This window comes from Cupressus sempervirens, chromosome 7 (assembly GCF_028749045.1).
Source record: "Cupressus sempervirens isolate cs-2001-9-10 chromosome 7, ASM2874904v1, whole genome shotgun sequence".
NCBI classification, from domain to species: Eukaryota; Viridiplantae; Streptophyta; class Pinopsida; order Cupressales; family Cupressaceae; genus Cupressus; species Cupressus sempervirens.
Window position 1 is genome coordinate 166,454,612 of NC_143124.1, and position 72,089 is coordinate 166,526,700.

Genomic DNA, 72,089 nt, shown 5'->3' on the forward strand with positions numbered 1-72,089 from the left:
GAAATAGTTTAGTCATAAATTTGGTTGGGAGATAAATGTCTGGCAATAAATTACCATTGGTCATGTGATCAAAATTAGTCACATATCTACAATTTTTAGTAGTTTATTTAGTAATATATTGTTATTTTTGTACTAGTGAATAATGCCTTGGTTGGGGGAATATTTTCTAGAACCATGCTAATGAAGAACCATGAGGTTATGATGACCTTTGAAGCACTGCAGAAGACCTTTTTAAAACACAATCCTCAGTTTCTGACCAATACCCTACAATTCATGGCACATGCTCTAGGTTATTTGCTAGCATTTTTTGTGATTGACACTTTGGTTATGCCAAGTCCTAATGCATAAGCAAAAGTTGCCCATGCGAAGATAGCTTTGGCTACCCCAACACATTTAGTTAGTAAACTAGGTGCCTAGTCATTCTAGGCTTTTAATGTTCCTAAATTTGTTCATCATGTCCTAGATGAAACTACTTAGCTTCCTCACTCAGATGTCACCAAAACAAGTGTTTGGGGTGCTCCATCTTCTACTGACACTTCTATTGGTACTTCAAATGTTGCTGCTGAGGGTTCAGGCTTGGGTTGGGACATTGCTCCCTTATCATGCCCAAATTTTGCATGGGGCTTCTCTATTAATCCCAACATGACATCCACCCCTACTTTGGGTGCTTCAAGTAAGGATATGGAAGAAAGATAGCAAAGTGGTTTCTTCCTACCTTCTTGGATTATTTTTCCACACTTTAGGCATGTTTTACAAATTGTTGAAAATCTTCTCTTGACTTATCTTGAGTCCTATCCTCCATGCCTGTTGTTTGATGACATTATAAAATTTGACAAATTTCAAATTTTGATGGTGTTAGTGTTGTTCACTATTATAGTAAGATTATAAATATTGATGTTAACCAATTGTAAATATCATGATGATGTTGGGTTTTCTTTTGGATTCTTTCCTAGTTGAGCTGTTGAACCAATTTTTTATTTTATACATACATACATACATACATTATTTTAGAAAACTAATGTATCAATAACTCTTACTATTTTTTACAATATATTTTTAATAACATATAAACACCAATTTATAGAGCTAAAAGTGAAGAATATTCTCATATAGAGTTTATATATTTTTTAATTATCTATAGAGTATATTGGAATTGAAAAATTCTACAGACATATAATTTAACACTTGAAAATATGTCAATTTTGAGAAAGCAAAAAATATTAAATGATATTAAAAATTATACGACATTCTAGAGGAGCGAGTCCTCTTCTAGAATGTATAATTCTTCTTCTAGTTAGAATAGATTTGTTTTTAAAAATATGGTGGAGATTGAAATTATCAATTTTAGGTGAGTTAAAATTTGAATCATTATGAAAGAGAAAATATAGGTCTAAAGCCATTTTCTATTTTTGATTGTTCTAGCTTTATGTGTTATCTATGACATAGTCTAAGATCAAAGGCAAATAATTTTATTTCCATATAGTTTTGTGGTGGGAACTAGACCCCTAATTTTCAACATTTTTCAACAACTAAATTAGGAAAATATATCAATTATTAAATTCTATAATCCTAAAATTCATCCATTTCCACACATTTCATTAGTTTACTTCATTTTTAAATTCTATATAATAATACTAGTTTTATGTCATTGAAGGTGAACAATTATACTTTTGTTAGCCTTTTCCTTTACAAAAGGGTGACATAGGTTTGTTCTTTTACTTGCATATTAAACATTTTCATATTTTATTCTTATTTTATTTCTATTATGTGATTGTTGCTCTACCAAAATTGAGGGATGATAGAGAACTATAAATGCACTTTATTCTAATAATACAAAGGTTGAAAAACTTGATTCGAATTGGTTCTATAATTCCATTTACTTGATTCACTCTTCATGTTTTTTTTCCCATAGATTAGTTTTGCATTGAGAGTTGAAGGATGATTACATGTGATTATATGATCTCACCTTGTGGAATCTATTTCACTATGGTATTTATAGTATAAGTATTTCCATTTTCTTTTTCACATATGGTTTTGTTTCTTCTCTTATTTGTTGCATGGTATGTTAAAATAGTTTCATTGGGAATTGAATACTAGATTTGGTTGAATCAATTCATAACTTATTGGATTCAATTTCATTCAAGTATAATAGTTAAAGAAATTCCATTTTCCCTCATGTGAATCTCTTCTTCTTTTCCTCTTTCAAATTTAGATAATTAATCTACATTTAGAATAGGAATAAGAGTAAAATAATTTCAAGATAATCTACTACAATGATTCTATTGCATGTGATAGGTTGTCCCATTTAATTTTTCCTCAATCATTCGTGTCTACAAATAATTTTGGTATCATTTAATACTCTTGGGTTAAGAGTTTATCCTATCAAAATTTCTAATCTAAGAAAGACATTCATTAAAAATCATTGCAAGTCCTAAGGGAGCTATACCTTATAATTCAAAGGGAAATGATAAAACACATACACTGACCCATTTTTTGGTGACATCTTTTTGTTTCTCAAAAAAATTGGGCATTAAGAGAGTCAGATTATAGAAACAAATAATAGAACAAACTATTAACCAAGATAATTCAATCATTTAATTTATTGATAAAGAGGATTTGAAAAGAGGAGGTAATAATAACACCTAGAGAAGGGTTGAGTTATTTGGTATGTAAAAGAAACACTAAGACCAAGTAAGACACTGATACTATAGTGTATTGTTTATCTACTTAAAGCCTAAAATGAAATATTACTAATATGAGATTGGAAGAAAGTCAAGTAAGAAAGCTATCTGTCAAGCCTTGCCAAGCAATCATTGCAGTCCAAGTAGGAATCAATAGGATCCAATTGAAAAATAAGAGGCATCAAGAAAAGATAAAAAATAGTTCAAGCCAAGTCATTTTTAGTTTATGTCATGTAAAGTTTAGTTGGTGCTAAGCATTAGTAAACTTTAGTATTTGTTGAGTGACCTATAGTGTATGCTGAGAAATAGAGTGTGTTTTGAATATCAAAGGTTGGTTAATGTTGAGTGATAGAATTATAATTTAGATCGTGAATTTTTTGAATTTGAATGGACAAAATTGATTTATTGGATTGTGTGAAGCTTGTTCAAAATAAGATTTATGAGATAATGCACTAAATTCAAGATAAACCATTTTGAGGTGAATTCAAAGAGGATTAAGAAGGAAGTTTCTAGAGTGAGTAAAATGGAAAAGAGGGAAGATGCAATGAATCTGACCTAACCCTAAAATGGATGATTGTTGTTGAGTAGAAAAAGATCTAAATTCTCTTTATAGGAGGATATAAGTCTTGAAGAAAAGGTTTTAATGTGCGAGAAATTAAGGAAGAAAAGGAGTCTAGGGTATTGCCTCATTTAGTGGCTGAATAGATCTAACTATAGTTGGCATACAATGTAAGAAGGTTAAGATTATGAATGGTTAATGGGTGAACAAGCTATCAAAGTTGAAGAGTATAAATTCCAAGTAGAATGGAAGACTGAAACAAAGATCTATAATCTGCAAGTGAGTTGTAATTTGTTATTAGATCAAGCCTTGTTATTACTTTCTAGTCATTGTATCAGTTTAGGGTAAATCCATTAGATTAAGGTTGACCTAATAGTCATTTATAAATCCTTTAACCAGGTGAAATTATAATGGAATGGTTTAAAGTCCTCTAAGAAGGTTTACTACTAACAATGTGATTAAAATTCTTTTACTAAGTCACATTTAATAGTATGTATTGTAACCATTAATAGGGTTGGCCTTTCATAGGGCATCACTTTAGAAGAGTGAGAATTAGTAGTATGCTACTATTGGCTTTTCCCAAATTGGGTTTCCATGTAAATTCCTTATGACAAAATGTGTGAATGTTCTTATGGTGTTTCTTATTTACATTTCTATAATGTTGTTTTGACCTAGGACAGTAACCAAAAAGTTTAAATATTTTATGATCTAATGGATGCATGTATATTTAAGGTTTTATGAATATGGGTCTACCAAGAATTGAAAAGTTTTATTTTTACATATTGACCTTGGATAACTGATTCATTCCCCCCCAGTTATTGTAAAGAAATCCAAAAATTGGTATTAGAGCCATAGTGCTTGAGAGGATCAGTTGAAAGTATTAAAAGAAAAATATCACAGATGTCTAAAAGAGAGGTACCCAAGCTTAACAAGGAAAACTTTACTACATTGAAAAGCCTGATCAAGCTACAGTTAGGATGTCTTGGAGACCATGCACAATCTATCATTGCCACTAAGAATGTTGATATTGTTGGAGACCCAACTACTGATGATCTAAAAAAGAAGAAAGAACATAATCAAACAATGTTGGAGATTTCCTCTATCCTAAGTTACTTTGAGTTTGATGACATCAAGGATTGTGACAATGAAAAGAAGATGTGGGATGCTCTACACACTATTTATGAAGGAGACAAAAATGTTTTGAGAGCCCAATCTAAAAGTCTAAGAGGTAAGCTTGATGACATGAGAATGCAAGAAGGTGGGAATGTTGTTCAATATTTCTCTAGAATAAAAGATTTTGTTAATTATATTAGAGGAGAAAATGATTGGTGATGATACTGTATTGAGGACACTTTTTCCCATCTATGCTATGAGAGTTTCTACCATAAAAGAACTGAGATGTATACAAGGTACTAATCTATCTCTTGAATGTTTGGTAGGTAGGCTCACTACCTTTGAAATCTTTAATTTTGATAACTTCAAATTTGAGAATGTTGAATCCCCTTTTCAAGCTAAACTACCATCAAAGTAACCTAAATAGAAAAAGAAAAGGGTAAAATTTATTCCTAGTGACTTTAATATAGATGAGGAGGAGGTATAAAAACTTGAAGTACTGTTGTTAAGGAGATTTCATAAAGGAAAAGGAAAATTTAAAGGAAAGTTACCTATAATGTGCTTTAATTTTAACAAGGTTGGTTATATTGCTACTACATGTCTAGAGAAGAAGAACAATAGAAGTGGAGACAAATATAGAATCAAAAGAGATGAGGACAACAAATATTACAAAGATAAAGGAAATAAGTCTTGCTACATTGTTGAAGAGGAAATGAAAGATGGATCTAATGACCATGATGATGAACTAATATATGTTCAATGAAGGATGATTCTAGTGAGGATGAGGGAACTATATTATTATCTTAAGTGAAAAAGAGTGATAGATGGATCATTGATAGTGGGTGTTCATTACCATTTATTATTATGATGTAAATAGTGTAAGGTTTGATAATGATGCACCCTATTTGATAAAAGGTAAAGAATCAATCAAAATCACAAAAAAAAAAGTGATAATACTTATTATGTAGAAGGACATAACTATAATTTGTTGAGTATGTCACAACTGAATAGTTTAGGTTGCAAAGTTAAGTTTGAGAAAAAGATAGCAAAGATCTATGACACTAATGGGAAACTAGCAAAGATCTATGACACTAATGGGAAACTAATTGGAAAAGATGATCAGACTAGAGGTAATCTATTTTATCTTGATATGAATGATGCTAGTTGTCTTATTGTAGAATTTGATGATGTGTGGCTATGGCACACAAAGTTATCTCATGTTAACTTTGACAACTTAGTGAGTATTAGTAACATGAAAAGAGTTAGATTTTTGTCTAAACTAAAAAAACCTAATGATATGATTTGCAAACAATGTCAGTTAGACAAGATGACTCAATCTACTTTTAAAAGTAAGACTGACACCTCTAAATAAATTAAATTATAGAAATAGTTCATACTAATTTGTATGGATCAATTAGAAAACATACAAAGGTGACAAGTAAATTATCCTATTTGTTGATGATTATTCTAGGATGATGAAAATTATGTTTCTAAAAATAAAAATTTGATGATTTCCAAATGTTAAAGTGGTACTTGGCTAGAGTGGAAAAGGAAACTAGCAAGAGCTTGAAATGTTTAAGATCCAAGAGAGGTGGATAATTTACATCAAATGAGTTTGAGATGTTCTATAATGATAGAGGAATCAAAAGAAAGACTTGTGCACCTAGAACACCTCAGCAAAATGGAATTGCTCAAAGGAGGAATAGATTTATAATAGATTATGCTAGAACACTCATGATGGAGAAGAATGTTGCTTTGAAATATTAAAGAGAAATTGTAAGTACAACTATCTATACCTTGAACCATGCATATGTCAAGAAAGGTACTCATTCAACACCTTTTGAATTATGCTATGGATACTCACCCAATGTAAAATATTTTCAACTATTTGGAAGCAAGTGCTATATTCTTATAAATTTTAGGAATGGTAAATTAGATGCTAAAAATGAAGAAGGTATATTCCTTGGCTATTCCACAAGAAGTAAAACTTATAAGTATTTAAATACTAATAGTAACAAAGTAGTGGAAAGTGCAAATGTGAAGTTCGATGAAAATATAGAGGTACATGAAGTTAAACCTATTAAGGAACTTGAATGTTAAAAGTCCTTTGTATAATTTCATTAGCATATGCATTCTAATGAAGATGTTTTAAACCAAGTTTGAAATCAATAGTGAGTTTTAGTGATTGTCAATTCACATACAATGAATGTTGAGTTGAATTAAGCAACAAAGTTACAGTCAAGAACTAAGTTGTAGATAGAAGCTGAGGCACATTTTGATTCTAAAATAAGTGTATATGAAAGAGATGTTGAGTTACCTAATAGAGAAGTATGCAATGAATTTGAAGTTTACAAACCTATTGAAGAATGAAGAGCATAAACAAGATTGTTAAAATATGACAAAACACATTACCTTGCTGCACAAATTATGGGAGATAAATATGCTAGACCAATGGAAAGGATGTTAGAAATGCTTTAGAATAACTGAGAGAAGGGGGGGGGGGGGGGGGGGTGAATCAGTTATTCAAGGTCCAAATGTCCTAATAATTTTTTTATCTAAGTATAGTGAGCCCATTTAAACCAACCATGCATCCAAGTTAAACATTTTTCTTAACAAGTTACTGATAAATCAACATGTAGGAATAATACATGAAAAATCAACAACATAGTGATTTATGTGGAAACCCAATTTGGAAAAAACCACCAGTAACATTCTACTCCTTTCTCACTCTTCTAAAGTGATGCCCTATGAAAGGCCTTCCTTATTAAAGGCTACAAAACACACTATTAAATTTGACCCAATTAAGGGATTTCAACCACCCTATTAGGATGTGAGCCTGGTTAAAAGATTTTAGAACATTCACTTGGAATATCACCTTGTTAAAGGATTTCTCAATGGTTGTTAAACTAACCTAAGTCCATAAGTTTTTCCCTAATTTATATAATTTCTAGAGAGTAACAATAAGGGATCTTGATCTAGTATAACTCACAACATAACTTATAGATTTTAGATCTCAATTCAATTCACAAATTTTCCTAGCTTTCAATCTCTATAGCTCTGATAGCTTGTTATCCTTTCAAGCTTTGTCTCCTTGAGTCTCCATGCTTGTTTTTCCAATGCAATTACCTCTATGGTCACTTATCAAATCAAAGTCTCTATAAATTGTTCTTCCCTCTCAATGCCTTCTACTTGACACCACCCACTCTCTCCAATATCACATTTTCTTCTTCACTTATAACTCCTTAAGTAGGAGTTTGGAATACTTTTCTTGCTCTAATCTTCCCACTCTTGTTTTGGGTTTGAATGGATTAGGTAAGATACAATGTATCTTCCCCTTATCTTATTTCTTTAGAAACATGATGTGGAATCCACCTATATTTTCCTAAAAATGATTAACCTAGAACCCTACACCACTAGCTCAACATCCTTATCTTCCATCTGGTTCACAAAATATAAGGTAACAAACTTATCCACTTAGATCTAGTGAATCTTTGAATTTTTAAATAATGTAGTAGCTCGACACTATTGAATTTTTGATGCTCGACACATACTATGTTACTCGACACCTACTATGGATTCACTCATCATCAACTAAGTTTTACTGATGCTCAACACTTGAACTTGCTTGGCACCTTCTATTTCACTTAGCACACACTAGATTTTGCATTTTCTTGACACTTATTGATAATATGCTCAACATGAACTAACTTTCTTGGCATCCAATAATGAATTTAGTCAAGCTTTGTAGATAGCTTTGTTATGACTTATTCTTCTATAGTTTCTAAGTGTAGCCAACCTCTATTACTTCAAGTGTATTATCAATACATCAATTTACCATTTTCTTAACTGATCCTTGTACTTCATTACAAAATCATATCTCAACCTTTCCCTTAGGTTCTTTTGTTAAATCTTATTTATTAAACCATCTTCATTAATCAACTAAATGATAGTACTTGGATCTTGCAAGCAATTATCATTCTAGCAAATAGCAGGTTTGACATTAGTGACAAAACAATGATTGAAAATATTTTTTTATCAACAATCTCCCTTCTTTAATAATGATCTTTTAGGTTTCAACAATCTCCCTCTTTGGCATTGATGGAAAACCAAACTGATCAACCAAGTTATTAGAATGCTAACTAGGTTAGAATAGTGAGTCAAATGCCAAAAAGAAAACTTTGTATCCAAAATTATTCATTCTATTAGTAACTTTGAATTTCTTATGACTCCCTCTAAATTTTTTAAGTAACTCCTTCTTTCAAAGTATAATGGATATCTCTTTTGTTGATACACTATCTTCTCCTTTTAGTTCTACTCCCTCTCTGATCTTGTCATCCTGATTGATTTCTATTTGTGCTATCTCTCTTAGCTACTATTAACTTTCTCCTTCCTTTCTACTATTTCTTCCTTTACACATTTGATCCTATAGATTTGATTAGTTTTTACTATTTCTCCCTCTTTGAAAACAATTCCAAAGACATATTATTTCAACATCTCATCATGAAAGTGTAGCATTTGTAGTAACTCCAATTTCTCCCTTTGTCAGCTTTCTTGTGACTTGTCTGGAATTTTAGTATTTTAATTACTTTAGGAAAAACTTGACATAAGTATCCTCTATATCAATTTATATCATTTTAGTAATCAACTCATTTGATGTAGGCCATTCTTAATGTTACTCAAACAACCTTGGATAGGGGTATTACCACTAACTTACCTCTAAGATACTCAAATGCATCTTTAGGTAATGGTTTTGTGAAGATGTCAACAATTTGTTCATTTGAGTTGATATATTCCATCTTCACTAGTTTGTCTTCCACTAATTCTCTTACATAGTGATACTTAATTGCAATGTGCTTTATTTTGGCATGCATCATAGGATTCTTTGATATGCTAATGGCACTTGTGTTATCACAATAGAGTATCACAAGTTCAGTTATCTCTTCCTTCATACCTTTCAATAGGTGCTTGATCCATACAATATTTGTATAGTTTAAGATAATAGAAACATACTCAGCTTCAACTATGGATTGTGAAGTACAACTTTTCTTTTTGCTAGTCCAAGTGACTAATCTTCTACCTAAGAAAAATGTTCCTCCACTAGTGCTTTTTCTATCATCTATATTACCTCCCCAATCTACATCAGTGTAGGCATTCAATTCAAAAAATTTTATCCTCTTGTTGTATAAGCCAAAGTCATATGTTCCTTTTGGGTATCTCATTATTCTTTTTACTGGCATAAGATGATTTTCTCTTGGGTTTGAAAAAAATATTGCCACTATTCTAACAAATAATGCAATGTCTGGTCTACTATGTACAACACATTGTAACTTTTCAATTATTGATCTATACATTATTTGATTTACTTTATCTAATTCATCATTCTTGGATAATTTATTTCCTATTATCATTGGTGTACTAACTAGTTTTGAATCCTCTAAGCCAAATGTTTTGAGTATCTCCTTGATATATTTTCATTGGGTTACAAATATGCCATGTTTTAGTTGATGTACTTGCAATCCAAAAAGGAATATAATTTCTCCAAACATTGACATCTCAAACTCATGTTTCATCTGATTAGCAAAATCTTTGCACAATGCATCTTTTCCTCCAAATATTATATCATCAACAAAGATTTCCAATATCAAAATTTCTTTACCTTTTTCTATCTTGATATATAGGTTGTTGTTGTCATATGTTCTCTCAAATCCATCTTCACAAGATATTTGTGAAGTCTCTCATACCAAGCTCTAGGTGCTTGTTTCAAACCATAGAGTGCTTTATGCAGTTTGAAAACCATATCCTTGTTGTCGTCATCTACAAATCCCTTTGGTTGTTCTATGTAGACTTCCTCTTCTAGTATACCATTTAGAAAAATAGACTTTACATCTTTTTGGTAGACTTTAAAACCTTTGTAAGTAGCATATGCAAGTAGAGTTGTTACTCTTTCTATCCTTGCAACAGGGGTAAATGTTTCCCCATAGTCCAGTCCTTCTTCTTGAGCATAACCTTTATAGACTAGTCTGGCCTTATTTCTTTTGATCTCCCCATTCTCATCTAGCTTGTTCCTAAATACCCACTTGGTACCAATCAAATTCTTATTAGCTGGTCTTGGAACTAAAGTCCAAGTTTTGTTCTTCTTTATCTGCTCAATCTCTTCTTCCATAGCTTTGCATGAATAATCATCTTGTAGTGCATCTATTACTATTTTGGGTTTAATCTTTCTTAGTAGACATGATTCATTTCTTATTATGTTCCTTGTCATTGGTCTAAGTTCCTTGTCACCAATAATTTGTTTAGCAGGGTGATGTCTTCTCACATACTTGGATAGCCTTAGTTCTTTCCTTATTTCTATGTCTAGTCTTTTAGCTTCAGAGTCACTATGCACATATCTTTAAGGTATCTTAGTATCTCTTTCATGTGTAGTGATTTTAGAATCAGAATGTGCATTTTCTTCATTCTACAACTCAGCTTTTGAATGCAACTCGACATTCACTAGTTGTGATTCAGCTGATACTAAAACTTGTTGTTGATTCCCAACTTGATTGGCAGCTTCTTCTTCAGTAGGCATTCCTTCATAGAAGTATACAAAGGATCTGTACTCTTCTAGTTTCTTGATGGATTCATCAACTTGAACTTTTTTATGCTCATCAATGTTTACATTTTCACTCTCCACAATTTTTTTAGTGTTATTATTTAAACATTTATATGCTTTACTTCTAGTGCAGTATCCAAGGAATATACCTTCATCACTCTTTACATCAAACTTCTCATTTCTAGATTCTTTAAGAATATAACACTTACAACCAAACACTTTGAAATTTTTTACATGGGTGAGTAACCATACCATAATTCAAAAGGTGTTGCATTTGTACCTTTTTTGATTTGAACTTGATTCATGGTGTAGATAGTTGTACTTATAGGTTCTCTCTAGTACTTTAGAGTAACATTCTTCTCCATCATTAATGTTCTAGTGCAGTCCATCATTAATCTATTCCTCCTCTTTGTAATTCCATTTTGTGGAGGAGTTATAGGTGTTGATGTTTGTCTCTTAATTCTTTTATCATTTCAAAATGTATCAAATTCTTTTGATATGAACTCTCCTCCGTTGTCTGATCTTAGGCAATTTAGACTCTTTCCTATTTCTTTCTCAACCTTGGTCAAATGCCACTTAAACATTTGAAATGCACTAGATTTTTTCTTTAAGAACATGTCAATCATCATCCTAGAGTAGTCATCAAAAAACAACATTATATATATGTCTCCTTTATAACTTTGCATTTCTATTGGGCCACATAAATTAGTATGGACTAACTCTAGTACTTCTTTGGAAGTATAGGTTTTTCTCTTGAAACTTGACTTGGTCATCTTTCCTAGCTAACATTTTTTGCACATTGTATTGTGAGGCTTCTTCAATTTATACAAACCTCTGACTTTCTTCATATTCCTTATACTAATCAGATTATCAAAGTTGACATGACATATAATTTTATGCCATATCCACACATCATCAAATATTACAATAAGATAGGCAAAATCCTCCATATCTAGCTAAAATAGATTACTCCTAGTTTGGTCTCCTTTTCTTATTAGATTTCCATCAATGTCATAGATTTTGGTAGTTTTGCTTCCAAATTCTACTTTGCATCCTATATTGCCTAATTGTGACACACATAGCAGATTGTAGTTCAATCCTTCAACGTAAAATGAATTATCACATAAAATTTTCTCTATAAGCTTAATGGAACCTTTTCCTTTAACTAGATATGGAGCATCATTTCCAAATCTAACACTATTTTCATTATACCGAGTTAAGGTAAATCACTTAATTTTGTATCTTATCATGTGATGTGAGCATCCACTGTCTATGATCCACCTATCATTCTTTTTTACATAGGTTACCAATGTTTTTGTCTCATCTTCATTTGACTCATCCTTCATAGCTACATAAACTACCTCATCATCATTTTCATTAATATTCTCTTCTTCAACAATGTAACACTTTTTTCTTTTGTCTTTTTAATCTCTATTATCATCTTCTCTTCTATTCTTGTACTTGTTTCCTTCTATATAGTTCTTTTTTTGTGTGCACCTTATAAAAATATGTCCTACTTCATTGTGATTAAAAAAAATGATAGATAACTTACCTTTGAGTTTACCTTTCCTTTGTGAAATCTTCTAGCCAACAATACTTTCAATTATTCCACATCTTTGTCATCTATGTTGCTATCACTAGATGTATATTTTATCTTTCTTTTATTCTTCTTTGGTTTCACCTCTTTAGTGTCTTTCAAAAAAAAATTGGCCTTGAAAGGAGATTCAAGATTTTCAAGTCTATACTTATCAAACTTGGATAACTCAAATGCAGTAAGTCTTCCCACTATACCTTCAAGAGTTAGTTTGTTTCTTGGTATTCATCTCAACTCTTGGATGGTTGATACTCTAATAGCATAGATGGGAAGCAAGGTTTTTAAAACTTTTCTAATAATAGTTTCATCTTCTAAATGACAAGTCACACTTCTTATTGCACTTTCTACTTTCTTTATTCTAGAGGCATATTGAGCAATGTTCTCACCTTCCTCCATTCTCATGTCATGAAACTTTCTTCTGAGGCTTTCTGCTTTAACTCTTTGGACATTTTGATCTCCTCCATAAATATTTTTCAAGGCCTCCCACATCTTGAATGTAGATTTACATCCCTTGATGTCTTCAAATTTAGCATAGTTGAGAGCAGATGCAATCTCCAACATTGCATGATTGTGCTCCTTCTTTTTCTTCATATCTTTTTTAGTAGGGACACCAGCTAGATCAACATGTTTCACTGTGATTGAGGTTTTTTCATGATCTCCTATTGATCCAAGGTGCAACTTCATTAAAATTTTCCATCCAACGAAGTTATCTCTATTGAGCTTGGGAACTTCTCTCTTAGACATCTTGATCTTTCTGCTTCTAGTACCTTTAAACCAAATCAGTAGATAGGTCTGATACCAATTTTTAGAAATGCTTTAGAATAATTAGGGGGGGGGGGGTGGAGGGTGGGGGGTGAATTAGTTATTCAATGTCCAAATGTCCTAATAAAACTTTTTCACTAAGTATAGTGAGCCTATTTAAACCAACCATGCATCCAAGCTAAACATTTTTCTTAGTAAGTTATTGATAAATCCACATGCAAGAATAAGACATGAAAAGTCAACACATAACACAATGATTTATGTGCAAACTCAATTTGGGAAAAACTACCAGTAACATGCTACTCCTTTCTCACTCTTCTGAAGTGATGCCCTATGAAAGGCCTACATTGTTAATGGCTACAAAACACACTGTTAAATGTGACCCAGTTAAGAGATTTCAACCACTCTATTAGGAGTGAGCCTAGTTAAAGGACTTTAGAACATTCACTTGGAATGCCACCCTATTAAAGGATTTCTCAATGGCTGTTAAGCCAACCTAAATCTATAGAATTTTTCCCTAACTGATACAATTACTAGAGAGTAACAATAAGGGCTTTTGATCTGATATTACTCACAACATAAGTTGTAGATTTCAAATCTCAATTCAATTCAAAAAATTTCCTTTCTTTTAGTCTCTACAACTTTGATAGCTTATTATCCTTTCAAGCTTTGTCTCCTTGAGCTTCTATGCTCATTGTGCCAATGCAATCACTTCTGTGGTCACTTATCAAAGTAGAGTATCTACAGTCTATTCTTCCCTCTCAATGCCTTCTCCTTGAAACCACACACTCTCTCAAATCTCACTTATCTTCTTGACCTATATTTTCTAAGTAGGAGTTTGGAATACTTTTCTTACTATAATCTTCCTACTCTTATTTTGGGTTTGAATGGATTAGGTAAGATATGATGTATCTTACACTTATCTTGTTTCTTCTAGAAACATCATGTGGAATCCACCTATATTTTCCTAAAAATGGTTAACCTAGAATTCTGCACCACTAGCTCAACATCCTTATCTTCCATCTAGTTCACAAAGTTCAAGGTAACAAACTTATCAGCTTAGATATGGTGAATCTTTAACTTTTCAAATAATGCAATAGCTTTGCACTATTGAATTTATGATGCTCAACACATACTGTGTTACTCGAAACCTACTATAGATTCACTTGACATCAACTAAGTTTTACTGATTCTCGACACCTAAACTTGCTCAACACCTTCTCTTTCACTTGGCACACACTAGATTTTGCATTTGCTTGGCACTTATTGATAATCTACTCAGCATGAACTAACTTTCTTGACATCCACTAAGCTTTGCAAATAGCTTACTGATAATTTAGTTAAGCTTTGTAGACATCTTTGTTATAACTTATTCTTCTAGAGTTTCTAAGTGTAGCCAACCCCTATATCTTTAAATATATTATTAATACATCATTTTACCATTATCATAACTGATTCATGTACTTTATTAAAAAATCATAACTCAACCTTTCCCTTAGGTGCTTTTGTTACATCTTATTGATTAAGTCCTCTTGATCAATCAACTAAGTGATAGTACTTGGATCTTATAAGAAATTGTCATTCCAACAAATAGCAAGTTTGACATCAGTTACTAAACAATGATTGAAAACATTCTTTATCAACAATCTCCCTTCTTCAATAATGATCTTTTCAATAAAATTTCAACAAAGGAATGGGCTTAGAAAAGATACATATTTTTTGAGCATGCATGACGATAAGATAGTGAAATATTCCTTAGAGAATGAGGACTGGAGCAAAGCTGTGAAAGAAGAGATTGATTAGATTGAGAAGAAAAAAACATGGACTCTAGTACCCAGACCATAGGATAGGAATGTGATTGGAGCCAAGTGGGTGTATAGAAACAACTTAAAGGAAAATATTGTAGTCATAAGGAATAAGGAAAAATTAGTTTGCAAGGGGTATGCACAGAAGAAAGAATATACTATGGAGAAACATTTTCCCCTATTGCAAGATTGCAAGGAGTAAGAAATTTTCTTGCTTACTCTATATACAAAGGTTTCAAATTTTATCAAATGGATGTGAAGTCAATATTTCTAAATGACATATTAGAAGAACAAGTTTATATAAAATAACCTAAAGGATTTGTTGATGCTAACAACAAGAACATGGTATGTAGACTACATAAAGTTTTATATGGTTTAAATAAAGCCCCAAGAGCATGGTATGAAAGGCATGTATGACATTTGCAAATCAAATGATAATTATGATATATCTAAAAGGAATAGAAGACTATGGTTTATACTAGAAGAAAAATGAAACTTTTTAATTGAGAGCCTATACAGATGTTGATTGGTATGGAAATGTTAATGAAAAAAAAAGTACAAGTTGTGGAGCATTCTTCTTGGGAAAGAGACTAGTTACATGGACTAACAAAAAAAAAAATTACATATCACAATCTACTACGAAAGCTAAATATCTGGCTTTTGCAGTTAATTGTACAAATGTTGTATGGATCAAAGAACTACCTAAAGGAATGGAGTAGGAAATAACTAAACCTATGGTACTTTATTATGATAATACAAGTGCTATAAACATATAAAAGAACCCTGTGATGTACACAAAGACTAAGCACATTGCAATCAAGTATCATTACTTGAGAGAGTTAGTTCAAGACAAAGAAGTAAGGATGGAATATGTGAATACAAAAGAAGAGATAGCTGATATATTCACAAAATATTTACCTAAGGTTGTACATGAATATTTTATATATAAACTAGGGTTGATACCTCTATCCAAAGCTATTTAAGAAGCATGAGAATTGTCCCACATGAACTAAATTAAATGACATATGTTACACATTGATGCAGTGGATATTACTTTAGGAGCTACCTAGAGTAATGAAGGAGTTGAATTAGAAGACTTATAGTCACATGCAAGGTGATAGAGCAAGAATCTAAATTGATTATATCTTCATACATAGATGACATGTCTATATAATTGTTGTCAAAGAGGGAGTTATACATACTAAGGGATATATAAGTACAAAGAGAGATAGATACTTGAATATTAGAAAGAGGGAGTGATACTTCAAAGAAGGAGATATAGAACTAAAGAAGATTAACCAAGCTTACATTAACCTACATAGAGGAAGGACAAATATTGATAGATGGAGAAATTTATATTTTTCAAAGATATTATTTTATTTTTGGTATTGTTGTTGGTATTGGTTTACCATCAATACCAAAGAGGGAGATTGTTGATATAAGATTCTTTTGAATTGAAGAACTCGTGATGAAACAATCATTATTTTTATGGTACTTAGTTTTTGGATTAGATTGTGTAAAGATTTTTACCATCAATATTTTGAATCACACTGCATGATCCATCATCGGGATGAGAGAGCAAGAGATGTAAAAAAATGTAAGTTGCAGATTTAGCATAGACTCAACAAATAAAGGAGACCAAGAGAAAGGGATTGCACACACACCAAAGCTAGAAAAAAAAAAAAAAAACAAAAAAAAACAAAACAAATGGGCTGAAAGACTAAACAAGAAGACATCTCACAATGTAAGTAATAAGGTTAATAGTAAGGGAGAGAAATAGAGAAAAAAGGAAAAAACTGATCTAAATCTAGGTGAAGCAAGCATATGGATTAATAAGGTGTATATGTATATAAATTACCTTTATATATATATATGTATGTATGTATGTATGTATGTATGTATGTATGTATGTATGTGTAAATGTATATGTATATGTATATATATATACACACACACACACACACATTTATATATGTATATGTATATATATGTATATAAATATTACAATTATATAAGTATTTATCATATATATATATATATGTATATGTAATATATATATTGAAAGAATATATCCAATTGTAATATGTGTGTGTGTGTGTGTGTGTGTGTGTGTGTGTGAATATATATTACATATATATAAGCATGTATGATATGTCTGTATATGTATATGTAGATATGTATACATATAGATATATACATACCTATGTATATATGAATATATGCGCCCAACATTGCACATAGACTAAAAAGAAAAGAAAAGCCAATCAAATTAAAAGTACAAGAGCCTATCTATATATGTGTTATAAACCTCTACACCAAAATATATGAGTATGTAACAACAAATACATACATACATACATACATACATACATACATACATACATACATATATATATATATATATATATATATATATATATATATATATATATATATATATATATATATATATATATATATATATATATATATATATATATATATATATTTAGACATATGTGTGTATGTATATGTGTGTGTGTGTGTGTGTGTGTGTGTGTGTGTGTGTGTGTGTGTGTGTGTGCATATAATTAGGAGAACAATAAAAATATAAAAAGGAAACAAAAATGGGATAGACACAAAAGGAAAAGAAGAACACTAACAAAAGTGCCTAGGATAAAAGTGCAATGTAAAGGGAAAAAGAGCAAGGTGGAGGGCACAACACACCTAACCAAGAGGACCCAAGAGCCAAAGGAGTACAAGAGCACTAACAAGAATCTAAATGAAGAGCCAAAAGGAAAAAAAAGAAAAAGGGAGAGAAACCAAGCAAAAAGGAAAGGGAGAAAAACAAACTAACCAATACAATGAGGGTTTCTGTCCCTACAGATCAACATAGGAAGCCAAGAGGGGTTGAGAATCCAACCATCATCATGATTGAGGTTGATGGGGTTGTTGTTGATTTTGATGGCCTCTTTAAGCTTTCTTTTGAAATAGTTGTCCTCATTGGAAATGATTTGCGTATTCTCCAAACATATGTGATGTTTGGTAGGAAAATAATATTTGGCTAATGCTGATTTGTAAACCCTATCATGCCTAATGTCTGCCACATGCTCTTTGATACAAGTGTGGAAGGAGTGGCTCATTTCACCAAGAAAACCACTTTGTAGGCCCCTAAGTTGGAATACATATCTTTTGGGTCTTTGATAGGTGGGACATGATTCCTAAGCTTGGAGAGGGGTTTGAAAGAAACACCCAAACCATATTTAGATAGGATCTTGGAAATTTTTTGGGAGATACCTTCCACAAAAGGGAGGGAGGCATGAAGAACACAAGGGGGGAGAAGCAAGGAACTAGGATTTGAGGGGGCAAGGTGGAGGGACTTGGTTTGTGGAACACTAAGTACCATAACTATTATGGATTGTGGAAATCAAATCACATTAATCATTATTTTGTCAATGATGTCAAACCTTCTACTCACTAGTGAGACAATTGTTTTTTTTCTTCTTCTAAAATCTATCATTTAATTGATTGATGAAGAGAATTTGATAGGAGGAGATAATGATGGCACCTAGAGAAAAATTGAGTTATTTGGTATGTAAAAGAAGCACTAAGACCAAGTAGGACATTGATACTATAGTGTATTATTTATCTACTTAAAGTTTGAAATGAAAGATTACTCAAGATGAGACTAGAAGAAGATCGAGTAAGAAAGGTGGCTAGTAAGCCTTGCCAAGTAGTTATTTCAAGCCAAGAAGAAATTAGTAGGGGTTGAGTGAAAAATAAGAGGTGTCGAGAAAAGATGGAATATAGTTCAAGAAGAATGATTATTAGTTTATGCTAAGTAAATTTTAGTTAGTGTTGAGCATTAGTAAAATCTATTATTTTCCAAGAGAACTATAGTGGATGTTGAGAATCATAGTGTGTGTTGAGCATCAAAGCTTAGTTAATACTGAGTGACAACATTATGAGTTAGATCATGAATTCATTGAATTTGAACTAACAAAGTTGATTTATTGGATTGTGTAAAGCATGTGGAAGACAAGATTGATGAGCTAGTGGCAAAGAATTCAAGATAAACCATTTTGAGGCAAATTCAAAAAAGATTGAGAAGGAATTTTCTAGAGGGAGAAAAAAGGAAAAGAGGGAAGATTTAATGAATCTAACCTAACACTAAAATGGACATTTATTGTTGAGTGAAAAAAGACCTAAATTCTCTTTATAAGGGGATATAAGGCTTGAAGAAAAGGTTTTCATGTGTTAGAATCCAAGGAAGAATAGAGGTGACTGCAATTGGCATGTAAAGAAATAAGGCTAAAGAGTATGAATGCTTGAAGGGAGAACAAGCTATCAAAGTTGAAGAGTATGAATACATAGAAAAATGGCGGACTGAAATAGAGATCTATAATTGACAAGTGAGTTGTAATTTTTTATTAGATCAAGGCCTACTGTTACTTTCTAATCATTGCATCAATCTAGGATAAATACTTTGGATTAAGGTTGAACTAACAAATATTTGTAAATCATTTAACTGGGTGACATTCTAATGGAATGGTCTAAAATCCTCTAACAAGGCTTGGTCCTAATAGGGTGATTGAAATACTTTAATCAAGTCACATTTAATAGTGTGTATTATAACCTTTAAGAAGGTTTTCCTTACAAAGGGAATCATTTTAGAAGAGAGAGAATTAGTAGCATGTTACTGATGCTTTTCCCAAATTGGTTTTCCACGTAAAATCCTTGTGTCAAATTGTGGGAATGTTCTTATGGTGTTTGATGTTTACATTTTTACAAATTTGTTTAGACTTAGTAAAATAACCTACAAAGTTTAAATATTGTATGATCTAATGGATGCATGCATATTTAAGGTTTTATAAATATGGGTCTACTAAGGATTGAAAAGTTTTATTTGTACATCTATACCTTGGATAAATTATTCACCCCCATCCCACTCTCAATTATTCTAAAGAATTCTAACAAGAAGAACACTAACTCCCAATTAATAATTTAAAAAAAAACCAAGCCCCTTATATGCTAGCCTCTATACCTACACTAGGATTCTAAAAAACTAAATTTATGAAGGAGCTCGAAAAGAATATACCAATACTCTAGCATATACCTTCATCATATCTAGCTTAATTACTAATCTAGGAAAACCATTTGTATCAAAAGAATGAAGAGAAGATAGTGAGCCACTATTTCCCCTTTTGTTGTTTCTCCACCTAGATCAAACCCACATTGCTCAACAGATATAATATATGATATAAACTATTGTAACCTCAAGTGTATAAATTTATTGAAAATTTTATAAATTGTATTACATAATGAGATAGGAAAAAATATGCAAATGTTTTTTCTTTTTAATTTTTGCAATCATGGAAATATTTGTGGTGTTAAAACATCTTAGTGCAACCTTTCTTTTTTGAGACTCTTCTATATGTTCTAATAAATCCTTGTTAATAATAATACCATATAAAATTGAGAGAACTTTGATTTAATGAAGGTTTAGCTTCCATTTAATACATTTCTATCATTTATTTATATTTATCATCTCTTTTTCCTCTATTTAAATAACTAATTTCATCTTGTTTGATGTTTTATTAATTTATGATTTTTTGAAATTGAAAAAAGATCAACCCCATAGCTCCCAAGAATCACCTACATACAAACACCTATCACAAAAAAAGAGGATAAAAAGCTATGGAGGCTAGAATTTGTTGAAATTACAATAGGAAAGGTACACTTCTTGGGGGGTTGAATCAATAGTTTAAACTTTGACCAATAAAAAAATTCACCATACATCCATCTCTTACATTCAATAAGTAAATTGAAACACCATACAAAGCATGTACATCTAAATCATGTAAACATATAAGAATTCACACATATATGACACTAGATATGATTATCCAAAACCCCTCCAATGAGAAACTCTGCAATGAGAAGGTAAAACTAGGGTGGGAATGACACCTACAAATCTTCACTACTATAGTAATAAAGTGTATCCCATGAAGGTTACAATGTTTGATCATGAAACATGATCTACCCTATGAAAGGTCTGCCCTGTTAAAGGCTTACAAAGACTATTAGGTCTCACCTTGCAAAAGGATTTCAATACAACCTATTAGGACTACTCTTTTAAGAGATTTGACTAATTCACCTACTAGAATAACTCAACATTGATCCTATGGTTAGCACTTGGTTGATTGATAATAGGTCACTTCTAAATTGATGTATTCTCGATCCTTCTTGATTGAATGTCTATTTTTTGTATAGTCTACTCTTCCTCTATTCTCCTTTAACTAATTCTACAATACAATCTTAGATCATAACTCTTCCAAATAGAAAGTAAAATTTGGGTGGGGATGATATCCATTAGCTTTAGTACTATAGTATAAAGTTGGCCTATTAAGGCTTACATTGATCACTTCTGATGATCTGCCCTATTAGGAGCAATAAGGACTACTAGGTCTACCTTGTGAAAGGATTTATAAGCATACAATGAAGTATGCACTTGGTAAAGAGATTTATAAAATACTATTAGGTCTACCTTGTTAAAGGATTTGACTTATCCACCTGTTAGGATTAAGCAGTAGTTGATCTCTAATTTGAAAATTGGTTTGCTAAATGATATTCCTTTATGTATTAATCACTTTTCTATGATAGGTATGTTTTTTTTGCTCCTTATAGTACTATAAAATTTGTAATTCACTCCTTACTCTTCTTCTCTAATTATATTCAATTACATTGCATTCACATTCACACACTTGAATATGACATAATAAACTACATATATACCAATCCAATTATACAAATTACAAAGTCAACCTCAATGCAAGTTTACACAAATATTACAAATTTGGCTCAAGTGTAGACACTTGGGGTGTGAAGACTGACTTAGTGAATTTTTGATACTTGACATCCACTGTCAATGCTTGGCATCATCATGCACTCAATAGACATAGAAGCTTGATCCTATTGATCACTTCCAAGTAGTCTTGAACTTGCTCTACACTAATGACTTAGTAGATATTGTGAAACTTTCCATATAAATTGAATCACTTGTTTATCTCTACATAGCTTTGTAAACACTATCACCTTGAGCTCAATATAAACTAAGTCACTTGGTTAACATTGAGTAGCTTGGCTAACACTAGACCCACATCAAATAAATTGTGAACTTGGTAAACACAATACAACTTAGTTTTCACCGGTAAACTTGGTATACACTGAGATGCATAGTTTACATTTCCAATCTCACTGTAATTGTAACTACTCGATGACCACTTGGATCTGTCCAAATGACTTAGTAGCAACTATAGAACTCGATGACAACTAAAATGCTTGGAAAACATTGTTAACTATAAAATAAGCTCAGTAGACATTTACAATCTAAATAAATATATGTCACTAATAACTGTAGACACCTAAAAATCCTTTAGAAAATAAAGTATTTTTATTTTCTGAAAAATTCCCGATGACATCATCATTTATTAATTAATTAATTAATTAATTAATTTTTATGCCATTAAATCCTTTTATCTTAATTAAAAATATTTAATTAAGGAATCCCTCCCAAAAAATGTTTAAATCTTATTTAAACATTATTTCCTTATTTATTAATTATTTAATTAATAAATTGACCAAAAATCCTAAAATAAATAAAAAATTTATTTTTTTCCCAAAAGTTGGCCAATTTCCTTATGACCAATAACCTCTTCCAAAATCTTCTAATCCTTCTTTAATTTTGATTAAAGGCTAATCCCATCATTTCCTACCCCTAATCCCAACTCAAAATATTTAATTAAAATTAAATATTAATCCTCATGTTTATTAAAAAAGTTTTAATAAATATCTCCTCAACCCAAACCCTTGAAATAAATAAAACTTTACCCATTTCTTAAAAATCTAATTTATCCTCATCCTAAGAAGTTCTAGACTCTTCTAGAAAGTCTCCATCCTCATCCTAGGAAATTCTAGACTATTCTAGAAAGTCTTTATCCTCCTCCAAAATCTAGACTCTTCTAGAAGATGTCTTTAAACCTAATCCTAATCCCCTCCTAACCTTGTCACATTCCCTAAACATGGGTTAAGACTTACTAACCCAAGCCAAAGCTAAAAAATATCTCCTCCTTCACCCACCCTCATTAAATGCCATCCACTTGCCTATCCCTAAGCTAATCCTAAACCATCCTAATCCATCCTCTAATCATTTGCACAAGCCTAAGCAAGCTTAAAACCTTCCTAATCAAGTCCAAGTCGAATTTTCTCTCATCACCCTCAAAATATCTCAACCATAAAACTTTATGAAGTCCACTAGGTCATAAATGACTCTTACAAGCCCTTTTATTGCTCTTACAAGTCATTATGAGGGTCTTTATGAAGATTTTATCTCTTGAGCCTCCTTTTTTGACTCATCCTTGCCCTTTCCTCCATCCTCTCACCATGTGACATGTGTCACTCCTTGATTGGCTATAAGGAAGCACAATCCATGTGCTCTCCTCTCATGCAATCTGAGCCTTCCATAAGCTTTTTCCCATCCTTGCATCTTAGCCCTCAATCCCTCAAGCCTCTTGCCTATAAATTGGATCCTTCCCCTTTACAAAATAACACAATCCATGAAGTAAAGTTATAATGCTATTTTGAGAGCCAAATCCATACTAAAGCCATCTATCCACACCAAAAATCCACAATCATCCATTGAAGCCTTTGGAAGCATATTGAGCATACATCCTATCCATTTAGACAAAGCTACTCAACAAGAGAGCTTCTCATTGAGAGAGCCCATTAATGGCTCATATTCTCAATTGAGAACTCATCTTAGTCTATCTTGAAGTTTATGAATTTTGTTTAGTTTGTAGAAGCTTTATTTAAATTTGGTTTCTATTAGCATACTAACATTGCTCATATACAATAACAAACTTGACTAATATGTCAACAATCTCCCGCTTTGGCATTAGTGACAAAAACACTTATCATCCAAAACTAAATTAAAATTTTTTTATCCATCACCTTGTGATACTAGCTCGATAGAGTGTACTTTTTTTGATATTTTTAAAAATTTATTTTGTAAGATATATATCTATACATGGTAAGGTTATTTCATATAGTATACTATACATCTTCTTGTTATATGCAACATATCTTTCTCCCCCATTTCTTTTACAACTTATTATATTTTCTCCTCCATAACTTATATCTTTCTCCCTCTTTTGACATAAATTGCAAAGATTTATTCTACTTATTTACATAGTAACACCAAAATGAGATAAAAATTCTAAATATGCCTTTAGAATGATAGTCAAGGTTTTATCCCAATTCTCTTGCATGACCTTACATATGTGAAGTGTAATTTATACTTTTGCTGATAGCTCTATCATGTGGTCTACCATGAAGAAGTTATTGTCATGGATGAGAGTTTTAGAATGTGCAACGTGTATCTAGAGTGTATCCATGTTGGGAAGGATTATGTTCTATGTATCTATAAATGTAGATATTATCCTTGCTTCTTCTCTAAGAAATTTTTCTTGCATATCTATCAAAAATCTTATCTTCTTGAAGTGTGCAAAACATGAACTAGGGTCAAGTTTCAACTACTGAGTGCTTGACTTAAGATCATCATCTATTTTGGACAATTTGTCCTTTATTTCCTTGGTAAAATCAAAAACAAAAAAGTGATGATACATTTGTATAAGATGCTTCCAAAGAACCAACAATTGTAGAAAGTTCTACTTGATAGATAGCTATGTGTTGAGCAATGTGTTCCAACACTTTATTATTAAACTTCTTTTTTGCCTTATGCTCTAGCTTATCCTACCCATTGGTATCTTCATTAAACTTCTAAATTGCCTCTACTAGATGATACAAAATTGGTTGTGAATAATCAACCTCAATGCCTATGGCCTCTACCAAAATGGTCTTTGCATCCTCAATAATTTTAAATTCCTTATCTCTTTCCTCTCTTATTCTTTGTTGTTTGGCTTTCTTCTAGAGGAGTTCACCAAATGACTGCATTTGGTCTAGAGTGAGCTTGGAGACATCCCAATTAGGGATTATAATTTCATCATCTAAATCTATTTCTTCCTCCATCTATTTTCCTTTACCCAAAAATTTTGTGTTTGGTTGAGCCTTGGTCTCAATTTTCCTTGCACTTATTGCTTGTCTACCCAAAATAAAAATAATTGTAGACATACTAGGATTGACTCTAAAAATTGATACTGCACTTATTGAAGGAATATTAATATAAATACCTAAGGAATCCAAAATTGATGTAGATGTGTCCAAAACTATTGTGCTCAAAACTAAAGTAGCCAACTCAGTAGAAGAGGGAAGAATTTGTAGCTTGATAGATGAAGTGGAGGTCATTTTAGTTAATAATGTACTGAGCTAAATAGGATGAAGGAGTGAATGGACATTTGAGTTGTCACTGGTGGTCACAATCAATCTTGCTAGGGCTATATCTTTGTGCTTGATGTTGTCATTGGTTTACTTAGAGAGTGAGAAAGTGAGGCAATGACTGCTTCAACTATCTTAGCTAGATCAGTTTCTTCATCATCTTGTGTTGCTTCCTCTATGGCCTCTTGCCCTTGTTCCTCTTCATCATTAATATTGTAAAAATGAGTTGCTTCTTCAACATTTTCTTCATCTTTTTCATCTTTATCATCATCATCATCTTTTACATCAATAGAAAAATCACTCAATTTATGTAGAAGATAGATATTTTTCCAAGTGTTAGTTGATTTCCTTAGAACATGCTCAATTTCTTTCATTAGAATTAGACAAGTGTTAAATTTTAGAGTCAACTTTTCTTCATTTTTCTTTACTAACTCTTTTACCTCTACATTTGACATGCTCAGTATAAGTTGCCTCAAAGTTTTCCCATAGATGTCTTTGATAGTTTGCAAGGAAAATTCCCATCTTGGTTTGATTTTCTCTAACAAGTCATTAGGAATCTGAGAATCAAGTTTGTCTAATGAGTATCTCCATTTACCCATTTTGTCCATCACTAGATATTCTACTTTCTTCTGCTCTTCAACTATTTTTATTTCATACTTTAATGACTTAAAGTTTTTTAGACCAGCTCTAGCTTCCAAATCTTTTAATCTATCTTGGAAGGTGGGTAGAGAGTTTCTAAATATAATGTCTCCTCCTTCCTTGTCAAATTTCTTCCTAGAGGATCTTCTTGTAAATACTAGAGTGGATGGTTTTGGTGGCTTGGTGATAATTACCTTGCCATTCTTCCTTAATGGTTCTTCTTCTTTATATTTTTCCTCATGCTCTACTTCTTCATCCTCTACTTCCTCATCCTCACCTTTTCCCTTGGTCAATAAAAGGGTAGAACTTGTTTTCAGTTTTGCAATTCTTTTCTTTCCTTTGTTAACTACTTGAGGGAGCCTTATTTCTAGTTCTATCTTAGCTTTTGCTTCATCATATATATTAAAATATGTAGCCTTAGGATCAACTAGTTCATTAACAAGTGCCTCAATGATATTATTTGTTTTTATCAATATTAACCTCATATCCAAGAGGTTTCACCCATGCAATTCTAAGCTTAACTGCTTGAATGTATACTTTGTCACTATCCACCATGAACCACATATCATCCTTATAATCTTCCCCAAGTTTCTTGGGGATTCAATATCTATTATTCATTTTCTCCTTGAATGCATCAAAATATTTGTCCATAATACTATTATAGTTCTCACCCATCTTAGCAATATATTCATTAATATAATAAAGTATAGGCACATCTTTTCTCCAAACAATAGTGCCTTTTGAAGAGAAGATTTTTTTGAACATAAAAGAATAGACATGTTAACAAGGAACCAAACTTACATGGATTATTCTTTGATGTCCTAATGCTTTCCATATTCTTCTTGAATTGTCTCAATAGTAGCTTAGCAAGGTTGAAAGATAATTTGTTCTTCATTACCTTCTATACAAGGTCAACTGCTTCACATGACACACTGTTTAATGTACTCAAGCTATAAATTTGATGTGAAATGATATGGATTCCAAATTTCAATTCCATGTCTAGGACATTGCTAATCTTCATTCCTCTATCATCTCATTCTGCTAGGGTTTTCTTTTTGAGTTTAGCCTGACCTAGGGTTTTGGTCATTTTGGCTTTGGCTAACATTAGGAGACTAGTGATTTGATGAATCATATTATTTTTGATCAATATTGATTGCTCCAACCACAACTAACCATTATGGACCCAACTAAAGATAAAACTAATCCATTTTTCTTGAAATTCATGGGGCATGTGAGGGATGTGAGTTAACCCTTTAGTTTCCAGGTGTTTGTGCTTAGGTTTCAAAAGTCCATTCACACATAGTTTATCTAGGGCATCATCCATTTCCAAAGTGCCAATCTCTTGAATAACACATATAAAGTGAGTGTGAATATCATTGATAAATAGCACCTTTAGAGGGATTTTTGATAACACTCCACTCAGATCTAGGGTTTCAATGACTATAGGAGTGAGCTTGAAGTTTGGTGCCTTCCATTCCACTCCACAAACCAATATATTTGAACCTCACTTTGCCTTGCTATTTTTGGATACCATCTTCACTTGATAGGGTTTGAGAGAATTCAAAATATTTTGATAACAATTTATTCAAATTGCTTGGATGCTCTAAAGATTGCACTACGCAATAGTTCTCAAAAATTTCATGGTAAGAATGAGTTTGATTCCATTTCTTTTATCAAAATTTCAGCATAAATGCTCAGTATGAAATGTAGATCAATTGACATTATGTTGATATATTATCATCCACTAATTTGCATTGAGAACTCAATAAAGTCTTCATGACCCAGTAACCATATGCATCTTTACTACTCTTGACCTTGCTCAGTAAAGTCTGTGACCTAACCTCACTCGGTAGAGAAGGTAACTTTGTAGACACTAGTACCATTTTTCTTGGTGATCCCTTTGTATCCTGAATACAAATTTGGATCATTTTTTTCTTTCAATCTGGAATTATTTTGAATGTTTTCTTTGATAGCTTGGTTCTAGTTCTTCCTTGAGAACTTAAGTAGAAATGGTAGAGTCACCCAATTCTTGAGTGACTTGATCACCATTGCTTGGACTTGTATTCTCTGTAGCCTTTGGAACCCATTTTTGTCTCATTTTTTTAAGATGTTATCAACCTTTTCCTTCTTTTCATCTTCAATTCTACCACTATTTAGGCAGTTCTTTGCAAGATGACCAAGTTTTGTACAAATGAAACATCTTTTAGTAGTATCTCTTTTCCTCAAATGATGCTTTACACAATTTATTCCAATATGTCCAAATTCTCCACAATAATGAAATTTGCACCAGGTGTTGTATTCCCAACCAAATATTGCTTCTAAAATTTTCTCTACTAGATTCAATATCTTGGTTTTGCATTCTGATGAATCGTGTCCATGTTTCTTGCATTTTTCACATTTTCTCTTTGCATTCATTAGCCTTATGACCATGTTGATTGCAATTGTAGCATTTTCCATTGAATTTTGCTTTTCTATTGCTCTAACATTTTTTTGAAGTATGGCCTATCTTACCAAAATGATTACAAGTAGGTCTTTGATTCTTTTGAGCTCCTTGCTTGGATGATTCTCCTTCTTTTGTATATCCAATTCCTACTCTTCCTTTTTGTCTATAGAGATTTTTCGCATTCAATTGATTAATGTCTACTTGGGATTTCATTATTCTCTTATTTATTTTCCTTTCAAAGTTTAGATCATTTCACAATCTTTCATTGATTTTCCTTTCAAAGTTTAGATCATTTCATAATCTTTCATTTTCAAATCTTAGGCTCATGATTTCTTCATTTACATTGGAGAGCTAATTAATAAGGTCTGCTTGCTGAAGGGATTGGTTATAGATTTCATTGTTCCTTCCTTCTATCTTTTCTTTTATCTTACTCTTCTACTCCATGACATCACATAGCCTTACTAACTGAATTTCTTGTTCTCTTCTTAGTTTTCATACTTCTTCTTGTAGGGAACCATTCTTCTCTAGGAGTTCTTTGATTGATTCATTGGCTTCATCTAAATTGTTTGAATGAAGGTCTTCAATTCTTTCTTTAATGTAGAGATGATCATTTATTTGAATTGCAAGTTCTTATCTTCACTTTAGGGATTAAGAGGGTTTCTCCTTTACTTTCTTGAGTTGGACAATAGCCATTTCCAAATCTAACTTCTCATTGTCAATAGCTTTGTCAAGTCTGAATATCTCGATGGCCTTGATCTTTGCTCACGCTGTTAAACTTTCTCCTGAGAACTAGAATTCTTTGCTACCAATTGTTGGAAATATTCTAGACTAGGCTAGGTTACTGAGATGAGAGGGCTGAATCACTAACTTCTAAGACTTCTACAATTTCAACTCTTAATCCAACAATCCAATTAGCATTTAGTCCTCATATAATCTGATCTAAATGCACACATAAGAAACTAAAAATATGAAAGCATTCATAACACTATGACACAAAGATTTGGTGACCTAGAAATGGTACAAATAAAAAGTAAAACTAGGGTGGGGATGATACCCACAAGCTTTAGTACTGTAGTATAATTTTGGCCTATTAATGCTTACATTGATCACCTCTAATGATTTTCACTATTAAGAACAATAAGGACTGCTAGGTCCACCTTATGAAAGGATTTATAAACATACAATGAAGTATGCACTTGGTAAAGAGATTCATAAAAGAATTTTTGGTCTACCTTGTTAAAGTATTTGACTGATCCACCTATTAGGATGAAGTAGTAGCTAATCTCTGATCTGCAACTTGGTTTTCTAAATGAGATTCCTTTATGTACTAATCACCTTGTTGTTATAGATATGTCTTTTCTACTCCTTATACTAATATAGCCTTTGTAATTTTCTCTTTTCTCTTCTTCTCTGATTATATTTGATTACATTGCATTCACATTCACACACTTGGATATGATACAATAAACCACATATATACCAATCCAATTATAAAAATTACAAAGTTGGCCTCCATACAGATTTACACAAATATTAAAAAGTTGGCTCAAGTGTAGACACTCAAGCTCTAAAGATTGACTTGGTGAAGTTTTGATACTCGACATCCACTGTCATTGCTCAAAATTGTCATGCGCTCAGTAGACATAGAAGCTCAATCCATACTGATCACTTCCAAGTAGTCTTGAACTTGATTTGCACTGGTGACTCGGTAGATATTGTGAAACTCATCATATAAATTGAATCACTTGTTTACCTCTTTATAGCTTGGTAAACACTATAACCTTGAGCTTGGTATAAATTGAGTCACTTGGTTAACACTGGACTCACATCACATAAACTGTGAACTTAATAAACATTGCAAAACTTAGTTTGCACTGTTAAACTTAGCATACACTAATATGCATGGTTTACACTACTGAACTTCACTATAATTGTAATTGCATGGTAACCACTGAGATTTGTCTAAAGGACTCAGTAGCAACTATAGAACTCGGTGACAACTAAAATGCTTGGCAAACACTGTTAACTATACAATAAGCTTGGTAGATATTTACAATCCAAATAAGTGTATGTCACTAATAAAAAAGTTTACTAATATGTCAACAACATTAATATCCTTATTCTTATGAACATAACATATCTCTTATTTGGCTTATGTGCAAAACATTGAAACTTCAAAATTTTGTAAGAACTTATACCTCAAAATTGTATAACTTCCCCTGAGTTGATAGTTCTTTTCTATATTCAAAATTTTGTACTTCTACTAAGTAAATGTGTCTCAAATGATACTCTTTCATTTTTTTGGAATTTACAAGTGGAAGATTTACTTTTGAGAGGGGGGGATGAATCAGAAGTAACTAATTTTAATCTTTCCAAAACCTTTTAACTAATATCATTCACATGCATCTAATTCATCTAATAAGCATAAAAGTAAAGATATGCATGAAAATAGATAACACAAGATCTACTAACCTAGAAACCCTCCAAAATGAGAAGGTAAAACTAGGGTGGGGATGGCACCCACAAAGTATCACTACAAAAATATGTAATTTTTTAAGGTTACAAAGTTTTACCACTTCTAATGGTCTGCCCTATGAAATGCATGTCTTGCTAAAGACTTTACACCCTATTAAAAGTGACCTGCTTAAGGGATTTACAAACATTCACTTGGAATGTTACCCCATTAAAGAATTTATAACCCTGTTAAGGATCTACAATGTGGTTGCTAAACCAATATACCTGCTAAGCCAACCTATCAACATAAGATTTCCATTCTTACAATATAATGCTTAGAAAGAATGGTAGAATGTCTTGACTTGATGACTTGTAATCCTTAATTTCTGATTCCAGATCTTTGTTCAGCTCTGACTACTCAAATCCTTGCTTGATCTAATATGTCACTCTTCAAAACTTTGATACTCTATTCTTGATTAACTAGACTTTGCAATGTTGTTTTTCTCTTCTCTAAGCCTTTACACCCTTTTGTACTTTGCTATAATTCACCCATACACTTCTCACATCCTCATACATAATGGGGTTTTGTCCTCCTTTTGAATCTACGATCAATATTTACTCTTCATTTCCTACTAAATTCTTGCACTTTTCCTTTTGGTTGCATGCCTTCTCCATTTTTCTTATTGGCTGCATGCTGATTGCATAGGTAAAGAAAAATATTTGATCTTATCTTCAAGATCCTTTGAGATTCATCCTAATTCAGCTAAAAAATGGTTTACATGTAAGTTTGTGAAGATACAAACTCATATGCTAATTTTGTGTTGCTTGGCACATATAGAAGTTTTGTCTCACTCGGATCCTATAGCAATTCTATTTCACTCAACATCTATACTTTTCTTGACACCTATAGTGACTCAGCATCACTTATCACTCAACACTTGAACTTCACTTGACACCTAAAGTTTACTTGGCACCTATTGAATTCTCTGGTTCAACACACACTGTAGCTAAACTTCTATATTATAGTCGGCATTAACTGAAGAATTGGTTAAGTGTGTTGACACTCAATTGTCAAAACCAAAATGAGACCAATAATCTCCCCCTTTTTCATGAGTGGAAAAAACACTTAACTAAACATTATGAATATGATCTCTATGAGTATACTACACATTCTGTTTGGCATATGTACAAGACTTCAAAAACTTGCTCAAAATTTTATAAACCTCAAAATCTCGTAACTTCGCATGAGCTAATGTGCCAATTTTCTAACCAAAATTCTTGTGTTGAATGTGTCTTATGGTGATGTATTTGATACTCTTTTCCTTGTCTACCTTATCATTCTTTTGCCTCTATTTTTGTGTACCATGTTTCTACATTGTTTGTACTCTGCCTTTGTTTTTGCTCCCCCCTCTTTTTTTTTACATCTTCTTACAATTTTTACATCCTTTTGGCTATATTACCTTATTACTTCCTCAAAATTTGAATATCTCTCCCTTTAGATATTCTTTATTACTTACATCAAAGAATTTATTGTCTCCCTCTTTTAGTTACTATCTCCCCCATGCAATGAATATCTCCCCCTTTTTGACACTTATGTCAAAGGGTCCTAAGAATGAATATAATATTTAGCCAAAAATGCTTTATTTACCTCCATAATCATCTTCAAAGAAGCATCTCAATTATCTAAAGAAATTTCTAGTGATTTGTGTTGGATGGCTGCTCTACTGTAAGATGTACTAGGCCTTCTAAGGTAGGAAGATTAGGGTCTTTCTTTAGAACATTTTTTGCATATGCCATTTCTTAATGGAGTACTTCTAGATTGGGGGTAATAGTAGATTGAATTTGTATCAATTTAGCCATGAAATTTGCCTCTTCTATTGCTAATACAACTAACTCTTTTTGGGTGTGAAGCATAGTTGTAAAATGCTTCTCACTTTGAGCTAGATCTTTGGATAGTTGTGTGCTAGAGATCTTGAGATTTCATTTCAAGTTCAATATTCTTTGGCTAGTTTCTTGTGTGAAGTTTGATTAGTCACACAATCTGGAGTACAATGAGAAGATATTCTCAAGTACTTCTTTCACTTTCTCAACCTTCTTAGCCAATTCAACTTGTGAAAGTGCTATTTCATTGGATATCTTTTCATTGACCTTCATTTGAAACTTCTTTTCTGACCACTCTAATAATTTGACATTTGTATTAAGGTCTTCATTTTGTACCTTGTCCATTATGTTGGAAAATTGCTTCATGATGGGCTAGGTTTCATTAGGTACCGAAAAGCTAAATGCATCAAGGAATATATCTTTGATTTATACAAGTGCTTGCTTTTGTCTATACTCATATCTAACTATTTCCTACTTCTCCCTTCTCTCTAGTGCCTCTTGCATTTCATTTATCTACACTAGGTTCATTGTTCTAGAGTCATAACTAGGTATGACTATTTCCTCATCAAGTGTAGGGTCTCCATAGTGAAGTACCCTTGCAACCTTGGTGAAGCTCAAGCTTGGTGCTGAGATTTGCATTGGTAATACATCAGTATTCAACTTTTTGGTAGGATTCCCTAAGGTAGGAAAGTTCACCAATGTTTGTATTGCCTCCTACACCTTAGGGGTTTTCTCCTCTTCCTTCTCTTCTTCTCTATTGCCTTGATCAATAATAATGATTTAAGGATGTGCACCTTAGATTTGTGCTATAGGAACATCTTGTCTTGTTTGTTCCTTTACTGGCTCCTTGGCAATTGTTGTTGTTGTGACTATATGATCAACCTTAGCAATTTTATCTTGTGCTTCTTGCTCTTTTGGTTGATCTAATATAGCTATGAGAGGTTGTGAAGGTGGTTCCTTTGTGTTCACCTTCTCCTTAGTTATCTTTTCTATAGCCTTTTGTAACTCTTCCACACTCACCAAAATAGGATTTGTGCATAGTTGTGATTACAACGTGGTTTGGTGAAGGATCCTTTTGAGATCCTCTATAGTGAGTGGATTGATGTTCTAGCATGAGGCATCAGGAACATCCTTGAAAATTATTGTTTTGTTAGGTGTTTTATGTGGACGACTTAGTGGTTATAGTTGGGTGTCTTGGACACTCTATTCTAGCTACTGCTCTTCATTTGTTGCCTCTTCACCATGTGTCTTCTCCAATATTTCCTCTTCTTTTTCTTTTTCTATCTTCTCCTCTTTCTCATTTTCCTCTTCATATTCATCATTTCTCCCCTCAAATGGGTCTTCCTACCCTTCCTTTATTGTAGTCAATCCATAAATTAATTTCCACATCTATGTGGACTTTTGCACAACATCTTCAATTTGATTTTACGAAATTCTAAAGGCTTTGTATTTGGGTGCAAATTTTCTCCCATGTTTCTTGCTAGCCTTAGTTATTTGATCTTTAGTTAGTTCTAGCATTACATGATCCAATGTTGACTCCCTTATTTCCTTTTCCATCTTAAGGTAGTAATGCCATTTATTTTCTACAATGGAGCTTAGCTTTTTTGGCATTGAATTGTCTAGTTCAAGTGGGGTGGTCATGAACTTAGCCATCATAGTGTAGATGGACTCTTCCACTATGTTTTGTTGTTCCCTTGACAACTAATTAAAATCAATGGTCTTTAAACAAGTTAAATCTACATTATCCCTAATGTTATTACAAACATTTTCCAATTTAGACTTGGTAGAATGCCTTACCAATCTGAATTGATCTTCATCAGACTCTTTCTTTTCTTCATCTGATTCTAGAGGTGCAACATATTTTATTCTTTTCTTCTACTCTACAAGCCCTCCTTGTTCTATGTCCTTTTACTTTTCTTGTTCCTTTGCCACCTAAGTTGTAGCCTTGGTGTCTACCCTTGTAGTTTTCTTGGCTAGGCATGGCTTTGTTGCCTTCTTCTTCCCCTTTGGTTGTGCAATTGGTTATTTCTGTGCTTTTCTCTTCTTTGGCTCAGCCTGGGGTGCTTCCTACTCGGCACCTTCCTCTTCTTTTGCATCCTCCCCCATACCTTGGGTTAAAGAAAGTGATTCTTTACCTTGTTCCTCTTCATCATCCTTGGCTTTTTCACCTTCTTCTTCTATCGCTCCCTCACCAAATTTGGCTTTTAATATCTTTACAAGTTTATCATTCTTTTTCAATGTGGAGGTAGTCTTCAACTCCATATCCACCTTTGACCTAACCACATCATAGGTTCCAAAATGTGGTGCACTTTTGTCCACTTCTTCTGCTAGTAGTGCAGTTATAGCTACTAATGCCTCATCTATATTTATTTCATAGCCAAGAGGTCTTAACCATCTAATATGGCAACTTCAATATATGTAGTCAATATCTACAAGAAATCATACATCATTTACATGTTTCTCTACTAATGAAACTGGTATTCTTAGCCTTTGCTTCATTGACTTCTTGAAGTATTCAAAATAGCTAGTCATTAGGGTCTCAAAATTAGCTCCCATCTGCTCTATGTTTTCATTAACTTGAGCTATGACTGACCTATTAACTTTCCACACTACTTGACCAAAATAAGGAAACTCATTCTGCACATAAAAGAATATATAAATCAAAATAACACCAAATTTGCATTGGGCTCCCTTGGTTCTCTTTATTGCTACTAAATTTTCATTAATCTATTGCAATTGTAGTTTTGCAAGATCATAAGTATGATCCTTTTTCACCAATTTGTAGCCTACATCGACTACAACGCAAGGCACACTATTAAGTCTACTGCATTGGTAGAATTCATGTGCAATAACCCTAACAACAAAATCAACAAGGGGGTCTTGAATGGTGTCAATTATCATTCCTCTCTTGTTCCACTTAGAACCAATATTATTTTCAATTGCCTCCTTAGAATCACTCCTAATGGTCTTTAGCCGATCTAGGGCTAGGTTACCTATCACTCTATGTACAACTCTTTTTGTGATTTTCACTGGGCCATCCTCCAACCATAAGCTTCAATCATGTATTCTACTAAGCACTATCCTTATCCATTTAGTTTTGAATACTATGGGGAATTATAGGTCATGTGTTAAACCCTTCTTCTCAACAATTTGGTATTCTTCTTTCAACGCTCTATTTTCACACTACTTCTCGTAAGCCTCCCTCATATCTATGTCACCTATGGCTCCAATCTTGCAATTGTAACATCTTCTTACATCATGAACCATAACTACTTTAGGGGGTATGATAGATAGGGCTCCAGCTAGGCTGTTCTTATATCCTACCTCTGGTATTGGGCAGAAATCAGGTTGTTTCACTTCATTGGACACTAGCTAGACCTCAAATGGTTCCTTCTCCTAAGTTTTCTTAGAACTAAAAGCCATTTGTGCAATCTAGGGTTTGTACACAAAGAAAATATGAAACTTCATAGCTTGACACAAATATAAATACCTCAAAATTGATGAAATCATGCTAAAATGTTGTTGAAATCTAATTAAACACTAGATTCTCTACTATGAGGTCGCTTTGCACTCTTTTTAATCTGTTCTCTTCATTCGTGGGGAAGAAAAATGATTGAAAACACCATAATATACCCTATTTTTGTTGCATTTAATGCTTAGTGCATTTATAGCTATCCACTTGGCTTCCATTTCCTTTTCATCACTCAACTTCCATAGGAGTATCCTTTACTCAACTTCAACTAAATTTCCTCTTCACTTGACTTCCACTACCAACTTGGCTCCAACTAATCATTCAGCTTCTACTAATTTTGATAGTTAACTTGGCATGTACTAGAATTTTACTTGGCATCTGAGGGTAACTTGGAAACATTTGTAAAATCTTGAAAATTTAACTTTGCATCTTTGATCATATTGATTTCTTCTTTACAATACTTGCTCATTTAGGAATTGATGTATGATAAATCTTTGTGAATCAGTCCCTCATGCCTTTTATTTGCTTAGTTTGATGAATTGTGACCACTTGACCTTTTAGGTGAAGTGATCCCTTCATTTGATGAGCTACTCCCATCTTTCTTCTTCCATATCTTATTCATTTCTCCTTTGATGTGTTCAACATCTACCTTCTCTTTACCTTTATTGACCTCTAAATTGGGTGCCTTTGACTTTGTTGGGCAATTCTTGTTGACATGACTAGTCTTCAAACAACTAAAACATGTGGTTTGACTCAACCATCTACTATTGTTTCCTCTAAAATGTGTTCTTATGCAATTTTTCAGAATGTGCCCATATTCCTAATAGTAATGACAACTATACCTAGTGTTGTAGTCCCAATTGTAGTGATGAACATGATTATTTCCCCTTGTTGGTTGATTAGGTGTCCACATAGGCTTTGATCTACACTAAAAAAGCTCTATGTCCATAGTTATTACAATTGTAGTAGTGACATTCAAATCTTGGTGTTCTAACAGTCCTTGTCCTAGAGTTATGTGCTTGATGTCCTTGTTTTTTGCAGTTATGAAAATGACTCACATTCTTAGGTTTGTCATGCTGATGAGCATTCTTGCTCCTACATACATTAGAGGTCTGTCCTTTTTTACCACATAAATGACAAGTAGGTTTATTTTTCTTACCTTTGTTACTCATTTCTTTTGTAGTCTTGGATGACACTCCTTGTTCAATGTTGGTGTATCCAAGTCCTGAAGTATCATTGCTAGCCCTTGGTGATTTTAGTAGTTGCTCAAGGTACTTGATGGCCTCATTGGGTTTTTTGAAGCTCTCTACAATTTCCTTCTCTTTTTTAAGGTTATTTTATAGTTGTTCATTTTTCTTATTTAGTGTAGAGATCTCAATATCCTTGACATTCAGTTCATGATGTGCATTCATCATTTGACTTAGGGTGTCTAGCTATATTTTTGAAATTCTTTCAAGCTCAATTGACTTTTCTTCCAGTCTGTTGGCTAGATTTCTCTTGTCTTCTTCTAGCATAACCTTATCTTCAATGGCTCTTTTCTTCTATTTAGTTACCTCACAAAGCATCATGGCTTGTGATTCTTGTTCTAGCTTGAGTGTTTTGATTTCTTCTACTTGAACTCTATTCTTCTCCATCAAGTCTACTATTTCTACATCAAACTCTTTAGAATATCCATTTGTATATAGTTTTGAGGTGTCAATCTCCTTATATTGTGTATCATTCTTACCTATGGCAATCTCTCTTCTTCTCTTTAAGATTTTCTTAGTTCCTCTCTAGCTTCTTCCAAAGTATGTAAAGAAAGTTGTATATCAATTGCCTAATTCTCTATGATCTTCCCAAGTTTTTAGACTTCCATTTCTAGATCTTTTCTCCAAGCTATAAGGCTCCTTGTGAGAATTGAGCTTTGATACCAATTGTTGGAATTTACAAGTAGAAGATTTGATTCTAAGAGTGGGGGGGGGGGGGGGGGGGCGAATAAGAAGTAACTAATTTTAACCTTTTCAAAACCTTTTTATTCATATCATTCACATGCATCTAATTCATCTAATAAACATAAAAGTAAAGACATGCATGAAAATAGATAAAAAAAGATTTGATAAACTAGAAACCCTGCAAAATGAGAAGGTAAAACTGGGGTGGGGATGACACCCACAAAGTATCACTGCAGTAATATGTAACTATTTAAGGTTACAAAGTTTGACCACTTCCAATGGTCTACCCTATGAAAGGCTTATCCTATTAAAGATTTTACACCCTATTAAAAGTGACCTAGTTAAAGGATTTAAAAACATTCACTTGGAATGTTACCCTATTAAAGGATTTACAATCCTGTTAAGGATCTACAATACAACTGGTAAACCAATATAGCTACTAAGCCAACCTATCAACATAGGATTACCATTCTTACAATACAATGGTTAGAAAGTATAGTAGAATGTCTTGACCTGATGACTTGGAATCCTTAATTGCTGATTCAAGATCCTCATTCATCTCTGACTACTCTAATCCTATCTTGATCTAATATGTCACTCTTTGAAACTCTGATACTTTGTTCTTGATCAACTGGACTTTGCAATGTTTTTCTACTCTTCTTTATGTCTTTATACCTTTCTACACTTCACTTTAATTCACCCATACACTTCTCACATCCTCATACATAACAAGGTTTCATCCTCATTTTCAATATTTCAAAGAATTAGGGTTAGGTATGAATCTACGATCAATATTTACTCTTCATTTTCTACTCAATTCTTGCACTTTTCCTATTGGTTGCATTCCTTCTCCATTTTTCTTATTGGTTGCATGCCAATTACATAGTTAATGCAAAATATTTGGTCTTATCTTCAAGATCCTTCAAGATTCATCCTAAGTTGGCTCAAAAATGGTTTACATCTGAGTTGGTGAAGATACAAACTCATATGTTGATTTTGTATTACTCAACACTTACTAGTTGTTGATGCTCAACACATATAGAAGTTATGTCTCACTCCTCTCCTATAGAAATTCTAGTTCACTTGGAATCTATACTCTTCTCAACACCTATAGTGACTCAGCATCACTTATCAATCGACACTTGAACTTCTATCAATACCTGAAGTTCACTCGATGCCTAAAGTTCACTCGACAACTATTTAATTCTGTAGCTCGACACACACTGTAGCTCAGCTTCTATATTATACTTGGCATTAACTAAAGAATTGGATAACTATGTTGACACTCAATTGTCAAAACCAAATTGAGACCAACACATTTCATGTTGATTGTGCATTTTTCCCCATGCTCTTAGTCTCCCCATTTTTTCTCTATCTCCCCCAACTTCTATATCTCCCCTTTTTACATTCTTTCTATATCTCCTCGTTCTTGACACTTATGTTAATGGGCTATACACTAATAGTGTGTTTGTCAAAAAAATATTTATGGACATCTAGTATAATCTTGAGAGTTGTATCCCAATTTTTAAATGCTACATCCAAAGACTTGATTTTGATAGCTCGAAAGCAAGGTGGACTAGGTCATTTAGTGTAGAAAGATTTGGGTCTTTCTTCATAAGATTTTCTATGTAGATAAACTCCTTGTGCAAAATCTCCAAGTGTGGAGTCAATGTTGTTTGGATGCTATCAATTTTTCCCTTATATTGGCTTCATCTACTAATAATGTAGATAATCGACTTTGGGTTTGTAGAAAAGTTTTGATGTGCTTCTCACTTTGAGTTGGAGTCATAGGTAGTTTTTTACTTGATTCATTTATTTGACTTTCCAAACTCAAAATATGACTTCTTATCTCTTGTGTGAAAAGTGTTGGATTGCATAATTTAGTGTATAGTGAGAAAATATTTTCAAGTATCTTCTTCACACTTTCTACTTTAGTTGTAAATGCAAATTGTGTGAGTGCTATGCCACCTAATATTTTCTTATTTACTTTTCTTTGAAATTTCTTCTCTAACCATACTAATAATTTAGCATTTGTATCAAGGCCTACATCACTAACCTTGTTGACTATAATTGTTAGTTTTTTAATGAGTGGATTTGTCTTGTTTGGAGTAGGTAGACTAAATGCTTCTAAAAAGATGTCTTTGATATCCAACAATGCTTGCTTCTACCTATGCTCCCTTTTGAGAGATTCCTAATGCTTCTTTCTAGCTAGGGATTCTTAGAGTATGCCCATCTACTCAATTATCATCATTTCATAATCATACTTTGGTAACACAATCTCTTCATCAAGACTTAAATATCCATATTGTATCACTTCTTCAGCCTTTGATGAGCTTGGACTTGACACTGAGATTTTCAATGGTGTTGCATCTATGCTTGGCTTATTAGGACTGCAACTAGAAGGAGTGCTAGATTTAGGTAAAGTTACCAATTCTTGAATGGTTGCTTGCACCTTCATCTTTGGTGTCAACTCAGTTTCTTTATGCTTGTACTTAACTTCCACAATATTTTGACTTGCACCTTGTACTTGTGCTAGAGGTGCAGATAAGATTGTTTGACCTATTTAACTTTGTTCTTTAGTAGTGGCAAGAGTTTCCATTATATCATTCTCAACTATATCAAACTTTTCTTATGTATCTTTAGGTATTTTATCCAAATTTTTTACATTAGTGACTTGAGGGGTGATGGTAGGTGGTTCTTGTGTATTCACCTCTTCCCTTGTTATGTCAGTCTCTAATTTTTCAATCTCATATACACTCACAAATATAGGATTGTCACACAAGTTCTCCTATAGTGTAGACTGATCAAGTATGTTTTTCAAATCTTCCTCTATTAGGGGATTGACATTCTAAGTAGTTAGATCACAAACATCCTTTACTATGATTGTTTCAGTATTCTTACTTGTTATATGTTGAGGGTTGACTTAGGAAATTGTGTATCTTGCATACTCTATTCTTGTTACTACTCTACCTCCGTTGTTGTCTATTCATCCACATTCATTTCTATACCTCCCTCAATAGTTTTTTCATTGTTATCATCTTCTTCATCATCTTTTACCTTTATAGGCTCTTGTTCACCTTCCTTTACTCTAGTAAGTCCATAAGTGATCTTCCACATCTATGTGGACTTCTTCATAACATATTCAATATTATTTTGTAGTATGTTGAAGGCTCTATATTTAGGTATAAACCTAACTACATATTTCTTTATAGACTTAGAAATTTGTGCCTTACTAATTATAGGCATGACTTGTGCAAGTGATGTCTCCCTTATTTTCCTTTCTAGGTTTAAACAATAATGCCATTTTTGCTCAACTCTCTCATATAAACTTCTAGGCATAGAGTTAGTAATTTATAGTTGGGTTATCTTAAAATTTTACATCATGGCATATATAGCTTCCTCTACTTGATTCTTCTCAAATTTACCAAGGTTATCAAAGTCAACATGAGAAAATCCTATTATATCTAAATTATTCTAAATATTTTCGCATAGATTTTCTAGATCTGATGCTGGATTATGACTCACCACTTTAAATTTTCTATTTTCATATAATTCTATTCTTTCTTCATTAGTTTTAGCTTGTGCAATGTATTTCCTCCTTGGTCTTTTTTGCACTCCTTGTTGCTCTTCTCTTTTGGGCTTCTCTTTTTCCTTTTGTTTAGTGATATGTGCACTCTCCCTGGTAGTAGGTGCAGTAGGTTTGGGTTGGCTTGGTTTGACAATATTCTTGGACCTTGTCATTGGTTAGGCCTTAAACTTTCTCTCATTTGATCAGTGGGCATATGTGCTTCCTTAACTTATTCTTCCTTGGCACCTTTAGCAACTTTTGTCTCCTCTTCTAGCTAATATTCTCCCATTCCCTGAGTTAGTGTAAGTGGTGCTTGTGTCTAGATATTTTTTCTCTCCATCCTCTTCTTCATCGTCTTCCTAGTTAGCACCTTCACTAAATTTATCTTTCAATTTCGTCACCAACTTATCCTTCTCCTTTATAACAGAGGTATTCTTCAATTCCATCGTAATCTTGGATTTTTTAGTTTCATAGTTTCCAAATGATTTTGCATTTTTATCTACATCTTCTACCAGTAAAGCTACATAATAGCTACAGAGACTTTGTCTACATTTATTTCATATCCTAATGGTCTCAACCATTTTACCCTTGGAGTTGTTTCTTGAACAAATATATAATCATCATCCACTAGGAAACAAACATCACCATAATGCTTTTCCACTAGTGATACTAAAATTCTTAATCATTTCTTCATTGATTGCTTAAAGTCCTCAAAGTAGCTAGTCATAACTATCTTAAAGTTCTCACCTAATTGATTAGTTAACTCACCAATCTATACTACTACTAACTTGTTTGTTTTCCATGCAATTGTACCAAATGTAGGAAAAGTGTTTTGAAGATAAAAATAAAATGCATATAATAATAGAACCAAATTTACATTGAGCACTTTTAATCTTTTTTATTGCTCCTAGGTTTTCAATCAATTGTTGTAGTTGTAACTTTATAAGATCATATGTCTAATCTTTTTTGACAATCTTATAACCCACATCTACTAAAATATAGGGCACACTATTTAATCTATTAGATTGGTAAAACTTATGTGAAATAACCCTAACTACAATATCTATTAATGGATCTGTAATAGTGTCAATTGTCATTCCTCTCTTGTTCCACACTACTCCTGTATTCTTCTCAATAACCTATTTTGAATCACTTCTTAGAGTCTTAGGTTGATTTAGGGTTAGACCCCTTGTTACCCTATGGATTATCCTTTTGGTTATTTTGATAGGTCCATTATCTAACCAAAGTGAACTATCATGAATTCTTCTTAACACAATTCTTATCCATTTAGTTTTGAACACATTCAAGAAATCTAGGGCACAATTTAACCCTTTCTTTTCTACAATTTTGTATTCTTAACTTAACACACCATTGTCACAATGTCTATCATATTCTTTCCTAATCTCCAATACTTCTAATTTTTCAATTGTAACATTTCCTAACATCTTCAACCATTAAAAAATTTGGTGGTATCATGGATAATGCACTAGAGGGGTCATGTTTATAAACAATGTCTGGTATGGCCTTTAATATTGGTTGTTTAACCTCATTATTCACTAGTTGAACATTCAAAACCTCCTTACCCTCTATACCTTTTGAACTAGATGCCATTATTTGAAACTAGGGTTTACAAAAGTATAAATGGTATAACTTGACACTTGATAAATACCTTGCAAGATCTAACAAAATGGTGTTGAATGGCTACTCAAATATTTTACAATCACTTTGGATGAACTTCCAGATTGCCTCTTTCTCTCCTTGTTCTTTCATGATTTTGAAATGATGAAAAATGAGCTAAAAATTGATCAAATACCCTTTGAAGTACTAGAATTAATGTTGGGTTCTTACATAAATGTAAGCTCGACATTAACCAATTTTAGGCTCACTTGGAATCCACTAGCATTTCATTCATCCAGCAACCATTGTGAGCTTGGCATCAACTAGCTAGTTTGTTAGCTTGGCATCCTCTAGAATTTCACTTAGAAATCATAGGAAACTTTTCATTCTCAGTAGTAACATGAAAAAATTAAAACTTTTTCTTAGATTCCTAGTGACATCTTCCATCTTTGTTCATGCTAACGTAATCTTTTCAATACCAAATTCTTTTGGAATTGATGTATGATATAACTTATGAATATAAATCCCACATACCTCTTGATTGCTTAGTTTGATGAGGTGTGATCACCTAACCCATTACATGAACTAATCCCTTCTCCATTTGATGTGTTGTAATCATCCTTTTTCTTTCATGTCTTGTTCATTTCATTTCTAACATTTTCAACATCTGCCTTGCCTTTGTCTTTGTCAAACTCACAACTGGGTGCCTTTGACCTTGTTAGACAATATAGATTGATGTGACCAATTATAAAATAGCTAAAACATGTGTTCTAATACAATTATTAGGAACATGTCCATATTTTTGACAATAATAACAACTATATCTTTTATTGTAATCCTAGTTATAAGAGTTGTCATTGTTTCTTATCGTTTTTCCCTATTTGATGACCACATTGGTTTAGATCTACACTCATAATATCTATGTCCATACTTATGACAATTATAATAATATCCTTCAAATCTTTATGTGTGCATGGTCTTGATTCAAAATTCATGTCTCTGATGACCTTGGTTGTTTCACTTATGGCAGTGAACCATGCTCTTATGCTTGACATTCTAATTTATAGTCTTGCTCCTACACATATTAGTAGCATGTTCTTTCTTACCACAATTATAACAAGTAGGTTTAGAGTTCTTACCTTTTTTTCTCCTTTCTTCAATATTTTTGGATGAATCTCCTTCTTTAGTACTTGCATATCCCAGTCCTGATGTATCATTATTGGATCTAGGGGATCTCAATAATTTCTCAAATTATTTAATGGCTTCATTTGGTTTGTTGAAACTTTTAGAAAATTTGTTTTCCCTTTTTAGGTCACTCTTCAATTTCTCATTTTTCAATTTCAATGTTGTTATCTTAATATCCATGACATTCAATTCATAGTTGGCATTCATCATTTGTCTCAAAGTATTCAATTGCACATGCTGGAAATCTTGGATAGCTCTGATGATTTCTCTTCTAGTCTGTTGCTCAAAAATATTTTTATCTTCTTCAATCATGGATTTATCTTCAATAGCTTTCTTCTTATGTTTAGTCACCTCACATAGTAGTATGGCTTGTGATTCTTGCTCTAACTTGAGATTTCTAATTTCCATATTTTGGGCTTGGTTCTTTTCTATTAGATCTGTAATTGTTGCATCAATTTTTTTGGAGTCTCCATTAGAAAATAACTTAGTAGTGTCCATCCCTTTTTATTGTGTGTCATTCTCCTCAATAGAAATTTCCTTCCTTCTCTTCAAATATTTTTTTAGTTCTTCTCTTGCTTCATTTAGTTGATGTAGAATGAGTTGTGTTTTAATTCTTTGATTCTCAATAATCTTTCCCAACATATAGACTTCCATTTTCAAGATATTTTCTCAAAGATTCAAAGCTTCTCTTTCAAAGAATAGGGCTCTAATACCAATTGTTGAAATTCTGATAGGAAAGATAAACTTCTAGGGGGGGCTGAATTAGTAGTTTAAACTTTGACCAATAAAAACATTCATGACACATTTTTCTCTTACATTCAATAAGTAAACTAAAATACCGTGTAAAGCATGCACATCTAAATCATGTAAACATATAAGCATTCACACATATATGACAGTATATATGATTACCCATAAACCCTCCAATGAGAAGGTAAAAATAGGGTGGTAATGACAGCCACAAATCCTTCAATATTGTAGTAATAAAGTGTATCCAATGAAGGTTACAATGTTTGATCATGAAACATGATCTACCCTATGAAAGGTCTACCTTGTTAAAGGCTTACGAAGACTACTGGGTCTCACCCTGCTAAAGGATTTCAACACACTATTAGAAGTGTGCCTTGTTAAAGGACTTCAACTCACAATTAAGGAAGCACCTTGTTCGAGGATTTCAATATAGCCTGTAAGGACTACAATGTTGAGAGATTTGACTGATTTAGCTACTAGAATGTCACAATGTTGATCCTATGGTTAGCACTTTATTTCTTGATAATAGATCACCTCTAAACTAATGTATTCTTGATCCTTCTTAATCAGATGTCTCTTTTCTATATGCTTTAGTCTTCTTCTATTCTCCTTTAACTAATTATGTAATGCAATCAAAGATCATAGCTACTTAGCCACCATGAATGCTCTATTTTCACATGAAAACATGTCTCTTTTCTCCTTCATACTCCTTAGAAAGTTTAGGTTTTTTCCTTCTTAAGAATACTTAGGTGACTTAGGGTTAGATATGAATCAACGACTATAATTCATCCATTTGCCACTTAATCCTTCCCTTTACCTAATTGGCTGCATGTAATGCATTGGGAATCCAACTTGAGATTCATCCTTATCTCAAAAATATCAAAATTAAATCTTTAAGTCAACTCAAAAATGGTTTACATAGCTATTTGTGCCATTAGAGATAACTATGAGAAAACTATCTCATTCAAAATTTGAAATCTCGAATGCTCGGCATATACTATTTTTATACTATGACTTAACATCTGTATCAGTTGACATCCATTGCTTACATGGCTCCTAAATCACTCAGCATACACTATCTTCTTGGCACTTGAGTGACTCAGCACATGAGTAGCTCGACATTCACTATAGACTCAACATGCTCTATTATATACATGTTGTGCTTGACATGTACTACTTGTTTGACATGAACTGAGTAAATGACTTAAGTGTGTAGACACTCACTAGTTAGAATGAATATGAGATTAACAAAATTCCTAGATATATAGATGAGATATTCTTTATGATTAAAAAATATATCACTAATATTAAAATTAAATGAATAAATTACAAAGAGATCAATCATTATAAAAGGAGAGCTAAACACTAACAAGTAACTAACCTAGGTTGCATGATAATAATTAATTATTACATGCCCAAAGTTTATCTTAAGTAAACTAAAGATATTAAGTGACTTAATAATTAAATCAAAATTGTTTAATTAATAATGAAATAATTTATTACTCTAACACCCCACCCCCCTAACATAAACTTAGGGAGTAGCTCAAAACCTAGAAACTACTACTGAAAGTAAATTTGGGTTTAGACAAAAAACCATAATGAAGTACCCAAGAACAACTAAATCTCTAATAAGAGGAGAAATAGAGAGAACCACATGGGAAAAACCCTACTCTAGGGAAAGATACATTATAGTTTGCTACAACAACTTTACATATATAGATCCCAACTACTTTACTTAGCAAGCAAAGAAAGAAAATTTCCTTTCATTCTTTGGCTTTGAAACACATAAAGTCACTCTTTCTTTATGCAACCTCACAAAATCATAATTATCATATTTAAAGAATAAAAGCTAAAGCTATTTCTTAACATCCAACTTGAGTTTCTTTAAAGCAATTGCACCTTCCAAGATACATTGAAAAAAAAAAATCAACATAAAAGAAACTGAAGATAAAGGAGAGAAAGAATGTGTAACACAAAAAATAAATGAAGATTAAAGTGAAATAAGAATGATAGACATGAGTTCTTGATAAAATTTCTCTAATTGACCTATAAATATAATGGGGAGGCAAAGAAAATGCATCAAAAGGCTTGTCTAAATGCCTCAAAGAGATGTCATCTCCTTAAGCCTAGAAAATCCCTGAATTTACTATTACATGTGAATGTTATTCAACATATGTCCTAGTAAGGAAAAAATGACAAGGCATTTAACCCATTTTAGTGAGATATAAGTATAAAATGAAACAAGCATGAATCCTCCAAAGATTGTTTAACACAAAATAAACTCAGTGAGGCCATGACAAGGAACATACCTTGAGATTTTGCAAAGATTGTGGAATAAAAAACCTTATGAGGTAACTATGACGTCATTGAGAAAAATTACATACAATGTGGAATACAAAACCCTACAAAGTATCATTTGAAAGCTACAACAAAATAAACTACAAGCTAACAAGTAAACTAGACAAGACTATGTTGGAATGAAAAGTAAGAAAAAGACAAATAAAATTAAACTACAAAAATGAAATTTTTTAGGATAGTAACATGAGAAATGCAATCATTCTTGTAAAATAGGGGAAAATAGAACATTAGAAACTTAAAAAAATAACATAGAAAATAATGTAGAGTAGCTTTTCAAGGAGTTCATTGCCTTTCAATAAGAAGTAGAAGTCAAGTGTGTGATTCTAATTTTCTATAACAAAAAAACCACTTGAGAGCCAAAATAAATCTCTCCTTCATTCTCCATATACTACAAAAAAGTATAAAATCCTTCAAGCCCTATGCTAGATATAGAGAAAATGAGAAAAAAAATCTTAAATGAGACCTTGAGATCAACCAAAGGTGGAAAAAATTATGAGAAAAGTAACATCAAAACTTGAGATTAATAGTACAGAGTAAGTGAGTGAAAAAAATAAAGTTAGGAAAACCTAAAAGAAATCATTTAAATTATTATGTAATTTTGATTTTCAGTGAATTGGAATTAAATGAGAATTAGAGAAATTCCACCTATTTAGATGAAATACCCAATCCAAGTTTTGGGGGGAAATGGATGTACCAAATTCTATTTGTTTTGAATTCCAATTCTAATTTTGTAGACCCAAACAACTGATTAATTTTTTTTAAGAATTCTAAATGCCAATTCCATTTTAATTCTTATAGCCAAATTGACCATAATCAAATATCTTCACTTACATTAATCCAATAGTATTCATTGCCTCTTGTGCACTAATATAAATGGAAATTTCGTTTCCCAAGCCAAGAAAGGCTTTCTTATATAAAAATGACCTTCTTGTTGGCTTAAGTGTAATACATTGTTATATAACTATCGTATGGTTATGTAATTATCAATATGTTAGCTATTTAGTTACCAAACTATAGACTAAATATTGTACCTCCTTATGTTGGAATACACATCAAATGTCCATCATCTATTTTCATCATTCAGTATAAGAGAAATATTTTCTTATGTTCTTATGATCATGGTGTACATGGTAACATTTTTTGATCTATGTTCCATTGAGAAAAAATTCTCCACCAAGTCTTGAGGTGAAAAAGATTGTAGAAAATCTTTGAAGCATTTAAAAAATCAAGTTCAACATCAAATAGATGATTCCTTTCATTTATGATCAATTAAACTCAATGATTGAGAGGTTGGCTATTAGAAATGAAGGGTTAGATCCTTTATTTTTGTGGACATAGCATGCACCATCAATATTAGTTAAATTAATATGCTTATACTGTTAAGATCAATCTATTATGCATTTGAAAAAGTTTATTGAAGTTTGCAATGATAAAAGTCATAGATGTAATCACATCAAGGCCTCTATGAGAAATATGTTTGATCACTAAAGAAGACAAAGTATTTGATGAATAATAATTTGTTTAACATCCTTAGCATGTACTATGGAAAATATAAGAGGAGCAAGTAAGAGGGGAGGGATGAATTAATTACCACTAAAATAAATCCTAGATCCCTTAGGTGTTATTACATAACATAAAATTCACTAAAAATGTTGATGCTCGGTAAATACGCAAGCACTTGGTTTAAAATAGTAAATTTTGTAATCTAGCAAACAATAGAATAGAAATAGTGACTTGGAAATTGCAAATATTTAGATATTATTTGTGATTAACATTACTTAACTTAGTTGCATACACATGAAATAAATAGCATGAATACAAGTGACACAAACATTTAATGTGGAAACTGAATTTGGGGAAAACCACCAATTTCAACTAGTTATTTTTTTTTTCTCTCTTTTAAAGTGAGTCCTATTAGGAACCAACCCTATTAAAGGTTACAAAATAGATGGTTAGGTGTGATGCTATTAGAAGATTTAATCACTGTATTAGGAGTGTCCTTGTTAGAGGTCCTTAGACACTTCAATAGAAATGTCACCTTGTTATAGGATTAATAAATAGTTTTTAAGCCAACTCCATTAAGAGATTTAGATCATTACTACAATAGTTAGAGAGTAACAATTGATGACTTGATTTTTACATCAATTAAATTGCTGATTATAAATCTCAATTCTGGCTTGTATACTTGATCCTTTCTAATCAAATATATTATTGCAGCTCAATGAGGATATTTTCCTTATCCTTCTAACTCACTTCCTCTATGAATCTCCAAATTTTCTATTTCTTCCACACATTCAATCCTCAACTTGACCTTATATTTATATCATACGCATTATCAAGTTAGTTTGAATACAACTTAGAATACTTAATATTCATTTCCTCAATCACCTAGAACCAATAAAGTAAACTCAATATTGCAAAACAAGAAAATCCTTCATTAGCCAACCTTGCTTAGTAGACACTAACACCTAAATGATTTTTTTGTGATAACCAGGTGAGATTGGTTAACCCTACATCTTTACATACTTCCTTTGGTAACCAAGTAAACTCAATTAACATTGGTTTCGTCCAACATTTCCTTCATTAACAAAGTGAGCTTAGTTAACACTCAAGTTTTGTGAACTTCTCTTTGTTGCCTGAGTGAACTCTATAGACACTATCCTCTAAACTTGAAAAACTCTAGAATGCTTGGCAGATATTAGGAGCTATCTTCATCACCTAAGTGAGCTCGACATACACTCACTCACAATGATATGATATTTTTTGTAACAATAAATATAATACTTAATTAACCAATTATTTTCAACAATCTCCCTCTTTAGCATTGATGGAAACACAACATGTCATAATACAATGAAACTTTAGGGCAAGAATAAAGTAAGGAACATTTCTTTAGTTTCATTCGAATTCTTATCCATGAGAACTCCCTCAATCAGTGTGAACTCCCTCTGCCTTTAGTCTTTACCTCTATTAGCAAAACTCTTTATTATCAATATCTTCTTTCGATAGAAAATCTCCTTTTATGATGTTAGACCAAGTTCTCCATTTTTAATATCTTCAAAAAAAAATTCTGAGATATGACAACATTATTTAGACAAAAATCTCTCCCTCTTTGACATCTCATGCCAAAGAAAATATTTAGAGAATATCAGTTACCTCATGTATAAATTCTTATGCAATGTACCCTTTTCAATACTGCATCAACTAACTAATCTTCAACATGTTCTAGTTGATGCATCACTAAACTTAATTTTGTGAGCTTTAGATAGGGGAATGAACCCCAACTTATCTCTTAGATACAAAATGTATCCTTAGGTAATGGGTTAGTGAAGATGTCTGCAATTTTTTCTCTAGTATTCACACATTCCAATCTTACCTCTCTATCTTGTACCAATTCTCTCAAAAAATGATATTTTATAGCAATGTACTTGGTTTTGGTATGAATCAAAGGATTATTTGATATATTAATTGCACTAGTGTTATCACAAAATATAACCACTCAATCCTTGATTTTTGTCTTCATACCTACCAATATTTGCTTGAACCAAATAATAGTGGAAAAGTTAGCTGCTACTACTACATATTTTTCCTTAGCTATAGACTGAGAAATAAAATTCTAGTTCTTGCTTGTCCAAGGACTAGTCTTTACCAAGAAATAACTCTCCACCACCAGTGCTCTTCCTATCATTAGCACTACCTACTTAATCAACATTTGTGAAGGATTTCAAATCCATATTGCCTCCTTTCTTATACCATAATCTATGGTCATTAGTACCCTTCAAATACCTAATGATTCTCTTGATTTTCATCATGTGATTTCCTTTGGGATTTGTTGAGAATCTTTCCACCATACCAACTACTAATACAATATCAGGCCTTGTGTGCACTATATATTGCAATTGTCCAATCATTGATCTATCTATGGTTTGATCTACCTCTTTTGCACCATCATTTTTAGAAATCTTATGTCCAGTAGACATAAGTGTTCCAACTAGTCTTGAATCTTCCATTCCAAACTTCTTTAGTATTTTCTTCATATATTTGGATTGAGTAATATAGACACCATCTTTCTTCTACTGGATCTATAATCTAACAAAGAATTTTATCTCTCCAAACATAGACATCTCAAATTATTTACTCATCTTTTCTAAAAATTCCTTTCATAAATCATCATTTCCTATAAATAAAGTGTCATCCACAAAGATTTCATCCAACACAATTTTTGTGTTGTGTCCTTCTTTGATATATAGGCTGAATTATTATCATTTTTTCTTTGAAAACTAATCTTTATCAAGTATTTATGAAGTCTTTCATACCAAGCTATGAGAGCTTTCTTGAGACCATACAATGCTTTGTATAATTTATGGACCATATCCTTTTATTCAAGAATACAAATTTTACATCTATTTGATAAACTCTAAATCTCTTATGTGAAACATAAGCACGTAAAGTTATAACACCTTCCAGTCTAGCAATAGGAGAAAATATTTTTCCATAATCAATACCTTCTTCTTGAGAATAATCTTTGCATACTAACCTTATTTTGTTTCTGCAAGCTTCTCAATCTTCATTCAACTCATTTTTGAAAACCCACTTTGTTTCAATTACATTTTTATCCTTGGTTCTAGGAACAAGAGTCCAAGTCTTATTCCTCTCTATCTATTCTATTTCTTCATTCATAGCTTCAATCTAATTTTTATTATACAAAAAATATTTCACTGATCTAGATTCAAATTTAGTAAGCAAACATGTACCTTTCAATTTGTTTCTTATCATTGTTCCATTTAATTTGTCTCCAATGATTTAATTAGGTGTATGGTTCCTTCTTATATATCTTTCTAATATGGGTACTTTGGATTTAGAAATTGTTTCACTAACCTTACCATGATCTTCTATATCAAGCTCAAGACCCATTGTCTGTGACTTGGGTCCATTAAACTCAATTTTCTATGGCAATATCTCACTAGCTTCTAACTATGACTTGGTTGCTGCATACTATGAGTCAGATTGTACTAGTTACAACTTAGTAGCTTTTAGAGATTTTGGGGACTCAAGAGGTGAAGTGTGTTGACATCCAATTTGATTTAGTAATGTATTAGGTTTATAGTAGAAAAACTTTTTGTAATCCTCAAGTTCCTTGATGCTTTCTTCTTCACTCCTTTTTGCAAACTCGTCAATTATTACATGTACACTTTCTATGATTTTATGAGTTGATAAATTCCAATATTTATATGCTTTTCTTTTGTAGGATTATCCTAGGAATACCCCTTCATCACCTTTGACATCAAATTTACCCTACTTAGACTCCTTCAAGATATAACATTTTCTACCAAATGCTTTCAAGTAACATACATTGGGTTTGTAACCAGACCATATTTCATAAGGAGCTTGATTTGAGTCTTTCTTCAACTATACTTAGTCCAAGGTATGCATTGTAGTACTAATTGCTTCCTTCTAGTATTTGATTCAACACACTTTTCTATCATCAAAGTTCTTGCATAATCCATGATGGATCTATTCCTTCTTTCAACTATACTATTCTACTATGGCATTCTAGGGGTTGACTCTTAATTCTTCTTTTAATGAATAATTCATTGAATTGGAAATGAATTCACCACCTCTGTCTAATCTTAAACACTTTAGCTAATTTCTAGTTTCTTTCTCTACTCTTGGTAGATACCACTTAAATTTTTAAAATCATTTAGAGTTTTCTTTCACATACATTATAGTCATCATTCTAGAATAATCATCAACAAAAAGAATAAAATACTTATCTCCACTATAGCTCTCTATTCCTATAGGTCCAAATAAGTCTGTATAAACTAGCTCCAAGACTTCTTCATAATGATAGTCCTTTCTTTTGAAACTTGTTTTACCCATCTTACCAATTTGGAAAAATTTGTATAGGCCCATATCAGGTTTTCTCAGACTAGGAATACCTCTTACTCTTTTATTCTTGCTTATCTTAATTAATTTATCAAAGTTCACATGACATAACCTTTTATGCCACAACCATCTTTCTTCTACCTAAGAAATAAAATATGAACTTTCACTAAGATTTAGGTAGAATAGGTTTCCTTTTGTTAGACCCAACCAAATTTCCTTTTCCATCCAGCAGCTTGGCCTTTCCAATCATGAATTCTACATGAAATCCATTGTTATTCAACTATGCCACACTTAGTAGACTACTCTTCAGTCCTTCAACCCAATAATCATTATCACAACTAAGTTCATTGGTTAGTGTGATACAACCTTTTCCCTTTATGTGGCATGGTTCACTATTTCTAAATCTCACACTTTCTCTGTCATAATGTTCCATATGTTGAAACTTTATTTTGTCACCAGTCATATAATGTGAGCAAACACCATCAATAATCCATGTATCATTTTTGCTAACATGAGAGATAAGTTCCATTTTATATCCTTCATCATTAGATTTTTCTTTTATAGCAATATAAACCATTTCATCATCTTCACTACTATCTAAATGTTTAGCCATAAAATAAGATTTCTTACCTTTTTCCTTGTAGTCCTTGAAGTTCTTGAAATCCTTCTTTCCTTTGTACTTGTTGTGCTTCCTTTGATCTTTTTCTTCTCTTTTTGGACATCTTGCAACAATGTGTCCAACTTCTTCACAAGAGAAATAGATTAAAAGGATTTTAAATTTATAGTTTCCTTTTCCTTTGGGATTCCTTCTTGCAAGCAATAATTCAATGGCTTCAAGATCATAGTAAAAAATGTCTTCCTCTTCACTTTTAGATTGTTTTTCTTTAAACCTTTTAACTTTCTTCTAAATTGATAACTTGGTTCCAAATATAGACTCAAGATTTCTAGAACTAGAAGTATAATTATCATAGTTATCTAGTTCAAATATAGTCAGTCTTCCAGCCAGAGCATCCAAATTTATCTTGTTATTTGGATCACATCTCATCTCTTGAATAACAAAAACTCTAATTGCATAGATAGGGAGAAGGGTTTTAAGTACCTTTCTTATCACTATCACATTTTAAATTTTTCCTCTAGAGGCTTTGATGGCACTAACACTGACTTTGATTCTTTTAACATATTTTACAATGTTTTCATCTTCTCTCATTTTCATATAATGAAACTAATCTCTCAAGATTTTTGCCTTGGCACTTTTCACATTATCATCATGTCCATAGATATCATTCAATTTGGTCCACATGTCATGAGAAGTAACACATCCTTTGACTTCATCAAATTTAGCATGGTGAAGAGCCGATGCAATGTCAATCATCATGATGTTATGATTTTACTTTTTAGAAATCTTTTCCATAGTCAATGTTCTAGTAGGATCTTTGTAAGAAATTTCCAAATATTTCAAACTTGAATAACTAATGGTTGCTAGATGCAACTTCGTAACTTCCTTCCATGCTTCAAAGTTATCTCTATTTAGCTTGGGAATCTCTCTCCTATAAGACATCTTGATCTTTAGCTCAAGTTGTTGAAACCTTTCTCTGTAAGTACCAATAAGATATGATACCAATTGTTGGAAATATCAGAGGACTAACTATGAGAGGAGAGGTGAATTAGTTACCACTAAAATAAGAAAATAGAAGAAGATAATAAAGAGTTAGTGGAAAAGATAAAAGTATTTGGTGAGATTAAAAAGAAAATGGGATTTGGCAAAAAAGATGAAGAATTTTGATGATGTTAATAAAAGAAATGGAACTTTAGTAGAGAGACTGAAGATATTAGAACATGAAAATATTAAGATTAAGAATCAAAATACAGATTTGGAGAATAAATTTAAGAAATTAGAGGGAAAAATTAGTTTTTTAAGAAGAGAATGAATGTTTAAGAGAAAAATCATTGGTTCATGGTGTTTCTTGTGGAGGAATTAAATTTAGAATTTGATAAACCTTATAGAGTATGAGAAAATAGGTTTCAAATGTAAAGGCTTGGGAAAATATGAAGATGGAATAAGAAATATGATTAAGAAAACAAGGAGGTCAATGTATGAAGGCCTTGGGTATTCTACATGCAAAGGAAAGATGAACACAAGTTCACTCAAATCAACTAAAGTAATAAGGACTATGTAATGTGCATATTGTACAAGATGAGGCCATACATAGGAAAGATATTGGGATTGACATTAAAAAAATATGATTCAATTTAAACACATAAGGAAATAGGAGAAATTGGAGCAATGTGTTTCAACAAAATACAAATGATTCTTTATTAATTAATTTTTCTATAGAGAATCACACTACATCTCCATTGCAAAATACATTTCAATCACCTCGAATAAATAAAAGGTTTAACTAATGAAAAAACTATAACTAAACTAGTATAAACACTAAGCCAAACTAGAACAACTCTATTGTTGAACTGGAACTAAACTTATTAGAATCATTGCAAGATTGTGGAAAACTAGAGATTGAATGACTAATGAGTAGCTAATATATCAAATATTTTTATTGACTATTTTACATGGAATTCCCATAAAATATCATATAACTAATTTTCCTTATTTAAGGAAAATTTTGATTTGTAACCATCACTATTAATTTTTGCATGGAATTGATGTGGAGTTTGATTTTCCTTATTTTAATTCAAATTAAAATGCATATTGCATATGACTTCTATGTGTTTATTTTACATGAATAAATTTCCATTATTTGGTGGATTGAACCATTTCAATCTAGATTGAACTTATTTATAGTTCCTTTAATTATCAATACTCATTGGACTACTATTATTGCAATTTGATCTTCATTTCAACTTTCTACCATCTTGAAAACAAAATTCTTTTTATAGTAGAAGATTATGGAAAATTTAATTTGAAAACTAGTGATTTTAAATATTAAAAAAATATTCTTGTTATCCTAAAAAATAATAGAGTATAAAATATAAAAAATAATATTTTTTATAGTTAAATTAAAAAAATTATCTTATAGTGAAAATGAAATTAAATAAATGAATAAAGTTTAAAATAAATAAATATATTATAATAGGTAAGTCTTAAAAGTAAACTACATTTGTATTTAGATACATATTCATTAAAGGGGACAAAAACTTTTTAGAAAGTTGTCTGAGTTTGATTTTTATATAGAGAAAATGAAAGGAGTCATTAAATATTATATTAATTATTAAGCTATTTGCTTAACTTCACATGGAAAGAACTAGAAATTAAATCTTCCTTTCTCCTTATGATACAAAATAAAAAGGCTATAAAACTAGCACGATAAGAAAGAATATCTTTACAACATTAGCAAATTCCTTGGAAAATCTACAAGTACCTTGGAAATTCATCACCATCCCACTTATGCCCTTACATCATTCAGACTTAAAATACCACATATTAGAACTCTAGTGCATTATGTAAATCGATCATCAAAATGCTAATGACTGGCAAGGCAAAGAATTTGATGGTCACCCCTACCTATCATATGAAATTTTTATGATGGTTGGGTCATTTTAGTGTATTTCATTTTATGTTTTAAGAAAAATATTGATCATTAATTTTTTTATTTATGAAGATTTTTTTTAATTTAAATATTTTTTCAATATATTTTGTAATATATTAAATATAAAAAATGCACTCAAAAGTTTACAAAAAATAATATTCTACTTTAGATGAAAAAAATCATTTAATTTTGAGATACAAAACATAGATGGATAAAAAAATTAATTATTTTAATTTACAACATTTATTTCACATCCATTTAATGATATTGTCATTAATTCATCTAATGTATCCAAACCTAGATTTGAATGGCCAACATCATGGAAATGTTTGTTGTGTTAAAACATCTTAGCACAATCTTTCTTTTTCGACACTCTTCTATAGGTTCTAATAGATCCCTATTAATAACAATACCATATGAAATTGGAAGCACTATGATTTAATGAAGGTTTGATTCCCATTTAATGCAATTCTATCATTTATTTATATTTATTATCTATATTTCCTCTATTTAAATAATTAATTTCATTTCATTGGATGTTTTAGTAATTTAGAATTTTTTGAATTTGATGAAAGATCAGCCCCATAGCTCCCAAGAATAACCTGCATGCAATCACCTATCATAAAAATAGAGGAGCAAAAACTATGGAGCCTTGAATTCCCAAATCCATAGATGAGACATTCTTGATGAACAAAAAATAGATTGCTATGATCAAAAGTGAATGAATAAACTAGAAAGAGATCAATCCGTATAAATGGAGATCAAAACCCTAATAGGTAAGTAACCTAGTTTGCATGATAATAATTAATTTAAAAGAATTACTCAATATATGCCCAAAGTTTAGCTTAAGTAAAGTAAAGTTAATAAGTGACTTAATAATTAAATCAAAATGATTTAATTAATAAGGAAATACTTTATTACTCTAACACCCCCCCTTAAGATAATCTTAGGGAGTAGATAAGAACCTAGAAAATACTACTAGAAGTATATTTGGGTCTTGACAACAAAGCCAAATGAGGTACCCAAGCATGACTAAACCTCTAAAAAGAGGATAAATAGAGAAAACCACCTAGAAAAAAACCTAGTCCAAAAAGAGATAGAAATAATGTTGAAAAGAATTGTTGAAGGATTGAAGAAGCCTCCAAACTAGGGAATGTCTCAAAAGATAGGAAATAAAGATGATAATGAAGAACACCACTAAAACATTTAGAAGCTACAAAACTCTATCAAAAGGAACTACTGATCTAAAGACCCTCCACTGAAATAGATCCTGATGAGGAAGATAAGATTGTACTCTACAATAAATTAGGAGGCACACAAAGGAAAACAACTGAGCTTGAAGATACATATTTCATGAAACACAAAATACTAAAGAGCTAATCAATAAAACATTGAAGGCTATGACAAAAGTAGGAACATAAAGAAAATTTTCTATATGGTAAATGATCCATCTCACCGAAATGCATAGGTGCCCCACCATTGCATTTTCCTAGTACATAGGAACAAATATTGAGCACATAGTGTTAGGACTAACCTTAAATAGAAATAACAATTACATGCAAATATTATCAATACCAAGAAATAGTAGATCACTCATAAGAGAACACAAGGCACCAAGATTTAATGTGGTTAACCCAATCCCTAGGCTATGTCCACCAACAACAAGTCCAATATTTTTATGATCTAGCGATTAAAATCTAATTACAATCTATACTCCCTTATATCTCAATAATGCCACAAGAACCAATTTTTGCATCACACCTTATGAAAATCAATAACCCTAAGCCTTTTTATACAAGCATTTTTCTACTTACAAAATTAGGGCTAGAATAATAGAAAAATAGTAGCCAACATCTTTTACAATATAAGGTTATTTTTGGCTTTAGGGGTGCTACCTCAAAAACCCCTGCAAAGGCATTAGCCCTTGATCCAACCCTATACTATGATAGGGAGCGCACTTGGAGTACTACCCTAGGACCTGATAGGGGTGCTACTCCTTGACCTCATCTTGGGGGTGCTGCCCCCAAACCCCCATAAAAATAATTTGGAGGGAAACCACACTAAATAAACTTCTAAGTCTAATTAGGCTCTACATCACAATAATCTCCCACTTGGAGATTGATCAGACTCCACAATAATAACCTTCCACTTGGAGACTGATCATAGCACTACTAAACTTTTAGCTCCAACTGGAATATTAAACCACCTTGGACTCTATTGTTCTCTTAGTTTGTTTAGTATAGGAGACCAACCAAAGTTAAAAAGGAGTTTAGCTTCTCCTTTGTCATTACCTTTGTAAACATATATGTTGGATCATGATTTATATGTCTTTTCTCCATATTTAACTATCCATCATACAAAATTGATTGAATGAAATGGTACCACAACTGTATGTATTTTGTCTTTGAATGCAGAGTTGAATTATTTACAAGATGAATGCCATTCTGGCTATTTGTGAAAAAATAATTATCCCTCTATGGGTGTCCTAATTCTTCTATGAAGAATTGAAGTCATATCATCTCCTTGTCTACCTCTACAGTAGCAACATACTCTACTTCTATAGTGGATAAAGCATTAACCTATTGTAATTGAGAAACCTGGCTCACTATTGCCTCACCAATAGTAAATACATAACCTATAGTACTTCACCTACTATCAATATCCCCTACCAAATCTAAGTCAACATATCCCTATAAATAAATAATAGAGCCCCTAAAGTGTAAACACTTATTGAATGTTCCTCTCAAATATCTAAGAATCCATTTAATTGCATTCCAATGCTTAGTTCCTAGATGACTCATATAGTTGCTAACAAGCCCCACTACATGTGCAATATCTAGCCTAGTACATACCATAATAGAAATTAAGCTTCCTACAACTGAAGCATAGGGTACCTTAGACATTTTGTCCTCCTATTCTTGTATTTTGGGACACATCTCCTCGGTCAATTTCAAATGACCAGCTAAAGCTATTTTGACAACTTTAGCATTCTCCATAGACAAACATTGCAACACCTTCTCAATATAATCAGCTTGAGATAATGTCAATTTCCTATTCTTCTTATCTTTACAAATCTTAATACCAAGGATTTCTTTTGCTGCCCCCAAATCCTTCATAGAAAATGCATGTGCTAACTTCCATTTTAGACCCTTAATATGATTCATGTTAGACACAACTACAAGCATGTCATCAACATATAAATATAAAATAAAGCTATTATCATCCAACCTATCAAACTAAACATAATGTTCTGAATGACACATTCTATATCCATGCTCATACACAAACCTATCAAATTTCAAATACTATTGCCGAGGTGCTTGTTTCAATCCATATAAACTTTTCTTCAATATGCACACTAAGTTTTTCTTACCTTTGACCTTACATCTCTGTGGTTATGCCATATATATGTCTTCATCCAAACCACCATGAAGGAAGACTATTTTAAAATCTAGGTGCTCTAAATGCAAATCTTTAGTAGCCACAATACTTAAAACGGTACAAATAGAAGTCATTTTAACAAAAGGAGAGAGTATCTCATCAAAATCAATTCCTTTTTCCTAGTTCAAATCCTTTTACAACTAATCTAGCTTTAAATTGTTTCTTACCTCCATCCTTTTCTTTTGTTGGAGACACAACCAAAGACTAGAATGAACACATGGGAAAAGGGAAATATTATTATTAATGAAAAATGCCCTATGGGCTTACAATAGTATGATTCTAGAGAAAGAAATCCTCTACACAGTACCTTCTCTCTAACTCCACTAAGAAATGCCTTTACAGTGCCAGATATATTCTTAAATAAGCCCCAAATGGTTTAGGGTTAGGAATACATTCTATAATATGCTAGTTGGTATCCACTACCAAAATAAAAGGTTCTAGAAATCACGTTAGAAGTTGGTGTAAAATTAGAAGAATTTAGAAACGGTAGTCCAACTTCTAGGAGACACAACTTCTGAACTGTGACTATGATTGACAAACCATTTACATTTCTAGAAAGCTCTCAAAGTGCTCTACAACCCTGTGGACCAGCTTTGCTCATTCCCCATTTTTTGGCCCTATAGAAGGCTATTTATTGCCTCAATTTTGACTTTGAAGTGCTCTTAGGAGGTCTCCAGGAAAATTAAAATTGTAATAACTTTCTAACTATAAAGCCTTTTGACCTGATTCTTTTTTTGGATCAATTTTCAATTACAATTATAATAATCCTTCCAACTTACACCCTCTAACTCATTATAATTTTGGCTTAATTACAAAATAACCACTTTTTCTATATTTATACGTATTCCAAGGTGCTTAAAAACTCTAACCTAGAAAACTAATAGTGGAATTGTGAGAGTTGGAACCTTTATTTGACCCAAATGAGTATCCAAAAATAAAAACATACTAAAAAAAAACTATATCTAAGCATATTTTTGGGTGATACAGGATTGCCCTTACACATCTGGATGCTCCTACATCAGACACCCAAGGTAGATTGAAAAGTGACCCTGTCACTTTATGGTAGAGGAAAACCAAAATGGGCAACCTCCACTATGGATATCCAAGTTGAGTCCTCTTTTGGTTGTCCTTTCCACTTCACCTAGTAATCTTCATAATGCCTATTTCTAGTACTCCTACCCACACGACTATCCAGAATCTCTTCTATCTCTTCCTTCTGAGAAGTGGGAATTGGCCATGGCTCCAACATCAGCCCCTCATCTGCACCATCATCATGATATTTTATTAAGTCTACAATGTTGAAGATAGGAGAAATGTGAATCCCATCTAGCAACTCCACCTCATATGCATTTCTCAAGTCATGTTTCTTCAAAATTTTGCAGGGGCCAAATTTCTTCATCTTCAACTTGTTGTAAGTACCCACTGGAAATTGTTCCTTTCATAAGTGTACCATAACCAGATCCCCTACTTGAAGCTCCTTATGTCTCATCCTTTGATCTACACTAGCTTTATACTATTGATTCATCTTGGTAATGTGTGCATTGACTTCCTCACGAAGGCTCTTGACGTGTTCAAAAAATTCTTTTGCCTCGACACTTGTCCTCTCCCCTTGCTCCATCTTCCTTAATTATGGTGTAGTCCTTGGGCTACTTCCATACACAATTTGGAATGGTGATCTACCAGTACTCCTATTTACAGAATTATTGTAAGAAAACTCTACTAATGGCAGAATCAAATCCCATCACTTGGGCTTATCTCCCACTAAACACCTAAGCAAATTGCCCAGACTTTTATTTACCACTTATGTTTGTCTATTATTTTGCGGATGATTTGTAGAACTAAACTTCAATTTTGTCCTCAACTCCTCTATAAAGTCCTTGAGAAATACCCCACAAATCTAGTATCTCTATTGGAAACAATACTCTTTGGGAGGCCATGTAGTCTCACCACCTCTCCAAAAAATAAATCTACTATATGTACAACATCATGTGTCTTGTGGCATGGAATAAAATGTGCCATCTTGGAGAACCTATCAACCACTACAAATACTGAGTCATTACCCCTTTGTGTCCTCGGTAATCCAAGAACAAAATCCATACTTATGTCCTCGCATGGCTTCAATGGAACAAGAAATGGCTGATAAAGTCTAGTATAGTGACTAAATCCTTTGGCTAGTTGACATACTTGACAACTCTGTGCAACCTTCTTCACATACTGTGACATTTGAGGCCAAAATTTCTAAGAATGGAAATGGTCTTATCTTGACCAAAGTGTCCTACCATTCCACCATTGTGTTTCTCCTTGATCAAATTTTCCCTCATGGAACTCCTTGGAATGCATAGCTGACTACCCTAGAATAGCATACCATCCTGAATCAAATAATCTAGCCACCTAGTTCTGTCTATAGTAAAAGGTTCTTTACAAGCCTTCCATGCTTTAGCAAAATTAGGATCCTTAGGGTACATATTCTTGAGTTCATCAAACCCAACCACTTCAACTTGCATTATAGTAAGCAACAAATGTCTCCTACTCAATGCATCTACAACCCTATTAGACCTTCCACATCTATGTTTCAACACAAATGTATAGCTCTACGTGAACTCTACCCACTTCATATGTCTCTAGTTCAATTTCCCTTGGCTATTTAGGTACTGCAATGCTAGGTGATTAGTATACAAGAAAAATTATTTTGGCAATAAATAATGCCTCCATTTCTTTAAGGCCTAAATGATTGCATAGAACTCTTGATCATAAACATAACACTTCTTCTTTCCATTATTCATTTTTTCACTAAAATATGCAATAGGCTTACCTTCTTGGCTCAAAACAAGCCCAATAACACTGCCACTAGCATCACAATCTACCTAGAACACTTTACTAAAATTAGGAAGTGCCAACACAGGTTGTTTTGTCACTTTCTTCTTCAATATTTCAAAACTCCTTGTAGCTACTATAGTCCATTTGAACTCTTTCTTATCCCCTCTTATTGTTTCAGTCACAGGTGCACATATGCCACTAAAATTATTAATGACCTTCCTATAAAAACTAATCAAACCATGAAATGATCTCACCTCAGTAGAAAGCCTTGGAGTAGGCCATTCCAAGATGGCTTTTACCTTCTCTAGATCCATTTTGAGACCTTTAGATGATATAACAAACCCCAAGTAGACTAACTCTTTTTTTACAAAGCTACATTTCATCAACCTTTCAAGGACTCTATGAATGTGCAATAAATTTTCATCCAAAGTCTTGCTGAAAATTAAAATATCATCCAAATAGACAATAAAAAATTTTCCCAAGAATTTTTTTAGTACCTCATTCAAAAGCCACGTGAAGGTGCTTGGTGCATTGGTCATTCCAAAGGGAATGACTCACCACTCATATAGACCTTCCTTGGTCTTGAATGTAGTCTTCCACTCATCTCCCTCTCATATCCATATCTAGTGATAGCCACTATTGAGATCTATCTTTGTGAAGTATTGAACCTCACTCAAATAGTCCATAAGCTCATCCATTCTTGGAAAATGCAACTGATACTTGATGGTTATTCTATTTATAGCTTACAAATCTATGCACATTCTCCACTCTCCATCCTTCTTTGGTGCCAGCACTAGAGGTACTACACATGGAGTCAGACTCTCTCAAATCAAACCCTTCCTCAATAGCTCTTGAACTTGTCTATTTATCTCCTTAGTTTCAGTAGGAGTCATCCTATAAGCAACCTTGTTAGGTAAACTAGCTCTAGGGATTAAATATATCTGATGACTGATTTGCCTTCCTAGTGGCAACCCTTCTAGAACATTATCAAAGATGACATTTCCATACTCACTTAATAGGCCTAAAACTTCAGGTGGAATTTCACTACTACCTTCCTTATCTCTTCTAGGAATCAAAGCATAACACATATGCTGATCTTTCATACCATCCAAAAAATTTCTTCGATCAACAAGACATATCCTAGCACTACTGCATACCTTTTCACCTTCTTTTATCAAGGGCTCTAGTTTGTGGTGAACTCCATCCTTTGTTAGAGATTATTTATTTGCATGACCATCATGTATAGCATGTCTACCAAATTGCCACGGTCTTCCCAACAATAAATGGTAGACATCCATTGGAATAATGTCATAGAGAACTTCATCATGGTAACTCCCAATCTTGAACTTCACCAAACATTATTCATTGACTAGGACCATATGATCATCCTTCACCCAAGCAATTTGATAGGGTTGCGGGTGTTTCTCCCTCTTGAACTTTAGCTTAGAGACCATCTCCTCAGATACCAAGTTGTATGTGTTTCCACTATCAACAATCACATCACAACACTTATCCTCGCACTTGCACTTGGTACAAAACAAACTCCTCCTTTGTTCAGGTTTAGTCTCACCCCTTAGTAAGACCCTTTCATTTATGAGAACCTCTCCTCTTTTTGCATCCTCTGAATGTGATGACTATGCATCCTCATCCACACGAGCAACCCTTGCTTGACCATCAAATCTCCTATCTATCCTTCCTTTTCATTGAGGACATTCAAATGCACGATGAAATTCTTCATTACAAGGAAAATAGATACCACAAAAGCCTCCTCTTCCTGAACCTTTTTCACATCCTCTACCTCTTCCTCTCTAATCTCCAAAGTTTTGATCACAGGAGTGGTTGAAACCCTTGTTCCTCTGATTCCTGCTAGTACCAAAATCTTCATTTTTCTTCTAGGTCTCATTTTGGACTCTAAATGATCTACCACCATCCCTTCCTCCTTGATTGCACCCTCTTTTCCTTCTATCAAACCTTTTGTTTAGCTTCTCTTCAACTCGTAGGGTAAACTAGTATGCCTCTTCAATGCTAGTCATTCTAACAAGATTTAACTCCTCCTGAATGGTAGGTTGTAACCCACTAAGGTAACAATCAACCTTCTCCTTATTAGCTTCTACATGCCCTACCCTAATAAGAAGTCAATAAAATTCTTCTGTATATTCCTGGACAAATTTCTTAGCTCGCTTTAACTGTTGCATTTTCTTGAACAAATCAAGCTCGTAATCAATAAGAATGAACTATTTCTTTAGTTTGTCCACCATGCAATCCCACCTTGTGATTTTCTCCTTTCCTCTTCTATTTCTTTTGAATTAAATCTCTTGCCACAAAATTTTTGCATGGCCTTTCATTTTGGCCTTCACAAACTTAACCCTCTCAGGGTCCTTGATATCCTCATATTCAAAATACTCCTCTAGTTCATTGATCTAATCGATCAACTCATTAGGGTTTAGAGTTCCTAAAAACATACCCACATCAATTTTAGGTCTTTTTCCAAGCTTAGAAATGGCCCTAAAAAGCCTCTCCTCTACTTGGTTTAGGAATTCCTCTTCACTTTCCCCTTCCTGTCCAATATTTTCTTCTTCTTCATTTTCTTCCTCACTTTTGTTACCTATGACGACATTCAATCCTCTGTGGATCTCCTCCTAAAATGCTTGAACTTGTCTCTAGAGGGCTCTAACCTTGAGAGCAACAACTCCAACCCTTCCACCACATTCTCTTCATGGAGGCATCATATTGTCTCAAACCCACAACCACGCAGTCCTAGTACAAACTACCTCACAGTCAGTGCTCTATCTACACACTCAAGAAAACTAGCTCTGGTACCACTTGATGGAGACACAACTAAAGACTAGAATGAAATCACAAGAAAAGGGAAATATTATTAATATTGAAAAATTCTCTATGGGCTTGCAATGGTATGATTCTAGAGAAATAAATCCTCCACATAGTACCCTCTCTCTAACTCCACTAAGAACTACCTTACAGCGCTAGAAATGTTCTTAAATAAGCCCCAAATGGTTTAGGATTATGAATAAATTCTAGAATATGCCAGTTGGCATCAACCGCCAAAATATAAGGTTCTAGAAATCATGTTAGAAGTCAGTGTAAAATTAGAAGAATCCATAAATGGTAGTCCAACTTCTGGGAGGCATAACTTTTAAAATATGAATCTGATTAATGAGCTATTTACATTTCCAGAAAGCTCTCGAAGTGCTCTATAGTCCTATGGACAAAATTTTCTCATCCCCCATTTTTTGTCCCTATACAAGGTCATTTAGTGCCTCAAATCTAACTTTGAAGCACTCTTAGGTCTCCAGGAAAATTAAAATTGTAATAACTTTCTAACTGTAACGCCTTTTGACCTGATTCTTTTTCTGGAGCACTTTAAATTACAATTATAATCATCCCTACAACTTAAACCCTATAGATTATCATAATTTTGGCTTAGTTACAAAATAAACCATTTTTCTACATTTACATGTATTCCAAGGTGCTTAAAAACTCTAACTTAGAAAACTAATAGTGGAACTATGAGAGTTAGAACTTTTATTTGACCGAAATGAGTATATAGAAATAAAAAAACATTAAATAGAAACTATCTCTAAACATATTTTTTGGTGATACAAGATTTCCCTTACACCAGTGGATGCTCCTGCATCATCTTTTAACCTATAAACCCATTTATTCTACAAAGCTTTTTTACCTACAAGCAACTTGCATAAATCCCATGTCTTATGTTTTATCAAAGAGTCTATTTCTTCTTTTATTGCAAACTCCCATTGAATCTTAGTATCCACCTACATAGCTTCATCATAACATTTAGGTTCACTAGCATCAATAAGTAAAATAAAATGCAAGGAGAAAATCTTTCTAGTGGTCTACTTATCCTTGTTGACCATCTAACATTCACTAGGGTGTGTGGCATTTGTTGTTATGGTTGTTGCACATCATGAGAAATTATTGGAACATTAACTTTTGGAGTATCATCTAGCACTACATAATCATTTTATTTCTTCTCATGTTGCTGCAATAGATCTTTGTACAATAGTTTCTCATTGAATATGACATCCCTACTTCTTACAATTTTCTGAATTTTTTAAAATCCCAAAGCATATAACCAAATTAATTAATGCCATATCCAAAAAATTCACATTTCTTTGACTTAGCTTCTATCTTGGTTCTATTTTCAAAATGTATATCAAAAAATGCTTAACAACCAATGGTTTTAACAAAACAATAACTCACCTTCTTACCAGTCTATGCTTCCTTCAGAATACCACAACCCAAAGGAGTAGAGGGACCTCTATTAATCAAATATATAGTAGCATTGATAGCCTCTATGCACATGTTCAAGGGAAACCTTGCATGCAACCTCATGCTCCTTGCATGCTCCATTATAATCTTGTTCATGCATTCAAGCACTCTATTTTCCCATGGAGTCCTTGGAACAATTATTGTCTATGAATACCATTGGCAAAGCAATAATCTTCAAATTCATGACTGCAATGCTCACCACCATTATCAAATTTGAGACATTTTAATTTCTTTCTAGTCTCATTTTCAACCAAGCATTTCCATTTCTTAAAAGTTTGAAATACATTTGATTTCTATCTAAGAAAATAAACCCATACTTTTCTAGTTGCATCATCAATAAATGTAACATAATAATTAGAGCTACTAAGGGAAGATACCTGATCTAATCCCCATACATCTGTATGCACAATCTCTAATCTCCTACTTCTCTTTTCCTTCCCAATCTTCACAAAACTCACTCTCTTTTGTTTTTCATAAACACAATTTTCACAGAAATCCATTTTGACACATTTTACACTTGTTAAAACTTGCTTTAAATGAAGTACTTTCATACCTTTCTCACTCATGTGCCCAAGTCTATTGTGCCACAATGTTGTATCAGAATCTACAACAGCTATTTCTACTCCCTGCTCAACTGCAACAACTATTCCTAAACATTCATTTTTCTTTGACATGCAATCAAAGTAGAAGGAACAATATAACTTGTACAAAGATATAAGGTGCCTACATTCACACCTTTTTCTACTACAAGGGAACCTTTTGAAACCTTCCATTTTCTATCATTAAAAGTAACTACACAACTCTCATCACTGAGTTTCCCTACAAAAATTAAATTCCTACTCAGCCTTGGAACATGTCTTACCTCATGTAGTAACCACCGATTCCCATTCTGCAACTTAAACTTGACTTTTCCTTTTCCAACAATTTTATAGGATTCATCATCCTTCAAATAAACAAGTCCAAAATTTCCTTGGATATAATCAATAAAAATAACCTCTATGAGGTGTAACATGAAATGAAGCACCAAAATCTAAAACACATGAATCATCAACACTTTCTAAAGATAGAAGCAAAGGATCCTCTTTGGATTTGTTACTTACCATATTTACCTCTTTGTTCCCTTTTGGTTTATCTCCATTGTTCTTTTGATTCCAACAATCATTCTTCTTATGCCCTATTTTACCACAATACCAAAAATCTCTTAGTCCTTTGGATTGAGATCTCTTCCCCTTTGACTTTTCTCTTGATTTCCCACAATTTTCAGAATTATTTTCTCTCTCTGTTGTTCTGCCTCTACTTTGTGCATTCAAAGCACTTCCTAATGTAGATCCACCTAAATATTTCTTATGAGTTTCCTCACTCAAAATAACATTGATCACATCATCAAATTTTAGGGTATTAGATCCAGAAATAAAATTACTCATAGTCATTACCAAGCCATTTCATCTTTTAGGCAAAGAACAAAAAATCAAGAGAGCCCTAATTTCTTGATCAAAATTATACCCACAGAAGATAACTAACTAGTAATAGTATTAAACTCATTTAATTGATCGACAATAGATCCACCTTTTTCCATTTGCATATGAAATAAATGTTTCATGAGAAATACCTTATTTGAAGCAAGGGGCTTTTCATACAATTTTACTAGGGTTTCTATTAACTCTTTTGTCATCTTCACTTTTATAATGTTAAATTTCATTGATGGTGTCAAGCATAATCATATACTTCCAAGTGTCTTTCTATCTAAAATCTCCCACTTCTCATCTAACATAGTTCCTTGTTTATTGGATTTTCTTTGCAATGGCTTCCATAAATCTTTCTAATAAAGATGGTCTTCCATTTGCATCTTTCATAATTAAAAGTTTTGCACATTAAAATTATCCACCTTTAGCTTACCATCATCTACCATAGCTGTGAATCAATCATGAGACTCCCACTCAACCGTGAGATGTTCTTGTAGAGGATTGCTAATTTTTTTTTTTTAAATGACAATGGTTTGGCTCAAAAAAATTACTACCATCTAGCTTTGATACCACTTGTTAGGATTAACCTCACATAGAAATAAAAGTTACATGCAATTATAACCAATACCAAGAAATAGTAGATCACTCATAAAAGAACACAAGAAATCAATATTTAATGTGGTTTACCCAATCCTTGGGCTACATCCACCAAAACCAAGTCCAATATTATTATGATCCAATGATTACAACATGATTACAATCTATAAACCTTTACAACTCAATACTACTAGAAGAACTAATTTTTTTATCACAACTTATAAAAATACCTAAGCCTAAGCTTTTTTATACAAGCATTTTTTCACTTACAAAATTAGGGCTAGAATAATAGAAAAATAGTAGCCAATTCCTTTCACACTATAAGTTCATTTTTGACACTACCCTAGGACCTCACAACAACACTAACTCCATACCTCCATAGAAATAATCTAGAGGGAAACCATGTTGAATAAACTTCTAAGTTTGATTAGGCTACACATCACAAAAAATTGTTCACTCCATATAACCAAGGAAGTATAAGAGACAATAGTTGACCCCCAACCCCTCCCTGTTGCCAATTAAAATAAGGGTGAGGTGGCATTCAACTAGAGAAGTGGGCCAAATTAAATGCATGTCAATGAACCATGATCAATATGCATAAAAGAGTACATATATGTGTACTGAGGTGATCAATCTCAGACACATTATAAGGCTAATGTCATAGAAGGGAAACTCATTGGACAAAGGAAGATTGCAAACAAAAGAAAAACATCAACCCTTTAGTGCACTTTATTTAGAGTAGTGCATGTGTACAATAAGCGCAAGATTATGGCAAATCCCAAAAAATATAATAATCTTCACGAGTGTCCTCTAATGACACTGCTTGAATTAGAAGGAAAAACAAAAACAAAATTTGAAATAAAAATACAGATAGAATATGGTACTCTATCTCAATGTGTTTATAAGAATGCATACAAATGATGTCTAAATAGACCAAAAGAGACATAAGGTTGATATAACAGATAGTAAAACTCATGATGAATCATCTCAACCAATAAAATTGATCTCTTGACTTGAAACAACAAAAATATTCACCAAAATGAAAAAAGAAAAAAACTAAATGTGATGTACCTAGAGTAGAATCTGGAATATATAATGACTCAAGATATGTCTTGTGGAGTGAAAAATAGAACCTATGAATTTGATTGAAAAAATTAGAAACCAAATGACATCACAAGTCCAAATAAACTACACCATCATGAAAAGCATAGAATCATCTTTTCTATGATATCTTGTTTGCAAAAAATAGAGTGAGCATAAGAATGTTATGGCCAAAAACCCACAAGCAAGTCACAAAAGTGCTAGAAGAGAAAAATTAAAAATTATTGACTCGAGATTTGTACCAAAATGCCTTGGAAGGTTGATGAAGGGCACAACCTAAGAAAAAATGAACATAATAGGAAAAGGGGAATATTATTATTAGAAGTGATATGATATTACATTTAGTACAACAAAAATAGATTCCATGACATGCCCTATAGGCTTACAATGTTATCAAATTCTAAAGAAAACCTTTCTCATAGTACCTTCTCCCAAACTCAACCAAAAACTATGTTTACAATGCTACAAATAATCTTAATTAACCCAATTAGGTTTAGGGTTAGGAATAAATTTTAGAATATTCCATTTGGCATCCATCACCAAAATAGATGGTTCTTCAAAAAATGTTAGAAGTCAGTACAAAATTAGAAGAATCCAAAAATGGTAGTCCAACTTCTGGGAGGCATAACTTTTGATCCGGGACTCCAATTGACAAACTGTTTATGTTTTTGGAAAGCTTCAAGTGATCTATAGCCTTATGGATCATATTTTATCATCCCCCATTTTTCATCTTGTATGAAGACATTTAGTGCCTTAAATTTGACTTTGAGCTGCTCTTAGGGGGTCTCTCAGAAAATTAAAACTATAATAACTTTCAAACCATAAATCCTTTTGACTTGATTCTTTTTCTAGAGTTCTTTAAAATAAAAGTATCATCATCCCTCCAACTTGCATCCTCTAACTCATCATAATTATGGCTCAATTACAAAATAACCTATATTTGTACATTGGCACATATCCCAAAGTGCTAAAAAACACTAACTCAAAAAACTAATAGTGGAAGTATGAGAGTTGAAATCTCTATTTGACCCAAATGGGTATATAGATATAAAAGAAAATTAAAAAAAAAATAACATTAAGAATATTTTTGGGTGATACAAGATTGCCCTTACACCACTAGATGCTCCTACATCAAACACCAAGGGTAAATTGA